This window comes from Jatropha curcas, chromosome 7 (assembly GCF_041381405.1).
Source record: "Jatropha curcas cultivar XTBG-Jc1 chromosome 7, XTBG_Jcur_1.0, whole genome shotgun sequence".
Lineage (NCBI taxonomy): Eukaryota > Viridiplantae > Streptophyta > Magnoliopsida > Malpighiales > Euphorbiaceae > Jatropha > Jatropha curcas.
The window spans coordinates 3,211,937-3,284,025 of NC_143157.1; the positions used below are offsets into that span (position 1 = coordinate 3,211,937).

General features: G+C 37.1%; 1 protein-coding gene, 2 long non-coding RNA genes and 1 pseudogene across 3 annotated transcripts; 3 read left to right on the plus strand and 1 right to left on the minus strand.

Moving 5' to 3' along the window:
* Window positions 1-18,290: 18,290 nt before the first annotated feature.
* On the plus strand, window positions 18,291-20,802 carry LOC149494585 (uncharacterized). Its single transcript, XR_016321845.1, has 3 exons — window positions 18,291-18,777; window positions 18,915-18,994; window positions 20,509-20,802. It is a non-coding gene; the product is annotated as an uncharacterized LOC149494585 (long non-coding RNA).
* Window positions 20,803-26,088: 5,286 nt separating this feature from the next.
* On the plus strand, window positions 26,089-28,495 carry LOC149494586 (uncharacterized). Its single transcript, XR_016321853.1, has 3 exons — window positions 26,089-26,600; window positions 26,738-26,817; window positions 28,332-28,495. It is a non-coding gene; the product is annotated as an uncharacterized LOC149494586 (long non-coding RNA).
* A 21,203-nt stretch (window positions 28,496-49,698) lies between these two features.
* LOC119369553 (secreted RxLR effector protein 161 pseudogene) lies at window positions 49,699-50,269 on the plus strand (annotated as a pseudogene).
* Window positions 50,270-58,536: 8,267 nt separating this feature from the next.
* On the minus strand, window positions 58,537-61,806 carry LOC105650957 (metal tolerance protein 4). The gene is made up of 7 exons (XM_012237926.3): window positions 61,474-61,806; window positions 61,022-61,191; window positions 60,735-60,933; window positions 59,621-59,799; window positions 59,382-59,532; window positions 59,127-59,257; window positions 58,537-58,850 (listed from the first exon to the last, which is right to left on the minus strand). Exons 1-7 carry the CDS (start codon window positions 61,673-61,675, stop codon window positions 58,671-58,673), a joined length of 1,212 nt encoding a protein of 403 aa, XP_012093316.1. The 5' UTR covers window positions 61,676-61,806; the 3' UTR covers window positions 58,537-58,670.
* Between the last annotated feature and the right edge of the window lie 10,283 nt (window positions 61,807-72,089).

The window sequence follows — 72,089 nt, forward strand, 5'->3', positions numbered from 1 at the left end:
TAAATATGATGAATATTATGGTAGTATATACTTTTTTTTACTCAAAAGAGTTTTTCCATCAAGATGCTATATTTTCCTAGCATGCTTATAGCAAAGAACCCTTGACATATACTGATTGCATGGTTTATTTGTAAGAATTTTTAATGTTGGCTACTATTAATTGTGGGCTATTTTAGTTTGTGAAAACGGATTGAATAAATATAGTTTAACAATATTTGTGTGGAGCCCAATTTATATTTATGTGATCACTTGTACAATAGGCTTATGCACCTCTCGTGGGCCATTATGGTTAGACGATAAAAGTGTAGGCCTAATCCTATAAGGACTTGTGTTGGGAAGGTTCATAGGATTATCTATAAATAGGCTAGGTCCCCTCTCCATACTTAACCCTAATTTTTGGCTAATCCAATTGAAAGCTGCCCATGGGAATAAAGAGACAGAAAGGAAAATCTAGTCCTTGTCACATAAATACTAATTTTATTTATGAGTACGTGGTTGCAAAAAATTACAATGAGTCAAATCGAGAACTCTGCTTCAAACCACAAATCAGATATACAAATTATTTTTTACTTTATAATAATATTAGTGTTCTAAATTCATGTACTAGATCCGAAATTATTGTTACATGTGGCATTAGAGCTGAGATTATACATGATTTTTAGAACCTAATTAAAATTATTATAAATAAAGTTTATCGTTTTGTACTGTAGTTCTTCCGTTTTCATTTCGATCAATAAGAATTGATTAACATATATGTATAAATTAAATTGATGTGGCGTGTAAGATGATTTCTTCTTATTTGATATACTGATATGGTTGACTATAACAATATGAATTGTGTTGATTATTTAAGCGTGTGTATATTTATATAAAAATGTACTTATCTTTCTTGTTTTTTATGTTATGATTTGATGATTATATATATCAATAAAGATGTCTGGCTCATGCTGAGCCTGACACAGTAAGAATCAAGGAGAATATTAATTTGTTCAATTATAACAATGCTTTTCCTTAATTATGGCGGCAAATGTGGCACATCTAAAACAACGGCTTTAAAGGAAGGCTAGTTTGGTTTGATGTTGTAAATTTAAAAATTGAACTTTTGGCTTGGTTTATGGTTTTAGAGTCAAATCCACCCAAACCGAAACAAACCTATATATGTGTGAGTGTGTATATATATATATATATATATATATATATATATATATATATATATATTACATAAATGTATATACATATATATATTTTTATATATATATTCAATTTTCTTGAAGGGAAATTTACTTTGTATTGATTAATTTACATTGGATAGTAAAACATGAGGTAAGTTATGTGGATAAGAATTGAACAATAATTCCTGATTAGTAGACAAATTATAGCCGATTTTATGAAATGTTCATATGTTAAAGATTCATGTAAAATTTGATTAACACATGTTTACAAACTATGTGTGTGTAAAACTATATACATTTTATAATTATTGGTAATATATATAATTAAATCATAATTTAAGTTCTATATTTAATAGATTTGCTTTATTATTATCTTAATGAATATGTAATTTTTTTTTTTTTTGCTTTACTAAGAATATATAGCCAGAGAAAATTAACTTATAAACTGTTAATAGTTATTCAAAATCAAGTGAATTTTATGGCATAACCTTTACTATTTCATTTTTCAAATTTTACTTAAATCGGTGAATTAACAATTTTAATTTCTCTTATTTCAACCAGTAAAAACAATCAAACCGAACCGATAAAAATGAAACTGCAATCAAAGGTTAGGCTTGGTTTGGTTTAAAATTTTGTATAATTTGTTTTGGATTTAATTTTATCCGAACTGCCACTTTAAATTTGAATTGATTATTATACTCAACACAATCCAAACCGACATAAGAACAGCCAATAATATTTATCGATAACTCTTCATCTTCCACGATTAAACAAACCCGCTTTGCCTATCATACTTTAATGCATTAGCATGACATAATTCATTGTTCATACCAAACACCTGCAAGGAGGGTTAAAAGGGGTGGTACACGAGGAAGAGACAATGGATTCAGAAAACCGCTTCACGTTAGTAGTGATTGAGAGGACACTTTGATATGGAATGGCGGTGAGTGATTTAACGAATGTTAATTAATTCAGTGTTATGTTGATGTGCTTCGACTTTGTTGCTCGATCTTCTTCCCCCTTTTTTTTTTGTTCATCGCATTTTTTTCTCTAGTACTTCCATAGTTAGTATAAAATTTGTTGTTGCCTATGATAGGTGATCTTGGGCCTTCTCAACCCCAAAAGCTAGCTCAAGATGTGAGGCTTTCCCTCACACTTATAACTTGATCACCAATCCCTTCCACAACCGATGTGGGATAACCCAACAATCTCCCCCTCACACATTAGGCCATGGGTAGGAGCAACAACCCATACTCTCCCGGAAACTGGGCTGAGATTGCTGTAACCTGGGCTTTGCTACCACTGATAGGACTGCGCGTACCCTCATCCAACCCCGGATTAGTATGATATTGTCCGCTTTGGGCCAAGCCCTCATGAATTTGTTTTTGGGCACCTCCTAAAAGGCCTCATACTAATGGGTTGGGTTTGAACTATTATATTTTGGTTCCTCTTCTTACATTTGTTCGATGTAGGACTTGGGAGGATATCCCAACAAACCTCCCCTCAAACCAAGGACCACACAAATCGTGACCTCTACTCTAGGGATAATCTATTAGATCTGCCCACCATCTTGTACCGCCGCTACAATTGCGCGGGACACGCCGCACGACCTCCTCTTGTCGGGAAGACTTTCGACACAAGGCACCACTTGCAAATCTTCTTCCGGTCTTGGTCCTATTGTTACACCGTCACACCGAAATTTTTCTCACGCTGCGTAGTCCGCTGCTCACGCCCACTCTAAACCTGGGCTCTGATACCACATGATGGGACCGCGTACCCTCATCCAACCTCAGATTAGTATGATATTGTCCGCTTTGGGCAAAGCCCTCACGGATTTGTTTTTGGGCACCTCCCAAAAGGCCTCATACTAATGGGTTGGGTTTGAACCATTATATTTTGGTTCCTCTTTTCACATTTGTTCGACGTGGGACTTGGGAGGATATCCCAACAAACCACCCCTCAAACCAAGGACCACACAAATCGTGACCTCCTCTCTAGGGATAATCTATTAGATCTGCCCACCATCTTGTACCGCCGCTACAACCACGCGGGACACACCGCCCGACCTCCTCTTGTCGGGAAGACTTTCGACACAAGGTACCACTTGCAGATCTTCTTCCGGTCTTGGTCCTATTATTACACCGTCACACCGAAATTTTTCTCACACTGCGTAGTCCGCTGCTCACGCCCGCTCCAAACCTGGGCTCTGATACCACATGATGGGACCGCGCGTACCCTCATCCAACCCCGGATTAGTATGATATTGTTCGCTTTGGGCAAAGCCCTCACGGATTTGTTTTTGGGCACCTCCCAAAAGGCCTTATACTAATGGGTTGGGTTTGAACCATTATATTTTGATTCCTCTTCTCACATTTGTTCGATATGGGACTTGGGAGGATATCCCAACAAACCTCCCCTCAAACCAAGGGCCACACAAATCGTGACCTCCCCTATAGGGATAATCTATTAGATCTGCCCACCATCTTGTACCGCCGCTACAACTGCGCGGGACACGCCGCCCGACCTCCTCTTATCGAGAAGACTTTCGACACAAGGCACCACTTGCAGATCTTCTTCCAGTCTTGGTCCTATAGTTACACCATCACACCGAAATTTTTCTCACACTGCGTAGTCCGCTGCTCACGCCCGCTCCAAACCTGGGCTCTGATACCACATGATGGTACCGCGCGTACCCTCATCCAACCCCGGATTAGTATGATATTGTCCGCTTTGGGCCAAGCCCTCACAGATTTATTTTTGGGCACCTCCCAAAAGGCCTCATACTAATGGGTTGGGTTTGAACCATTATATTTTGGTTCCTCTTCTCACATTTGTTCGATGTGCGACTTGGGAGGATATCGCAACAACCTATTGCTCTTTCAAGCAGACCCAAATGGGTTTACAGTAACTTATATGCATGGGCAGTATGTACCGATTCACTGGATTAACTGGTCGAGGTCCGAAAACGGTGAGCTCTTCTGCGTTTGCTTACCCAAAGACAACTACACTTTTGTCAAAATTCATAGAGGACTCACAAACGCAATTGTTAGGGATGGGTTAGAAGATTTGTTGGAGGAAATGGATGTACAGTCAGGATACGTGTTGAAGATGGAATACAAATACAAATATATTATTAAAATGCGGATTGAGACACCAGATGGGCAGGAGATCCAATATCCTAAGGAGAGCGACAATGAGGAACCCGAGAGGATGGTCACAAATATGGGTAATTTGATAGTGCTTCTTGCATTTTAGTTAACTGTTTTCACTTGTGAGTAAATTCCTTAACATAGATGGACAACACTCAATGTCTCGATGAACAACGATTGATACAACGCTTGCAAATGAATCAACACCAAGTCAATGGAGGTTCATATTCTCGCTTAACAAATACGACTGGCATTACAGAGTGGTGAGTAATGGAGGAAGGTCCGCGCATATAAGACAATCGTTATATTGTGATTGGATCGCTATTGATTAAATTAACATCTGGCAGTGTGATTATATTGCTTTCTGATCTGACTGTTTTGTAAATACACTGTAGTACGTGCCAACTGAAGAGGCGATTGCTAAGTTTGGCTTAGGGTGGCAGAGCCTATTCATTAAGAGATGGCGGGAGGTAGGAAGGGCCACTAGGGTCGGCTCCAACTGCAAAGCAGAGTGAATGAGTAGAGGGGGAGTGCCCAAATACATAGCTAGCTTTTGGAATGGCTAGTGTAAATTCGTCAAAATTAATGGATTGCAACCATTTGATGTTTACAAGTTCAGCCAAGAAACAATAGATACACTGAATGTACATGTTTTTAGAGACAATGGTTTACTCTTCTAAGCCTATCATTGAACTCGTTTCATGAGTTTCAGTTTGAAGTTGGCAGCATACTTGCTATTTCCTTGTATTGGCATGCAGGTCAATAATGTCCGCCCATGAACGCACATTGTCATTGTTAGGACGTCGCTAACATTTTTAAACTTTACTGAATTAGACAATTTCCCAAAAGTTTATCTATTAGTCTTTTCACCCCAAACACTAATCTTTCTTACTTCTACAAACCCAACGATGTTGCACACACGAAGGAGACGATGAAATTCAAGACATATCTGAAGCAAAGAAGGAATGGTAATATATATTGAATTATGCATTATATAATTGCTTCTACTTGGCTTTCTGTGTTGGTTAATGGAGTTCCTTACAGATTCTTTCAACCGACTAGAGGAGTTAAACAGGGAGATCCGTTGTCACCATATCTGTTCATTTTAGCTTCTGAAAGCTTTACTCGGGGTCTCAATCATTTAATGGCTGCGGGAACAATTTCACCTTATAAACTGGCGAGACATTGCACTATAGTTTCTCATCTTTCTTTTGCAGATGACTTGTTGATTTTTCTTAAAGGGGATGCCAGAAGCATTTCAAATCTCAAGAAATTTTTGATTTCATATCAGGCAGCTTCTGGGCAATTGATCAATTTCGACAAAAGCTCTTTCTATTATTCTAAGAATGTCTCTCAGGATAAGGTTTCTCGTATTCAAGATGCTTTGAGCATTAAAAGGAGACCCTTCCCTTTTACATATCTTGGTGCACCAATCTATCAAGGTATTAATAGAGCTCAGTATTGCAGTGGCCTTTTGCAGAAAGTCGAATCAAAGCTTACAGGTTGGATAAAAAAGATCCTCTCTCCGGGTGGCCGTTTATTATTACTCAAGCATGTTCTAAATTCCATTCCTTTGCACATAATGGGGGCCATGGCGTTGCCCAAAAAAATATTAAGCTTATTGGATCGTAAAATGGCTACTTTTTTCTGGGGTAGTGATGTGGATCATTCGAAATATCACTGGGTCAATTATCATGATATGTGTTTCCCAACTAAGGAAGGAGGACTGGGGTTAAGATCTCTTCGCTCTTTACAGAAAGCCTATTCGCTCAAAATTTGGTGGATTTATATGCAGAGGAATTCTTTGTGGGCTAACTATATGCTCCAAAAATATCATAGGCAGGGAGATATGCGCTATCAACTTATCGACTCTTGCACTTGGAAATGGATTTGTCAAGTTCACTCTCTTGCTTGCTCACTTGTTGATTTTGCAGATAATAATATGGTGTGGCGAGGAGAAAAGACTGGCCAATTTACTCTTGCTTCAGCCTACAATTGTGTTAGAGAGAGCAAAGCTTCTTGCCTTTCAAGCAATGCTATTTGGGACTCATCTTTCCTGCTTAAGCTTTCCATTTTTACATGGAAACTCCTCAGGGGAGCTTTACCTTTGCCGCGATGTCTCCAATTATTTGGGATTTATGGTCCATCTCGGTGCCCATTTTGTTTCAAGTCGGAGACAACTGCTGACCACCTTTTTTATTTCTGCCCCATCATTGCTAAACTTTGGAATTACTTCAGCTCTTTTTTCCTAGATAATCTTGAGTTACAAAATTCTCTGCGGCAAGCGTTGATTTTTTGGTGCTTTGTGACAGACCCGATTCGGCTATGGGTAAGCTTAGGCGCTTGGTACCACAGGTAATTGTATGGACTTTGGAAAATGTATTGTAAGTGTACTTAGGGTAATGAAGCTTGCTTTCCAGACCTCCTTTTACAAGATATCAGTAGGTTGCTATTAAACTGGAGCATTGCCAATTCTGATAAGAAATTTGCAGCAACTTGGCTGGCAAATATGATTACCACTTCGTTTCGGCTTCTTTTGGCAAACAAAAATTAAAGCCAATGATTATTACTTGGATTCGGCCTGGGCAAGATTGCTATAAACTGAATATTGATGCGTCTTTCAACAAATTTTCAGCATCGAGGGGTGCTATCCTCTGAAACAACCATGGTAATTTTGTTGCTGCCGCTTGTTTCCCGATTGATGCCGGGACAACTTATGATGCTGAGCTTAAAACTTTGATTTGGGGGCTTTCTTGGAGTATTGATAAAGGTTTTTATCCCATCCAGGTGGAAATGGATTGTCTGCAACTAGTTACTCATGTTAATCGGGCACAGTGGATTAGAGCAGGTCCTTCGGTTTTGCAGCGTGTTGCTGACTTGTTGCATTGATGTTTGTCGGTTCCACCAAATTTAAATTACTGAATTTAACTGTAGAAGTGGTGAATTCAAGTCGAACCTTAGAGACTGAAATCTTAATTTTTGTGTTTAAAAAGAAGGGGGGGTTTGTTTGTGAAAAATTCAACTTAATAGTTCAAAAAGAAAATTAATTAATTAAACTAAAGTAGTAATGCAAATTGATGAAAAACCAATTCAAGGTGATTTCTAATCCAATGCACAATTGATCACAGACAACTTATGATTTAATTACTCTTTGAATACTTAACTGAAATTTACCAAAAAGCATGATAAATTCCCAAAACTCCCCTATTTCGTTAACTTGAGTCTAGCACTCTCATTAACTCTAATTATTAAACGATCGGGTATTAAGCAATCCCTTTCTATTTAATAAAAGCATTAAGAATCAGGAAGTAGTTAAACTTGAACAACAATTTATAAAGCATAAACCATTTAATTCAACCCTATTGTCTCTATAGATTATTACTGAAAACCTGAAATATAATCAGTAATACCTAATTGCTACTAACATTCAAACTTTCATAACAATTACGGATTATGAAATCTGAAATAGCACTTAATCCTACCAAACAATTCACTAATAGGCCTTTTTAGTAAAGAATTCAATAGAATCAACTCAATAAGAACAAGAAACAACAGATATTCAAGAAGAAACTACTCATTTAAAACCCGAGTCTCACAAAAGTGCAAGGATGATAAATCCTTTGAATTGGTGTAACGAAATTAGCCACTCATAATCATGGCTTCCAATCACCAAAACAAAGAATAAAGAACAAAAACCTAGATTAATAGATGAACTAAGAGAAGAATAACGTGCCTCCTTGCTGCTGTAGAATCACTCCATATATAACACCTCCAAAAGGAAAAAGAATCCCTAATCAATTGGGAAATTCAAAAGCAGTAAACAAAAAATATTTGCTGTTCTGATTTCTCCCCTATTTTTCAGCATCTTCTGTTCCAAATCTAGCTCTGACTCCTTCAATAAATTTGAAAATCTCTCTCTCCGATTTCTAACGAGCTAAGGCTCGCCCAAAACGGACATCTACAACAAGAATATGACCTAAAAAAATGAAATCAGATTGAAGCAGAAATTCTACTCAAAATGTTAATCTTCTATGACGTTTTTGAAGACCAAAACGACTTCATTTCATTTAATTGTCTTCACAACAACTGTAGGGCTGTTTTCTAAGAATTCAATGGGCCTGGGCTGAGTTAGTTTGGACACTTGGAACTCCAGATATGAAGTCCAGAACAGAACAGGTTGTGCTCAGTTATACAGCACATAGCTTCAAAATTCAGAGCTGAATTTGATCAATATTGAGACTAAATTACCTTCTTATTCCTTTTGACAATTGTAGAACTTTATTTCATCTTTCCATCGCATCAAACAGAATCCAATTTGAAGGTCTACAACTCCAGATATCCCTAAAAAACCGAACAAGGGTCAAGATAAAAAAAATGCTGGAATTTTACCAATTTAATCATATTACTCCAAATGCAACTAAAATAATGTCTAATTGGTAAAAATTGTCTAACAAAGTGAATTAAGCACATAAATAACCCAAAAATGCATACGAATATAAACAATAAAAGCACTTGATAATGCACTTATCAAACTTCCCCACACTTAATCCATGCTTGTCCTCAAGCATGACTTAAAACTCAACAAAACATAGCTCAAGCATAAATGGAAGAACTCTTCTCGACCCTAAACAATCCTTATGAGAACAATCGGAAAAATAAAGTCAATTACTAAGCAAAGTTAAATTGACTAATTTTGAATGAAGTGCAAGCAAGACTAATAAGTTGAATTTAGACTCTCTTAAACATAAAATCCAAGGCTTGAATATATAAAATTAAGCACATGCAACAAAAAGTTGATAACCGTTCCTCAAAGAATTATTTGGTAACTCACCAAAGTACAAAAATTCATCACGACCATACATGCAAAGACTAAATAAAAACAAAAGAAAACTCTTTATTCTTTTTTTTTTTTTTTTTTTTTTTTGTCAAGAAGCTTGAGCATTTATCGTGTGCTTGAGTTGTCATCAATGGTACCCGCTTACAGGTATATGAAGTCACGAGCTCAAGTGGCTACTAGCACTGCTCTTTACCGATTATTGGGCAGCGAAGCGATCCGACTGCTACAAGTCTTACACTTGTTGACTCATTTCGACTTTTCTCTTGACTCAAAAACACATACACATAAAAGGCTCATCTTTGTACCTAGGTATCCTACCAAGAATTCTAGAAGTAACGGTCAAAATTTAGCTCAATAAAAATTAAACTCAAGCCTCAAATTCTAGGTCTAAAAGAGTCACAAATTTAACAAATTATTCAAAAATGCACAAGAGTCAAAAACAGTCAAAGTGACTTACTTAGACTAATTGAAATTGCTTTTCAACCTAGTTCAAAGGACTGTTCAAACCCAAGAATAAAATTCTTTGCAACTTTAGTTTTTCGTAAAAATTAGAGTTTCAAGTCTTACTTAAAGGACACAATAAACCCTTGGAGTAATCCCAAAAATCAGCTCAAATCATTAATCAAACAAAAATTTTACTCAAAATTCATGGGATAAGTGCCTGACATCTAACTCAACCAATCATAATCAAATGGCAGCAGAAACAAATGAGCAAAATAAGTTGTATGGCAATAGCTATTTAACAAAAGAAAGCACAAAATTTCAGCAATATGCCATCATAAATTCAGCAGCATTATTATACCATGAAGCATAAAAATCATCAAAAAAAAAAAAAAACACCCCTAATAATAAAACCCTTCCCCACACTTACTTTACACATTGTCCTCAATGTGGACAAATCACAATTAAATCACAAGAGGAAGGTCTCAAGAGTAATAGAAAATTGCCCTGTTTTGCTGAAATTTACTCATCAAATAAATTGCAACCAAAAGCCAAGCTGTTGTCCGGTAAAGGGTACCTCCTACAGAATAAAATGCAAAACACAAGCCAGACAAACAAGCAAACAAGTGAATGGCTGGTCACTTTTTCGACCAAAATTATTAACAATATCAACCATATGCAACACTTGTTACCTATCCAGCCCTGCACCTGAAAATCAGTTCATTTACAATGTTCAAATCCTAACATCATTCAAAATTTAGGCACAAATTATCAACACAAGCTTAACCGTTTCCGAGTCAATAATTAACTCAAGGAAATAGCAGAGAACTAACAAATCAACTAATTTCTTAGGAACTTTAAATTCTGAGGAATCTGCACAAACCTAAGAAAACTAAAAATGCCTAATATACTAACGAAAATCCAATTTTAGCAATAATATGAGAACAGAATAATGGCAGTGCGGTCTCAGTGTAAGTAATCAAGTCAATGAATAAAAGCAGAATTTCCTATCAGTATTCAGTCATATTTACCATTATTGACTAGCACAAAGCTATATAAGACTGAATCTACTAACTCAACAAAAACTTGATCACAAATACACCATTTAATCATTCACAGAACATTTATCCCAAATTCAGAATTTCCTCAAACCTGTATAATTTGCAACAGAACCAAAACAATCCGAAAGGAATATCAAAAAACATACCTGGGTAGAGTAACTAAAAGAATCCAGATAATAAATATATAGCAAAAGGAGGAAGATGACATTATTTATTTGCAAATAAATAAATAAATAAAATAAAGCAAAAATCTGGGTTGCCTCCCAAAAAGCGCCTTTTTTTATCGTCGTTAGCTCGACATGGTCACAGCATCTTCTTCAATCTAAATAAATTGGATCACTCAATTTGATTTCTTCCAGTGAATGCTCTTGGAAGCTTTTATAAAATGGCTTGAGTCTATGGCCATTGACTTTGAACACCTTCTTTGTAACGTCCCATTTTTCTATTGAATCGAGTCGTTGCTTAGAGTCGAGTCGGGCTGATCCAAAACCCAGTTCGAGCTGTTAGAGTCCAGAGTGGGGTAGAATGGGAGGTAATTGAAATAAGGAAAAGAAGTGGACTTACTTGAAGGAAACAAAAAGATCAAAGTATAAGGATTAGGACTTGCTTGCACTAAAGTATAAAGTTGAGGTATTGAGTTGTACCATTTTGACACTTGAGGTACCATTTGGTAATTTTCACATAAAAATCAATGATATTCTAGAGACTACCCGTAAGTTCCATTTCATTTTCATTTCTTCATCCTTATCTTCATCTTCTTCCTCTACTTTCCTCTTCCACCTTCCTTTCTCCATCACTTTTAATGGTAGTGAAGATTTTAATGGGAGTTAAGCATTAATTCAACTTCTATTCTATCCAAGTAAGTAAACCTTCTTGAATTTCATAATTGAATCATTTGGTGATATTTTTAGATGATTCATAAGAATTCTTATGTATAGGAGAAGTGAGCTCAAAGGTAGAAGGAAGCAAAAAAGAAGAGTTCAAGCTTTTTGGAGTGAAGGTGTGCTATCTCTTTTAGTTTAATTCATTTCCTTGCATGATAATTTGTGTGATGTGTTGAAATGAGGAGATATGTTGTTTAATGTTGAGAAAGATGACTGAAAATGATGGAAAAGCATGAGATGAAATGAATAAAGGAAGTAGATATTGAGTTTATGCTGAAACAGGTTTTGCTGGAAAAAGAACCAGTGACTTCACCTTGATTTTGACCCTATTTAAGGATGGAATTAGGAAGTGTCATAAAAGAGTTATTTGTTCCTCTATGTGTTAGCTTTCCATGGGTATTTGAATCACCCAAATCGGAGTTGTGAATTGAGAGATATGACCAAAATAGTACAGACTGCGCAGGTTGGAAAACACGTCGCACGCTCGCGACTTTCATTGCGCGCTCGCGAATTTGGCCTGTAAACTCACTGACTCTCATGTGTGCTTTGCGCGCTCGCGACTTTCATTTGTGCGCTCGCGACTTGTGTTTTATGCTCTTTTGGACATCATTTTCTATGCAATTGTATTCCTTTGCTCAATTTGTATGCCTCCAATCATTTTAAAACAAAAAGACAACATTAGAACATGCATCAAAACAACATGCAAGCATGCAAATGATGTGAAATGAGGTAAACACAACTTGTAATTGTATTCTATGCAATTGTGAAATGATATGAAATGGTGTATGAAGTTATGAATTCTATGCAATTGTATTCTTTTTCTCAACTTGTATGCCTTCAATCATTTTAAAGCAAAAAGACAACATGAACACATGTATAAACACAAAATGCAAGCATGCAAATGGTGTGAAACTAACATGACACAAGTTGCCCGCTTGGCGAGGCTATCAGCATATAGGTAAGCAGTAAATTTTATGAAAGGATGAAGTAGTTAATTGTATGACACAAGCATGTGAAAATAACATGACACAAGCATGCAAATTATGACACAGTTACTATGCTTTTGTTTTATCTATTGTCATTCCATTAATATGCTCCATTGAGGTTAGGTAGAAACCACATAGATAAGGCTATGTCGCGACATAGAATAGCAGATCTGCGCCCCATACAGTTTGGTACTCCGGCTACAGGCCGTTGAGTGGATATGATTATATAGGCCATAACAGCCAAGCATACAGTTTCATCCAGTTTCATACAGTTTTTCTTATCACTTCGGTTTCACTATAACCTTATGGAGCCATACAGATATCTTGACATAACATTGCATGAATCATACAGTATACTAAACAGCAAGAAAGATCATCAAGGTAAAATGAAAGTATCATGATATGTGTGCTTACATTCCATATGTGAGTAAATGTTTATTTCTACATATGTATGTGCTTATATGTTTCTTTATTCATTGTGATATTCACTGAGTTTAATCAAAGTCGCAGAGTTCATACAGCATAAAGAACATCAGGTAAGATCATGAAAGTATAATGCTATATATGCTTACAAGTTTATTTATTTAATCTTTAAGGAGCCATACAGTCATGAGATGTTATTAATCATAACTTATATGATGTGACTAAAAGTGCATAAGTCATACAGCATAATGAATAGCAAGTAAGACAATGAACATATACTGTTATGTATTCTTACATGTTTATTGATTTCATTCATACAACACAATGAACAGTAGGTAAGATCATGATAGTATCATAATGTGTGATTAAAGGTTCATGTAAAGGAGTTATGAGATAATTAGAACTAAATTATTTATGGTGTGAATTAGAAGTTTATTCTTTGCTATAAAGATGCATTGATGTTGAAATTTACTGAATCTATGATTTTCAATGCTTTTATGCAATTTGTATTTTAAGTTAGTTGCCATCACACTTTGTTAAGTATGTGAATTATGAGCACCACTGAGTTTTATACTCAGCGCGTCGATTTTTATCACACGTAGGTTGAAGATCGCGGTTGCTACTTGAAGACTTGAAGAGTACTATCAAAGCAGAAGTGATTAATTTGGGAGTAGTAGATTGAGAGTTATATAATTAAGAATTATGGCATGTATTAAGATTTATGGCATGTATAATGATTACATTTGTTAAAGCTTATGTAATTGGAAATATAAGTGAAGCATGTAATTATTTTGGTGTAAGTATTTCGAGATAAGAATAATACTGATGAAATGAGTGAATATGAAATATTTTAACATAGTTGGTATGATTAGGTCATGAAGACTTGATATAGATCATAAATGCAATTAATTGCTGGATATTAAATGCTATTGAGGATTTATACAGTTATGAAAAGATATATAAAGTGTTATTGTGTTATGATGATTAGTTGGAGATATTGGAAGTCTGAAGTTTAATTGGGAGTGTTTTATATTCATATTTAGCATACAGGATGGTATCAGCATGACAGGATATAAGTTCAACCAGATTGTAGCGTCTCGGCTCGGTTCATTCGGGTTAACGGGTGGACCGGGAAGGGATGTTTCTCATATAGATGTAGGAAATAGAAAAATCTAGTACAGATTATAATTACAGATGAAATTCGTGCTAGGACGCATGTAGCACACTAAGGTATATATAGACCGGCACTATAATTCGATCACATTTTACGCCGTTAATTTAGTAAAAGAGTAATATTTAGCAAACATTAAAATATTTCATTTCAAATTGTAGTATGATATAATTATCAGTACAGACTCAGCAAATTCTCGATATTGAATTGGATTGATAAATATTAGTAGAAAATTCATTTCTTGATGAGTAATCGAGTACAATTTATTAATAGTTTTTAAAAATCAAACCAAATATATATGTATAGATTTTACTTGTGAAAAAAGGACAAGTAAGCGAATTGAACTATTGAGGGTGACATAAGTGGCTCGAATAATTAAAGTAGTGAGTCTTGTGGGGTCCCTCCGACATGTGGGACCCACACACATTTTGAAAAAAAAAAACAAAAAAAAAAACACATTTTGTTTTGGTAGTCAAAGAAGGTTGTTGGCAGTCAAAGAAGGCTGCGGAAGAAAGAAAAAAAAAAGGAAAAGTGGACACGTGATTAACGCATCCATTCGATGGACGTGTTAATGACGCATCCTCTTCTCCTAAGAAGAGGAGAAGATTTTCCCTCATCAACACACAGCAGAAAAGAAAAAACAAAAAATGTAGAGAGAGTTATCTAGTTTTAGGAAGGGTTTCCTAAAACTATGGAGGGAAAAATAGTAAGAAAATTATTATGGGGTATTTTTGGAAAACACTTTGAGTGCCACTATTTTTGTATTACTCTCTTTGTGTACCTACTATTTTTTTATAGTGGAAGAATGATTTGGAGTTTGGCCAATGGACGTAGCCCTAAACAGTTGAGGGTGAACCACGTAAATTTCTATGTCCCATTTCTATTTTTCTGCTGCGTTAATTTTCTCTTAATTGGTTGAAAGGGCCCAACGAGTGGTATCAGAGCTGAGGCAAGTGGTACCTGATGCCCAACAACTGGTATCGGAGCCGAAGGTTTCAGTAGGTCCAGTCGGTCAGATAGTGGTACCGGATCCGTGGATATATTTTGAAATAAATATACCACGATGAAGAAAAAATTACGACGAGTCCATTGGTGCTGTCTGCTCGGAAAGACATTGCAGAATTGACTTAGTGATGAATAGTAAAATAGTATGGTGAACAGTACTATTGGTGTTACTGTTACGGAGTCCGTTTCAGCCGAGCACTATTCATGCATAGTACTATTCACGTGTATAGTTACTATTTATGCATACAGTTACTATTCGAGTATACTATTACTATTCATGGTCACTATTCACATATACTACTGTTCATGTGTATGGTTTATGTTGGTGATGATTTTCTGCGAAGTCAAAATGGACAAGCAAAATGATCAGTCTAAATGGCGGGAATTACCATATATGGAGAAATGAGAGATCTCCTTATGGTAATCAAAATGCATTTGCTTATGTTTAGTTGAACTAAACGGAAGGGAAGACTGATGAGAAATGAGCTTTCAAGCATGCGTCCAAATCTCGGTTGGCAGATTTGATGATGAAGATTTCTGTAGCACCTTCAGAAATGGTCAATGGAAGCTCACAAAAGGTTCATTTGTGGTAGCTGAAGACCGAAAACTGTACGTGATGCATGCGAAACTCTCCCAAGACACTTTGAGTGTAGCGTAGAATGACAGTATAGTTGAATTGTGGCATAAACGACTACGCCACATGAGTAAGAAAACTCTGGCAAGAAAGAACGTACTACTTGGATTGGATGAAATTCACCTAGACATGTGTCCTGATTGTATGGTGGGAAAGCTAAACAGAGTAGCTTCCAAGATTACCCCTCTTTCCAGAATGAAGAATGTATTAGATATGATTCATTTAGATTTGTGTGGACCATTGACGATGTCATATGGTGGAAATCGATATTTTGTGATATTTATCAATGATCATTCTAGGAAGACCTGGGTATACACATTGAAGTCTTTTAAACCTGTTGAGAGATAAGCAGGCAAGAAGCTGAAGTGTATCAGGACAGATAACGGTGGAGAATACACTGGGCCATTTGATGCTTTCTGCAAAGAGCATGGCATTCGACATCAAACGACACCTCCCAAGATGCCGCAACTGAATAGTTTGGCTGAGAGGATGAACAGAACTTTGATGGAGAGAGTCAGATGTTTACTCTCACATGCAAAGTTGTCTAAAAGATTTGGGGTGAAGCGTTACTCACAGCAGTTCACCATTCACTCTGTTTCCCTCTACAGTATGATACTCCAGAGAGAGTATGGTTAGGAAAGGATTTTTCCTATGATCATTTGTGGGTGTTTGGTTGCAAAGCCTTCGTGCTTATCCCGAAGGATGAACGGTCTAAGCTTGATGTTAAGACTAGACTGTGTGTATTCATTGGCTATGGCCAAGACCAATGTGGCTATAGGTTTTATGACCCAATCCAGAAGACGATTATAAGAAATCGTGATGCTATATTTGTTGAAGATCAGACTATTGAAGTTTTTGAAGCAGAGTGCCAATAGATCTGATGAAGACTCAACAGACATACAGAGAGTCCCTCCAATAGAATGCAGACAAATTGGAGATGAAGAAAATGTTCCACAAGAACAAGTGCCAGAGTTAGAAAATCCAGAAGTTCCTGATCAGAATGAACCAGATGAAGATTATGGTGTTCATGTTCAACCACCAGCACCGGAAGGTTGTCAAACATTAAGAAGATCTAGTAGAGTTTAACAACCATCTACTAGATATCCAGTCAATGAGTATGTACGAATGACTGACAGGGGAGAACCTTAAAGCTTTGAAGAAGCTATGGAAATGAACACAAGAGGAACTGGATTGAAGCCATGCAAGATGAAATGAAGTCCTTGTACGAGGATGAAACATTTGAGCTGGTGAAGTTGCCCAAATGCAAGAAAGCTTCGAAGAACAAGTGGGTGTTCAGGATCAAGCAGGAAGAACACAGCTCCCAACCATGATTCAAAGCTAGACTGATTGTGAAAGGATTCAATCAAAGAAAGGGTATTGATTTTGATCTTTTCACCACTTATGAAAATAACGTCCATTCAAATAATGCTCGAAATAGCCACCAGTTTTGAACTGGAAATCGAGCAAATGGATGGAAAGACTACCTTCCTACATGGAGATTCGGAAGAAGAAATATACATGGAGAAGTCAGAGGGTTTCATAGAAAAAGAGGATTATGTTTACAAACTGAAGAAGAGCTTGTACGGCTTGAAGCAGGCACTAAGACAGTGGTACAAGAAGTTCGAGTCTGTTATGGGGGAGCAAGGTTACAGAAAGACTATTTCAGATCACTATGTTTCTATGAAGAAATTCTCTGATGATGACTACATTATTTTTGCTCTATGTGTTTGATATGGTGACTGTTGGTCAAAATTAATAGCTTGAAGAAACAGCTAAGTAAGTCTTTTGCTATGAAAGACTTGGGACTAGCAAAGCAGATTCTTGGCATGAAGATTAGAAGGAATCAAAGAGCCAAGAAATTATGGTTGTCACAGGAGAAGTACATTGATAAAGTACTTCAAAGGTTTAGAATGGAAAACGCTAAAGCAGTTAGTTGTTCTCTTACTTATCGCTTTAAATTGAGTTCTAAACAATGCCCTTCTACGGATGGAGAGAAGGAAGAAATGGAAAAGATTCCATATGCTTCAGCAGTTGAAAGCTTGATCAATGTCATGGTTTGTACACGGCTAGATATTGCTCACTCAGTCGGAGTAGTGAGTCGGTTTCTTTCAAATCCTGAAAAGGAACATTGGGCTGCAGTAAAATGGATTTTCAAGTATCTTCAAGGTACAACCAAAATATGTTGACTGGGGATGTTATACCGATGCATATATGGCTGGGGATGTTGACTCAAGAAAGTCTACATCAAGACATCTAATCACATTTGCATGGAGAGCCGTGTCGTACCAGTCAAGAATACAGAAGTGTGTTGCTCTATCAACAACTGAGGCAAAAGGAGAAGTCTGAGCTGTGTGTCAAAGCTGTAGGAATGGAGAGTCCTACCATGTAACAGACTGATTTTTTTTAGTGTCGGTAATAGTGATTTACCGGTCTGTGAATAGTACCATCGGTCCGGAACTTGGTATTATTTTAGTCCGGAAAAATTGCTATGCATAGTTAATATTTTATTTACTATTTTTGGAGCATGTTTGCATGATTTAGGTGGGTAGAAAATATTTAATGAATATTTTTGGAGAGTTTATGTATTGAATGCATAATATTTCTAGTGTGGTATATTAAGAAATAAATGAGGAATTATTTTAGTGGAGTTAATTTAATTAATTGGTGGAGTTAAATAAGAAGTAGAAGAGAATTATTTGAGGAATATTTAGAGCCATTGGATGAGATTACTTAGGACTTGATCTTAGCCACACATTTGCATGATTTTAGGAAGTCAAATTTGACTTTGGCACTTAAAGTAAACACCACAACACTTATTTCTTTCTTCTCTTCTCCTTATCCACGCCATCTCCATCTTCTTCCTCTTTCTTTCATTTCTTCATTTTCTTACCTCCAAATTTACCACCAAACTACCTAATTAAATCATAGATTAGTACTTAATTCTTAAGAATTAAGAAGTAGAAGTTGAGTTTGGTGATTAAAACCAAAGAGAAGTGAAGTTACCATTGAAGCAAGTAAGTTGTGGTTTTTGAGTTTTGTGAATTGTTAAGTAGAATTCATGGTTTAGACATGTTATTGATGCATTAAATCATGCTCCAACTATTTCTTTTGTTAAGTTTTGCTTGTAATGTTGATTTTTCATGCTTTGAAGAGGTTGGAGAACCATCCTCAAAGGGGAAAGAGAAAGCCAAGGAGTAAGGCTTTCCAAGCTTTTTCAAGCTTGTTAATAAGGTTAGTGCAATCATAATTTCAATTGTTTAAGTTGTTTTTACATGGTTAGGGTTTTGAATATATTTTGGGAACTTTGTATGTTTTGTTGAAATTGCTGAATTTTAATGTGAGATGTGTTCTGCCGTGGGATTGGAACTCATTTTTGACCCCTTTATACTTCCCATTTGTTTCTGACTTCTTCATGAAAGTTGTAGCGCTATTTCTCAGCTTTCCAAAACATATTCTTATGTCCAATTTCAATACTTGTAGCTCAACTTATGAGTGAAATACCAAAACTGGTTCTGTTATGGTGTCTTCCCTGTATATCCGAAATGATTGTCCATTTTGACCACTCAAATGGCAAAATAACGTTTTATGTTCTTCATAAAAGTTATAGATTTACTTCTTATCTTTCCAACCCATCCTCTTGTGTCCAAATTGGAGATACATAGCTCAATTTATGGCTCAAACACCCAAACTGACTCTATTGTGTCGAGCCACATGCATTACTAAATTGAGTGCCCATTTTGACCACTATAATGATAAGATTAGGTTCTGAGTTCTTCATAAAAGTTGTTTCCCTGTGTCTTGAGAATTCTCTCGTTTTGGATTGGTTTCATTTGAGTGTTTGGTGAAGTAGGAATTCAAGAAACATTGGACTTGGTTCTGCTGAATCAGGTCTGATCTGTTGGTCTGTGTTCTGAGTTTTTGTTTGCTATCTTACTCTGTGATCTGGGCTGTGGTCCCTTCTGAACATTTGTACCATTTTGTCTTAGCTTTCTAATGAATCTGATTTTATGCAATTTGGAGACCCATAACTCAATTTATGTGTTAAAAACCCAGCAGAGGTCAAGTTTATGGAAATGCTGAAAAGTTCTTGATTTATGTACTTTTCTACTATATTAAGTATATATACATTTATAGTGTTTTGAGTAAAACTTTTGAACTGATGAGTACTAAATGAAGAGGTTTTGAGTTATAATTATTGCTTTTGTGAAAGAATGTTTTTGATTTGGGCTCTACTATGCATGATTGAAACGTGGTATGATGGGATGGATTTTCTTATTGTGAAGCTATGATCATATGCTAGGGTTATCAGCCCTTATAAATAGGCGGACGCGCTTATTGTGTGATGGGGTGGTGCTTTCATAGGCCACGGTGGTGCTTTCATAGGCCACGACTGTGTGATGGGGGTGGTGCTTTCATAGGCCACGGTGGTGCTTTCATAGGTCATGAGTATGTAATGGGGGTGGCGCTAATATAGGCCACGATCAAATCTGCTTATGTTCATTCTGCATGAGTATGAGCCTTAACGAAAAATGAAATTTTGTTGTTGCTATAAAAGAATGAAGACATATTTGTATTTATAATCTTCTCATTTCTTTCAAAGTATTTGAATTAAATGAATGCGATTTCGGTATTTATATATAGTTGAGTAATTTAAGTTTTGCCTTGGCTTTTATTGTTAATTTAATTGTTGGTTATTTAGCACCACTGAGTCTTCCACTCAGCGCGTTGATTTTTATCACGCGCAGGTTAAGAGCGGAGGGTGTTCTTAAAGACCAGAGGACAAGCATCAGAGTAGAGATCACATTTTGGGTAGGATATTTTGTAAATGGTGATTTTTGGCATATATGTAAAGATTGTATTATGGAGGTTGTATATAATAAGTTTATAATGTATTAAGAGTTATGATTATTGAAGGAAATAACATCTTATTATATTTTTGGTGTATGATGATTATATATTCCTTGAAAAGAATGTGTTTAGACTATGATGCGTATGTTGATGGATATTTAGAAGTGCTTGTGGTATGTTATGTTGAATTGGAGTTTTGGGGTTTGGAGAAAATTGGAAGTGTGTATATTTTCTTTGTGTGGCAAGTTAATTTTTAGGGGAAACTCTTGCGAAATTTTCGTAGGAATTTCCTTAAATATTATTTTCGTTAACAAAAAAAAAAAAAAAAAAAAAAAAACAAAACAAAACGTTAATTACTTGCCTCCTTATGAAAATTTAACCACTTCTAATTTGTGATCTAGCTTTAATAAGTGACATAAGACGGTGCTCTGGCACTGATTGTGGCATCCGCCGTCTGGTTCTCCGGGATTGGCCGGCGGGTGTTACATTTTGTGGTATCAGAGCATAGGTTTAGACGATTCTAGGATATATTATTTGGTATGAGAGTTTATCCGATTTGGAGTCATGATATAAGTGATTTAAGTTAAGTACATGCCATATTAGTCTGTTTTGGGAATTTCTCTCTGATGCGAACCCACTGGTCTTTGTAGGTATTTAGTGATGTCTCAGCGCCTGTCGGATGAGGAGGTGGACAGTTATGTCCCTCCAGAGGGTGCTATGTTAGAGGGCGGTAGGCCAGCCGGTGGTGATGCTGGTGGGATTTTGGGTTCTGATGCAGAGCGCGCCTCAGCTGTAGGGCAGGCTACTGCGGGTCCTGCGGGGCCTAATCAGGGTGATTTGGTACAGCAGTTGGTAGCTGCATTGAGGCAGGCTGCGGGAGCTATTCCCCAGGCTCCAGTCGCACCAGCCCCTGTTCCAGTTCATACCCCGGTAGAGAGACTGAGGAAGTATCGTGTTGAGGATTTTATGGGTCGGAGAGATGATGATCCTTCTGCAGCAGAATTTTGGCTCCAAGCTACAGAGAGGGTTTTGGACCAGATGCAGTGTACTCCTGCAGATAGATTGATTTGTGCTGTTTCCTTGCTAAAGGAAGAGGCTTACCTATGGTGGGAGTCTATGGTGAAGACAGCGAGAGCTGAGGATATTACTTGGGATTTCTTTCTCTCTGCTTTTCGGGAGAAATATGTAGGGGAGTTATACACAGATCAGAGGATAGCAGAGTTCCTTGAGCTTAGGCAGGGATGGATGACTTTCTCCGAGTATGAGCGGGAGTTTCTGCGGTTGAGTAGGTATGCTTCTAAGTTGGTCCCTACTGAGGCAGATCGGTGTAAGCGGTTTCGGAAGGGGTTACTAGATGAGTATAGGATGCACTTGACATCCCAGCCCCACACTACATTAGCTGGTTTGGTGAAGGCTGCTACAGAGCTTGAGCTTATTCGGAATGAGAGACAGGCCAGAGGTCAGAGGATCCAGCAGAGCAGTCAGTATAAGAGATTTCAAAGTGCTACGTCTGGACAGACTTCAGGGGTCCAGTCTAGTAGCAAGAGATTTAGAGGCGGACCGCAGATGGGGGCCAGACCGGGCCAGACAGTTGGTCGGGGTATAGTTCCGAGATCAGCTCCTCCGGTTTCATCTGTTGCTAGTGGTGGAGGTGCTACATGGCCAGGTCTACCGATTTGCAGTCAGTGTGGTAGGAGGCATGTTGGGGTGTGTTGGGGAACTACTATGAGAGCTTGCTATAGATGTGGATCCACTGAGCATATAATTAGGGATTGTCCTATGACTGTGACTCGTCCAGCTCACCAGGTTGGGAGGCCAGCTTCCTATGTTCAGAGAGGCAGAGGGAGAGGCCGTAGTGAGGGATATGGTACTAGGAGTGAGAGACCTGTGTCTGAGACTGTGGAGAGACCAGAGGCTAGAGCACAGGCGAGAGCTTATGCCATTAGGACCAGGGAGCAGCGGGATGCGGCGGACGTCATTGCAGGTACCTTCTCTATCTTTGACACTTTTGTACTTGCTTTGATTGATCCGGGCTCCACGCATTCATACATATGCATACATGTGGGTAGACTGGGTAGTATGCATGCTGAGACATTAGAGCACAGCGTTGAGGTTACTAGCCCTTTGGGTCAGAGTGTAGTAGTTGATCGGGTGTATAGAGATTGCCTTGTAGTCATTCATGGGTATGTATTTCCGGGTGATTTGATAGAGTTGCCTTTTCGGGAGTACGATGTGATATTGGGTATGGATTGGTTGTCTAGACATGGGGTCATTGTTGATTGTAGATGTAAGAGGATTACAGTCTAGACTTCATCTGGTGAGGAGATTGTAGTTGTGGGTGAGAGGTCGGATTACCTCTCTAACGTTATTTCTGCTTCTACTGCGAGAAGACTTATCCAGCATGGTTGTGAGGCCTACTTAGCCTGTTTACTTGTTCTAGAGTCAGAAGTTCCTAGTGTCCATGATATACCCACAGTATGTGATTTTTCGGATGTGTTTCCAGAGGAGTTGCCTGGTTTACCTCCTGAGAGAGAGGTTGAGTTTGGTATTGAGGTTATGCCTGGTACTGCACCGATATCCATTGCTCCGTATCGGATGGCGCTTGCTGAATTGAAAGAGTTAAAGATTCAGATTCAGGAGTTGCTTGATAAGGGTTTTATTCGTCCTAGTGTATCTCCATGGGGTGCTCCAGTATTGTTTGTAAAGAAGAAGGATGGCTCACTTAGGTTGTGTATTGACTACAGACAACTTAACAAAGTTACTGTGAAGAATCGATATCCATTGCCTCGGATAGATGATTTGTTTGATCAGTTGAGAGGGGCTAGTGTATTCTCGAAGATAGATCTGAGATCAGGTTATCATCAGCTAAGGGTGAAGGGATTAGATGTACCTAAGACTGCTTTCAGGACACGCTATGGTCACTATGAGTTTTTAGTGATGCCATTTGGGTTGACTAATGCTCCAGCAGTGTTTATGGACCTGATGAACCGGATCTTCCATCCTTATTTGGATCAGTTCGTGGTGGTTTTTATTGATGATATTTTGGTGTACTCTCCGACTAGAGAGGATCATGATCATCACCTACGAACAGTTCTGCAGACCTTGAGAGACCGACAGTTGTATGCCAAGCTCAGTAAGTGTGAATTTTGGTTGACTGAGATTGCTTTCTTAGGGCATGTTGTTTCTGCAGAGGGTATTCGGGTGGACCCGAAGAAGATTGAGGCAGTGCTTGATTGGAAGCCACCTACTAATGTCACAGAGATTCGCAGTTTCTTAGGTTTGGCTGGATATTACAGGAGGTTTGTCAAGGGGTTTTCTCTTATTGCAGCCCCTTTGACTAGACTTCTCCGTAAGGATGTCCGTTTTGAGTGGACTGATAGATGCCAGAGTAGCTTTGAGAAGCTTAAGGCGATGCTTACTGAGGCTCCAGTTTTGACACAGCCAGCTCCAGGCAGACCATATGATGTTTATAGTGATGCTTCGCATAATGGTTTGGGTTGTGTGCTTATGCAGGAGGGCAAGGTGATTGCTTATGCTTCCCGGCAGCTGAAGCCACATGAAAAGAACTACCCTACCCATGATTTGGAGTTAGCAGCTATTGTGTTTGCCTTGAAGATTTGGAGACATTACTTATATGGTGAGAAATGCCACTTGTATACGGATCATAAGAGCCTTAAGTATTTGCTTACACAGAGAGAGCTTAACCTGAGGCAGCGCAGATGGTTAGAGCTACTTAAGGACTATGAGTTCACTATTGATTACCACCCGGGTAGAGCTAATGTAGTGGCAGATGCACTCAGTAGAAAGGCATTAGTTGCTCTTCGTGCTATGAATGCACACTTAACTGTGACTAAAGATGGTGCTCTTGTAGCAGAGCTTATGGTGAAACCTAGCCTACTGCAGCAGATTAGAGATGCACAGCAGGGTGATGAGACTATTGCCTTGTGGAAAGGCCTAGTCAGAGAGGGTAAGAAGAAGGGATTTGAGATTAGAGAGGACTGCTTGTACTTTGAGGATCGGATTTGTGTGCCTAAAATTTCAGAGTTGAGAAAGAGTATCTTAAAGGAAGCTCATAGTAGTCCCTATGCTATGCATCCTGGCAGTAATAAGATGTATCATGATTTGAAATCACAGTATTGGTGGCCGGCGATGAAGAGGGATATCACAGATTATGTGTCGAGGTGTTTGACATGCCAGCAAGTGAAAGCAGAGCATCAGTTTCCTTCTGGTTTGTTACACCCTACTTCTATTCCAGAGTGGAAATGGGATAAAGTTACTATGGATTTTGTGACTGGATTGCCTTTAACTCCTAAAAAGAAAGATGCTATATGGGTAATAGTTGACAGGCTAACTAAGTCGGCACACTTTCTTCCTGTTAGGACTGACTTCACCATGGAGCAGTATGCAGAGCTTTATATAGATGAGATAGTGAGATTACATGGGGTTCCTTCTTCCATCATTTCAGATAGAGATCCGAGATTTACTTCTAGATTTTGGAAGAAGCTACATGAGGCTTTGGGTACTAAACTGCATTTCAGCACAGCTTTTCATCCTCAGACTGATGGTCAGTCAGAGCGGGTTATTCAGATTTTGGAGGATATGTTAAGAGCTTGTGCTATTGAGTTTGAAGGCAGTTGGGAGAAGTACATTCGACTTACTGAATTTGCCTACAATAACAGTTATCAGTCGAGCATTCAGATGGCTCCCTTCGAAGCACTATATGGCAGGAGATGTAGGACTCCACTGTGTTGGTCGGAATTGAGTGAGGGTAAGATTATAGGTCCAGATTTGATTCGAGACACAGAGGATAAGGTCAGAATTATCAGAGATAGATTGAAAACAGCTTCAGATCGTCAGAAATCTTATGCGGATTTGAAGAGGAAAGATATAGAGTATGCAGTGGGAGATAAGGTTTTCCTTAAGGTATCTCCGTGGAAAAAGATATTGAGATTTGGAAGAAAGGGTAAGCTTAGTCCTAGGTTCATTGGTCCATATGAGATCATTGAGCGTGTGGGTCCATTAGCCTATAGACTAGCTTTACCACCAGACCTGGATAGGATACATAATGTTTTCCACGTGTCTATGTTGAGGAGGTATCGGTCCGACCCATCACATGTGATACCAGTTGATTCTATTACCATAGAGCCAGATTTGACTTATGAGGAAGAACCAGTGAGGATACTTGCGAGGGAAATCAAGGAACTAAGGAATAAGAGAATTCCTTTAGTAAAGGTCCTTTGGAGAAACCATAAGACTGAGGAAGCTACATGGGAAAGTGAAGATATTATGAGACAACAGCATCCTCAGTTATTTACACCAGGTAAATTCGAGGACGAATTTCTTTTAAGGGGGGGAGAACTGTAACAGACTGATTTTTTTTAGTGTCGGTAATAGTGATTTACCGGTCTGTGAATAGTACCATCGGTCCGGAACTTGGTATTATTTTAGTCCGGAAAAATTACTATGCATAGTTAATATTTTATTTACTATTTTTGGAGCATGTTTGCATGATTTAGGTGGGTAGAAAATATTTAATGAATATTTTTGGAGAGTTTATGTATTGAATGCATAATATTTCTAGTGTGGTATATTAAGAAATAAATGAGGAATTATTTTAGTGGAGTTAATTTAATTAATTGGTGGAGTTAAATAAGAAGTAGAAGAGAATTATTTGAGGAATATTTAGAGCCATTGGATGAGATTACTTAGGACTTGATCTTAGCCACACATTTGCATGATTTTAGGAAGTCAAATTTGACTTTGGCACTTAAAGTAAACACCACAACACTTATTTCTTTCTTCTCTTCTCCTTATCCACGCCATCTCCATCTTCTTCCTCTTTCTTTCATTTCTTCATTTTCTTACCTCCAAATTTACCACCAAACTACCTAATTAAATCATAGATTAGTACTTAATTCTTAAGAATTAAGAAGTAGAAGTTGAGTTTGGTGATTAAAACCAAAGAGAAGTGAAGTTACCATTGAAGCAAGTAAGTTGTGGTTTTTGAGTTTTGTGAATTGTTAAGTAGAATTCATGGTTTAGACATGTTATTGATGCATTAAATCATGCTCCAACTATTTTTTTTGTTAAGTTTTGCTTGTAATGTTGATTTTTCATGCTTTGAAGAGGTTGGAGAACCATCCTCAAAGGGGAAAGAGAAAGCCAAGGAGTAAGGCTTTCCAAGCTTTTTCAAGCTTGTTAATAAGGTTAGTGCAATCATAATTTCACTTGTTTAAGTTGTTTTTACATGGTTAGGGTTTTGAATATATTTTGGGAACTTTGTATGTTTTGTTGAAATTGCTGAATTTTAATGTGAGATGTGTTCTGCCGTGGGATTGGAACTCATTTTTGACCCCTTTATACTTCCCATTTGTTTCTGACTTCTTCATGAAAGTTGTAGCTCTATTTCTCAGCTTTCCAAAACATATTCTTATGTCCAATTTCAATACTTGTAGCTCAACTTATGAGTGAAATACCAAAACTGGTTTTGTTATGGTGTCTTCCCTGTATATCCGAAATGATTGTCCATTTTGACCACTCAAATGGCAAAATAACGTTTTATGTTCTTCATAAAAGTTATAGATTTACTTCTTATCTTTCCAACCCATCCTCTTTTGTCCAAATTGAAGATACATAGCTCAATTTATGGCTCAAACACCCAAACTGACTCTGTTGTGTCGAGCCACATGCATTACTAAATTGAGTGCCCATTTTGACCACTATAATGATAAGATTAGGTTCTGAGTTCTTCATAAAAGTTGTTTCCCTATGTCTTGAGAATTCTCTCGTTTTGGATTGGTTTCATTTGAGTGTTTGGTGAAGTAGGAATTCAAGAAACATTGGACTTGGTTCTGCTGAATCAGGTCTGATCTGTTGGTCTGTGTTCTGAGCTTTTGTTTGCTATCTTACTCTGTGATCTGGGCTGTGGTCCCTTCTGAACATTTGTACCATTTTGTCTTAGCTTTCTAATGAATCTGATTTCATGCAATTTGGAGACCCATAACTCAATTTATGTGTTAAAAACCCAGCAGAGGTCAAGTTTATGGAAATGCTGAAAAGTTCTTGATTTATGTACTTTTCTACTATATTAAGTATATATACATTTATAGTGTTTTGAGTAAAACTTTTGAACTGATGAGTACTAAATGAAGAGGTTTTGAGTTATAATTATTGCTTTTGTGAAAGAATGTTTTTGATTTGGGCTCTACTATGCATGATTGAAACGTGGTATGATGAGATGGATTTTCTTATTGTGAAGCTATGATCATATGCTAGGGTTATCAGCCCTTATAAATAGGCGGACGCGCTTATTGTGTGATGGGGTGGTGCTTTCATAGGCCACGGTGGTGCTTTCATAGGCCACGACTGTGTGATGGGGGTGGTGCTTTCATAGGCCACGGTGGTGCTTTCATAGGTCATGAGTATGTAATGGGGGTGGCGCTAATATAGGCCACGATCAAATCTGCTTATGTTCATTCTGCATGAGTATGAGCCTTAACGAAAAATGAAATTTTGTTGTTGCTATAAAAGAATGAAGACATATTTGTATTTATAATCTTCTCATTTCTTTCAAAGTATTTGAATTAAATGAATGCGATTTCGGTATTTATATATAGTTGAGTAATTTAAGTTTTGCCTTGGCTTTTATTGTTAATTTAATTGTTGGTTATTTAGCACCACTGAGTCTTCCACTCAACGCGTTGATTTTTATCACGCGCAGGTTAAGAGCGGAGGGTGTTCTTAAAGACCAGAGGACAAGCATCAGAGTAGAGATCACATTTTGGGTAGGATATTTTGTAAATGGTGATTTTTGGCATATATGTAAAGATTGTATTATGGAGGTTGTATATAATAAGTTTATAATGTATTAAGAGTTATGATTATTGAAGGAAATAACATCTTATTATATTTTTGGTGTATGATGATTATATATTCCTTGAAAAGAATGTGTTTAGACTATGATGCGTACGTTGATGGATATTTAGAAGTGCTTGTGGTATGTTATGTTGAATTGGAGTTTTGGGGTTTGGAGAAAATTGGAAGTGTGTATATTTTCTTTGTGTGGCAAGTTAATTTTTAGGGGAAACTCTTGCGAAATTTTCGTAGGAATTTCCTTAAATATTATTTTCGTTAACAAAAAAAAAAAAGAAAAAAAAAAAAAAACAAAACAAAACGTTAATTACTTGCCTCCTTATGAAAATTTAACCACTTCTAATTTGTGATCTAGCTTTAATAAGTGACATAAGACGGTGCTCCGGCACTGATTGTGGCATCCGCCGTCTGGTTCTCCGGGATTGGCCGGCGGGTGTTACATACCATGTCGTCGGGAGGGGGAGAATTCTTGTGGGGTCCCTCCGACATGTGGGACCCACACACATTTTGAAAAAAAAAAAAGAAAAAAACAAACACGTTTTGTTTTGGCAGTCAAAGAAGGCTGCAGAAGAAAGAAAAAAAAGGAAAAGTGGACGCGTGATTAACGCATCCATTCGGTGGACGCGTTAATGACGCGTCCCCTTCTCCAATTTATAGGAGAAGGTTTTCCCTCATCAACTCACAGCAGAAAAGAAGAAACAAAAAATGTAGAGAGAGTTATCTAGTTTTAGGAAATTATTATGGGGTGTTTTTGGAAAACACTTTGAGTGCCACTATTTTTGTATTACTCTCTTTGTGTACCTACTATTTTTTAATAGTGGAAGAATGATTCGGAGTTTGTCCCGTGGACGTAGCCCTAAACAGTTGAGAGTGAACCATGTGAATTTCTCTGTGTCTCATTTCTATTTTTCTGTTACGTTAATTTTCTCTTAATTGGTTGAAAAGGCCCAATGAGTGGTATCAGAGCTGAGGCAAGTGATACCTGATGCCCAACAGTGAGCAAATATATCATTACCAAGAAGGGATATTGGTATTAGGAGAATATATATATAAAATAGGTTATTTAATTCTAAAAATAAATAATATTTATTAGTAAATAGTAATATGTTTTTTAATTGAAATAATAAATAACAAATTTCGTAAAGTTTTAAACGAAATTATATATAAAAAATTAAAATTATATATTATTAATTGGATATTCGGTTTGGTTTTAATTGGTTTCGGGTCCGGTGTGATTGCAGTTCGGTTTTAGTTAGGTTCCAAAAAAGGGCATAACTAAATTTTTGTTCCATTTCCGCTTCCAGTTCTTAAAAATGGATGTTTGTCCGTTTTGATTCGGTTCGATTGCACTGTTCGGTGCGGACCATATTGGTTTCAGACGGCCACTTTTGATTTGTTGTGTCGAGTATTACATCCTGACAGATCCCACCAACCCTATATATAGATTACTCAAAAAAGACCAAGTTACATATCGTCACTGGTTAATGTCCAATTAGGTCAAGTAAGGGATATTGTCTCCTATACATCTCGAAGGACGTAGAAGTAGAACAAACCCTATATATTGATTACCCAAACCAACCGTCATTATCAAGGATGGTACCAGGTGGGGGACACAGGGAAAATGATTTGCATCTACCAGAACTCAGATAAAAACTTTGGTAAACGAACCGGTTCCAAACTCCTTTACAAATTATCAGTTACTGACTGAAACCGTCCCAATTCGATTTTAATGACCATTTGTAAACTCAATCAAGTTTATAAACCCGTTTAGAATTCAAATTATTTTTTATTTTTATTTTTATTAAAATAAAAATCAAATCAAAACTGTACAATTATTATGAAATATAAGAAATAGATAGTATATATAGAAATGGAATAGATAAGATAAAATAGAAGGAGATTTATTTCTTATATTAGGATCTTAGCCACATAATCGAAAAGATTAAAGAACTATTATAGGATACAAAGTATAATCCAAAAGACGTAACTTTACACATTAAATGGTATAACCCTTCGTCCTAAAAGATGTAACCCTTTATTTTAAAAGATATAACTTTTGGAGGAGGTAAATAATTTCTTTAATAAATGTAATGGACATCAATTATATTATATAGTTTTATAACGATTATTTATTTTGACTTGATAAAAAATATAATATAAATATTAAATAATTATAGCGTTAATTATAAATTAAAGAGTGCATATGTAATTTTTTTTAAAATAATAATTATTTTGAATATTATTGAATATTTAATAAATGAGGAGTGGGTAGCGAGTACTCGCGTCCCTAGAACCTAAACCGAACCCAAATCAGCCACGGCTTTAAAAAATACGACATAAACCCGTTTATTTATTATTTGAACCCATTAAATCCAGATATGATTGGATCGAAATAACATCGGGTTACAAGGCCATCCATAGTCATTAACTCAATGAACACGTGATGAAGACAAGAGAGGCCCCATCAAATGCAGGCACATAAGATGAAGGGCATACTCGTAGTTGTCACCTCATTTTATGATGCAAAGATAAATGATAAATTTGTTTGTTGTTTAAATTATTATAGGACTAAATCAAATGAAAACGGAGAACGTCAATTCCTGAAAATTGTGCAGTGTCTTCCAAGTAGGAGCAGGATGCAAGAGCTATGGCTTCCGAGAGGCTTCTTGGAAAATATTAATATGGTGACACGCTTGTTAAGAGTAACTGCATATATGACAAGTATCTTTTCATCGGGTTGAATTTTAAATTTAATCCTAAATTTTGTCACTGTATTGTGTTTCGATTGTTTCCTTCTAGGCAGCCTGTTCTTCAACCAGGTGATATTGTTGAGGACAATGCAACGTTGGTGGCTGCAGAGGGAAGCGGTCTAATGCCGGTTGTTAGGCACTTCTAGGATGGCTTCTACTACATGTTGTATATGGCCGGACTTTCTTTTAATAAAGGAAATGATGTAATGCATATGTATAAATTAACAGCGCATTACAGAACGCTTCTCAATGTAGAAATAATACCGTTGACTCAGTTGTTTTTTTATTATAAAAAAACGTTTTTGTCGGGCTTATACTTTGCAAGAATTCTGCAAATAAACTTTTGTTCTAGACTTACTAATCTGTAAATTTTATTCAATTACAGATTACCATTTGAAGACATGCAAGATGATCGCATTGAGGAAGCGGTTGAGACTGAACCAGTATATAAAAGCTTAAGGAACTGGTTGACACTGAACTAGATGACCAATCTGCCGATGTAGTTGACATTGACTTAATAGAGATAAGCAATGAAATTAAAGTTGTGGTACCTCTACTCCAAATACGGCACAAATCCCAATATTCCTATTTGATTATTAATTGCTAATAACTAACCGAGTCTCTCGAAACAAATTAATTGACCCATGCACATTTATAAACATTCTATATAAATAGAGTTAAAATAGTTTCAATTCGCAGGGTGATGATGAAAACATGATCAATAATAGGGTGATTGAGGGAGATGATTATGGTATATCGGACGACATTCTTGCAGGATGTATAAGATAGGGGCGTTTTGAAGTGTGCAACAGGTGCTTTTTATTTTTAAAACAATGGAGTTATTTTGACTTATAAATAGTCGAAAGTCATATCATATATGCAAATGTGTGATCGCATCATCGGATTTTTATGATAACCATTTGAGTCGTTGCAGTGTACGGATGGTTGAATGTGGACTGTACCGCCGACAAGAGCTGAGTTTAAAAAAAAAAAATATTAGGCGAAAGGGAGAGATTTTGAGTACCGTAAGAATGTTATCTTATCCGATGACGACTGTGAAATAGCTTGACCATGTCATATGACTAACATTTAAAAATAAAATAAGAAAAATCTTTCATATCAATGTCATATCTGCTTATACAAATGTCCAAGTTTGTTTACAGGTGATAGATTGTGCTTCTACTATAATATCTCGTGAAGAATGGAGAACAAACGGAACCACCATCCTTGCATATTCAATTGTGATTTCGTGTTGTGGTTTATTCATGTGAAGTGTGTTTTAGTAGACGTAACAAAAATAATGAATTTTGAAATATGTTGTTATAACTCGCAGATTGGAATTATAGGCCTAACTTCGACAGAAATGGATATGCAGAAAAGAGGGTTTCATGCAGTGCGAGGGTGTTTGAAGAGTATTTATTTAGATTGTGCGCAAGGGTTCAAAATGCACAAGTTTAGTATGGTTATTATCCCTGCCATCCACAACCACCACTGGTTTGCATTTGGACTGTTATTGAGAGAGCGCACGATTGTTTTTCTTGATTCCATGAACAGTTTGATGAATCCATTCACAAAGGCATTTTCCAATTGCTGGTAATATTAATGTTTAATATATGTTGTAATTGACATTAAAGTAAAGCTAATCTTCTAAAGTTCATTTGATATGACCTATACGTACGTTACTACAACTTACTTGTGCAAGCACCTTTTGCGTTTGATGCATTATTATATATGGCGACTGTGATATGTTGGATGGGCTGCAATCTTGGCGAATTATTGACAACAATATCAGGAAGCAAGGCGATATGTATGCAATTGCCTATCCATTATACAATTAACGTTTGTTTACCAATTCCTATGGTTATATATATATATATATATATATGCATTTGCACTTCGAGATCTTTACCATTATTGTGAGCAATGGAGATCGTCCTTCTGCATTATATAACTTATTTATGGGCCAATTTTAGAGAGAGATGGCTACTTCGCATGGCATTTTCTTCTTTAGTATGATATATTCCTCGCCAAGTCTATGCATAGAACCATTCAATCCAAATCCATTGCTCAACAATTTAACTCAAACTATGACGTCTCTCTCCAAAAGTGAATTCAAATTAGGTGGTACTGTACCCTGAAGCACTGCCATTTTCTCTTGATTGACAGTCGTGTTGGTCTCACCTGGCATGCATCTCCTACATTATAGTAACCATATCCTTCTAACTGGAACCATGTTCTGATTAGTTATCATAAGTCTTAACTAGTACTAAGTATTAAATATCCATCAATCCATTAAATGTAGATGGAGTTGCGGGATTTTTTTGATTATGGTTATGGATTCGTGGGATGGTGAAGCTGACAAAGAAACACTGAATTTCAAAGTGAGTAAAAAATTGTCTATGAATATCGTGGTTTCCTTTTTTCATGTCTCTTTCTTCCCTTTTTGTTTTTTATTCCCATGATGAATTTTCCTTTTCATAAATGACAAGGACATGTTATTGAACTCCGTAAGTGCCCGTGTGGTCATTTGATTAATTCGGAGCGACTTCAACTGAGTTCGGGATATTATATTGCCAGCGATTACAGGGAAGTGAAATCTTGATCTGGAAAAAAAACCAAGAGCTTAACATTTTAATCCATGTTTTGAACAAAGTATGTTTAGGTTGATTAGGTAAGCATTGAACATTTAAGTGCTAGAAATTTTTTGGCCCACTATTGAATGTTGATGCGCATGCAAAACTGTAAATATATATAACTTATCTGTAGCAAAAAAACTACTGTTTAAATTTTGATCCATGATATTATGATATGATCCAAACATAAGATTATGGGTAATATGTTAATAAGTCATTTTTTAACTACAGTTGTGTTTACGCATATAAGATAGTGGACGATACCTTCACTCTAACTCACTGGAAAATATTTCAACTGCATTAACAATTCCAACCCCTATCTATGCCAATTCGTATGAGTGAAATACCAATTAGTTGTGTGGATACAAGACTTAGACTAGTAAGATGCGTTTAAAAATGTGGGGCCATTCGGCTAGAGCGAACAGTATCTTTGTGATTCTGATGTGGATGTGAGTTGGTTGAATCTTACCGACATGTGAAGATGCATCTTGGGATTTGAACAAATTCGATGCGTTTTGGGCTTTGAACAAATCCGTGTGGGCCTGTGTTGATTCGGCTCAAGGCAGATAATATCTTGCTATGTTTAGGCCTACCACACAGGGTTATATTCAATATTTATATTGAACTCATGCAGTAATACCTCCAGATCGACCACGTATATATTGAAATAGTTATATTCGATCGTACAATAATTCGATCTGCAAATTTATTGAAATATTGATATTAAACAAGTGAGACAAAATATTATATATATGTGTGTTATGCAAAAACCATTTTAATAATTCCACTCAATTGTTAACAGTGTTACTGACTAAAAATAACTATCAAATCCGTCTCTTTGGACGGCGCAGTCGACCAAACTCACAACATCTTCAGACGGCCTAGTAGACCAAATTCACAACGTCAATTACTTCTAAATATTATATACACATGTGGCCATTTTAATAATTCCACTCAATTGTTAACAGTGTTATTGAAAAAAAATAACTATCGAAGCCCTCTCTTTAGACGGCCCAGTGGACCAAACACAAAACATTAATTTATTCTTGTCCAATACCGAAATCATTATCAATCTTTTTCGTGCTGATATGGGCCATCTCAGATCGAAATAATTTAAAGCCCATCATTTAGTTACCAATCCAGTTACAACTTTGGCCATATATTTGCTTTAATGTATTTTCAGTTCTAAGATCAAAACTCAGAATTTAAATGTGGGCCTTCGCGGATGGTGAACTGGTTTAATGCCCATAAACAGAAAGTTCAACATCGCTTACTCATGTGCTTGCCCAAAGATATGCATGGATACAATTTTTTTCTCAGAACCAGTATCACGCTTCCTTTTTCATTCTTTAAAGGTCAAATGTTGCTCCTAATCAAAAGATTCAAATGCAGATTAATTGAACAACTAGATTTCAAGCTAAATTGCAACTCAGACGGTCATTTCAACATGAAACTTTAGCAAGGCATTGACTAGAGGACAATAGCAAATCATCATATTGTACTGGGAAAATTTTAACTCAGTTACAATATAATTGTAGCATTCTTGGCTTCTCCATCTAGATTTAAGCCACAGACGGGCAGATTACATTGACTAAAATTTACAGACGCAAATACATATACCAAAAAACATGCCAACTAAAAAGCCATCTATGAAACTTAAGTACTTTCCCTCCTTGCATTTTTACAATTGTAGATTCAACCCTTGCTTCTGCTTCAGCTTCATCACAATCGGTATTATCAATGGTTGATATTGGATATTCAATCTCTTCCTCAATTCCTCCTTCAGATCTTACCATGCTTGATTCCAAGTTCGCTCCTGCATTCCCAGCTGGAGAAAAAATCGAACTTGATGACCTTTGAACCAATAGAGGTGCACCAATTGAATCGAAGAACACACAATATGCTTTCACAGCATCGTCCCAACTTTCATAAGATCTGTACAAGGCATTGCTAACGCCTTGGGTTGCATCGGCGGCATTGTGCTGGCAGAGACTATCAGGAGCCTTGACAGAGCTGCTTTAGGCTTTGATGACTGGATGGTCTCTCCGATTGTTCTCCAGGTATTTCACCTTTTCCTCTTTCTTTTTTCTTCTTTCTTTTGGTTTGTTCCTTTGTAATAAAAAGGATCCATTACTCAGGTTTGGTTAAAGGACCATCTCCAAGTGGTTGCTGCTCCTACTTTCTCGCCCTACAACCCCTCTTAGTATCGTATGCGGAGGATCCTGATCACTCACCCGTCTAGTGATGCATGGACCTCATGGCTAATTGAGTTGGGTCCAAACGAGGTACTGTGGTACATTTCCTAGTATGACATCACCCGCTTTATCCAGGTTAGCTTCCGCCATACTCGGGTTTACCTTTTAGGCCTTACACACTGTACTTGGTACTGCGCTTCGTGCGTTTTGAGGCAGATGGGGATAGACCAGACTGTTCCGATTATGGATGACATTTCAGCTGATTCAACCATCACTCCGGGTGTTACCCGAGCTGTCCTTAGGGCTTGGGTTAGAGACCATCACATGGTTAGGCCTTTACCTAATCCTGCCGGTGTTCAGACTTCTCCTGAGTATCGGACTTGGTTCATTGCCGTTGTTTGGCCGATTGAGAGGCTAAGGAGGACCGCACTGCTGAGTGCACTTGAGGGTTGGGCTCAGGCTGACGCTGATAATGAGATTGGGACTGATGAGGAGATTGTATTGGCTCCTCGGACAGGCAGGGTTGGAGAGAGTTCAGCAGCTAGGGATGACTCGGAGGATGTTGCCCCACGGAGACGACGACACACCTAGACTCTTATAGGCTTTTGGACTTTTGTTGTTTTTCCCTTATTTTGATTTTTTTGTTTGGGACTTTGACTTTGGATTTTGGATTTTGTTCTTTGGCTTTGGATGTATGTTTTGTTTTTTTTTTTTTTTTTTTTTGGACTTGGACTTAGACTTCATTATTTATTTATTTTTCTTGGACTCTTTTGCTTTCTGCTTGACTTCGGACTGTTTGACTTTATTGCTTTAATTGGGAATGTCATTTGACTTTTAAGCTTTCCAAGCATTTTCCAACTTTATTTATTCAAGCTCTAATTTTTGCCTAAGCCGCCCTTTCGGGTTTTCAACTTAGCGAGCTACCCATTTTTCCCTAAGCTGCCCTTTTCGGGTTTTCAACTTAGCGGGCCCCGACTTTTGCCTAAGCCGCCCTTTCGGTTTTTCGACTTAGCGGGTTTTTCTCTCTTTTTTTTTGCTTTTCGTTTTTTTTTTTATATTATTGTTGGCAAAGAAGAAAGAATTATGAAATGATTTTCTCATTAATGTTTAGACCGCGCCCAAAGAGGGCTGCCTACATATCTCCAATACATAATTTCTTTTTTCCGAGGAGAATCAGGTCTAATGTAGCTCTTTTTTACATTATGCAATGCTTATTATATAAAATATCTTTTTAACTGATCTAAATTACATGGATTCGTGAATTCCAAACCATCCAAATCAGTCAAAATGACGGCTCCGCCAGACAATATCTTCTTCAACACATAGGGTCCAGTCCAATGAGGATGAAACTTCCCACGTGGGTCTATGATTGGCTGTCTAATTTCCTTCAGGACCAAACAACCTTCTTCTAGTTTTCGGTCTTTGACCTTCTTATTAAAATGTCGTGCCATTCTTCTCTGGTAAACTTGAGTTTGGTGGATTGCTTGCAATCGTTTTTCGTCCATACCCAAGAGTTGCAAATGATAATTCTTAGCCCAATATGCTTCGCTGATCTGGCTTTCGCGGATAATCCTCGCCGACTGAACTTCCAGCTCAATAGGCAACACTGCTTCCATACCATACACTAAGGAATACGGGGTTGCCCCAGTAGGCGTTCTGATTGAAGTCCTGTATCCCCATAAGGCATTTGGTAATTGTACGTGCCAAGCTTTATGCTTTTGAACTGTCTTTTGTAGAATGACCTTTATAGCCTTATTTGCAGCCTCCACAGCCCCATTTGTTTGTGGCCGATAGGGTGAAGACTTGTGATGCTGAATCTTCTTTTGCTTCAGCAGGTCAGAAAATTCACTTCGAAAGTGGGACCCGTTATCAGTAATAATCTCGAATGGCATTCCATACCGATAAAGGATGTTAGTATGAACGAATTGTGTTGCCTTCTTGGCATTCAAAACCGAATAAGAGGCTGCCTCAATCCACTTAGTGAAATAATCAACAGCAACCAGGATAAATTGATGACCATTGGAAGCCTTTGGGTGGATCTTTCCGATCACATCTATGCCCCAAGTTGCGAAGGGCCAAGGTGAAGCAATGGGATTCAAATTGACCGGAGGCTGTTTTTGCAGCTTAGCAAAAATTTGACACTCATGGCACTTCTGCGCGTGCCTCACGCAATCTACATTCATGGTTGACCAGTAATAACCCAGGTTCACGATTTTCCGAGCCAAGGCTATCCCGTGCATGTGTGGACCAGACTCCCCATTATGTAAGGAATCCATGATGGTTTGAGCTTCTCTCTCATCAACGCACCTTAGGTGCAGGCCGTTCCAACTTCTTTTATACAGAACTCCCTCAGTAAGGAAATATCCGGATGCTAACTGTCTCAATGTCCGTTGATCAGTCTTAGTGGATCCCTCCGGGTAGGCTTCATTCTGAAGATAATTCTGTATATCCCAATACCAGGGCTTGTCATCCACCAAATTCATGATATGTGCTGGCTGTTTCTATAGCCGAACTATTAGAGGTCGAATGACTTGGTCTCCCCCTACATTAACCATGGAGGCCAAAGTAGCCAGAGTATCGGCAAATTGATTTTTGGCTCGCGGCAAGTAGTGGAAGGATAAATCCTCAAATTGCTAAGCCAATTCGTCCAAGCGTTGTAGGTAAGGAACCAAACGCTCTTCCTTAATTTTCCATTTTCTCAAAGCTTTGGAGACTATTAAATTGGAATCCCCGAAAACCTTGAGGACCTTTATTTCCTTTTCCAGGGCTGCTTCTAACCCCTTTAAGCAAGCTTCATACTCGGCTTCATTGTTGGTGCAGTCGAAATCTAATTTGACTGCGATTGGGACATATTCTCCACAAGGAGTTTTGAATACGACTCCAACCCCATTTCCATGGTAGTTTGAAGCTCCATCGAAGTACATTTCCCAGACTTCACTCTCCAAGCTCAACAAGTCTTCATCAGGAAATTCTACCTCCGGCATTTGGTCTTCGACCGATAATTCTGCTAATTGATCAACCAAGGCTCCGCCTTTCACTGCCTTCCGTTGTATAAATTTTAAATCATAGGCTGCGAGCACCGACACCCACTTAGCCATCTTACTGTCAAGAACCGGCCTCTCCATAAGGAATTTCAAGGGGTTCGATTCAGAAATAACGTATGTGGTGTAGGACGAGAGGTAGTGCTGCAGCTTTGTACAAGCCCAAACTAGTGCCAGACACAACTTCTCTATCTTATTGTATTTTAGCTCGTAGTCTAGCATCCTTTTGCTGAGGTAATGCACATCATTTTCTACCCTTGTATCTTTTGCTTGTTGAGCTAGCATTGCACCCATCGCTTCTTTTGTCACTGATAGGTACAATAGCAAAGGCTTTCCTAGCCTTGGTGGCTGTAAAACCGGCGGGGATAACAGATATTGCTTGACTTGGTCAAAAGCTTTCTGACAATCCTAATTCCATTTGATGGCTACTCCTTTCCTGAGTAATTTGAAGATCGGACCACAAGTATCGACCAATTGATTGATGAACCGGCTGATGTACTGTAGCCTTCCCAGGAAACCCCGAACTTCTTTTTCCGTCTTCGGTGCTGGCATTTCCAAAATGGCTTTGGCTTTTGAAGGGTCAATCTCTATGCCCTTCCGACTGACCATATGCCCCAGAAATACTCCGGATGTAGCTCCAAACAGACATTTTGCCGAGTTGAGCTTTAAATTGTACTTTCGAAGTCTAAGGAAGAACTTCTCAAGTGCTGTTGTATGTTCTTCAGCTGTTTTTGATTTAACAACCATATCGTCCACATACACTTCTACTTCTTTGTGAATCATGTCATGGAAGATGGTCGTTGCCATTCTTTGATAGGTTGCCCCGGCATTCTTGAGCCCAAAATGCATAACCCTGTAGCAGTAGGTTCCCCACTCCGTGATGAATGCCGTTTTCTCTTTGTCTGGCAAATGCATCATTATTTGATTGTATCCGACAGCAAGATCGGTCAAGGAGACCATCTCGTGTCCAGCCATTCGGTTCACCAACAAGTCAATATGTGGCAAGGCGAAGTCGTCCTTCGGACATGCTTTATTCAAATCCCGGTAATCCACACACATTCTGACTTTGCCATCTTTCTTCGGCACCAGCACAATATTTGCTAACCACGTCGGGTAGGCAATGGGTTCTATGAATTTATTCTCCAGTTGCCTGGCTACTTGCTTTTTGATTTTCAAGGACCATTATGTTTTTAGCCTTCTTAGCTTCTGTTTTACCGGTTTAACCTCAGGGTATACTGGAATCTTGTGCACCGCTATTGCCGGGTCAATTCCCATGATGTCACTTGCCTTCCACATGAAGCAATCGACAAACTTCTTCAAGCATTCAATGACCTGTTCCCTGTTCACACAGTTAGATGCAATGTATGTATGTTCATTTTCTTCTTTGCCAATTATTATTTTTTCTTTTTCATTTTTTATTTCGTTTATTTGATTTTCATTATTTTTGCTTGGAAATGCTTGGAAAGATAGACACGCGGGGTAGCCAATAATTTGCAAGCTCTTATTGATTAGGACGGAATCGTCCTCAAAAGTTACATCAAATTTGAAGTCTGGATTTTCTAAATCCGACACAGACGACTCAAAACTGGAACTAGACTCTGACTCGGTTTCAGACTCGGGGTCAGACTCAGACTCAATACAGGACTTGATTATAGACTTTGACTCTAGGTTTGACTCGGGAGGGGGTTTATCAGCAGCGCGCTCCTCCTCGGCGTACCAGTTGGTGAGAGGCCCTTTGTACGGCTTGATCAGGCTCAGCAGGTCTTGGTTCTCATCATTTCCTGTAATGACCGCAACCTCGTCAAAGAGACTGGGCTGCATGAAGTCTTCCACTTCTAGTTCAGTTATTACTTCTGGCTTGTTGTCCCAGGTATCAGCAAATATTTCCAGCCCGGGCAGCATTTTCTTAGCTGTCGGGAAGTAGAATGGTTCTTGGAAGCGACAGTAAGGAACTGTTTCTCCCGGTTTGCAGAAATGACCATTTAAAGTCAAAAGGTAAGGTTGCATCTGTATACTCTCCTTCTTTCCTCTCCTGGTTCTCTCAGCACGATCTTCATCAGTGGGCTCATAACCTAGTCCAAAGGTCCCTTCATTCACCGGACACTCCCAAGCTTGCAGTGTGGGGTATGTCTTTTCGGACCTTGCCATAATCATTCCTGGTAAATAGGACATTTTCAGCATCAAAGGCACTATGAAGTTTATTTGCACCGTCCCGAAATCAAAGAGAATTCGGGAGTTTGCAGTCTTCCCATCTATGAACTGCACAGTGTCATACTGAAATCCCGAGAGGGGTAGGTTGGCATTCTCAGGGTTGACCTCAAAGAGAGGCTGACCCTTTGTCTTCTTTAATAGGCTATTGTCATCCCCCTGAATAGTGATAACTTTGCCCTCGTAGGGGAATTTGACCTTTTGGTGTAGGGAAGAGGGCACTGCCTTAGTATGATGTATCCATGGTCGACCCAGAAGTAGGTTGAAACTGGTAGGCAGATCAATTACTTGGAACGGTACCTCCATTATGGCTGGCCCAATTGCCAATTTTAGTGTAGCAACCCCCAATACTTCCCTCCGGGTGCTGTCATATGCTTTCACTATCTGGCCCGATGGAATGAAATCTATTTCTTCCAACCCTAGACAGCTGGCTACCCTTAGTGGGCAGACGTTCAGTGCTGACCCATTATCAATGAGAACCATGGGCACAGTTTTATCTTTGGTCTGAACAGTGACGTAAAGGGCATTGTTGTGACTGCCTCCCTCCTTGGGTAAGTCATCATCAGAAAACCCGATGCTTTGCATCTTTGATGATTGGGTGAGGGTGGATACCAGCACTTCAGGGCTAACCTCCACCGATGTTTGAAGTTGACTCAAAGCCTTGCAAAGAGCTTGGCGATGAGGAAAGGATGATGCCAGAAGTTCCCAGATTGATACCCTAGCTTGTGTCTTTTTCAACTGCGAGAGTACCGGGTCTTCTTTTGGCTCAGCTACCCTCTGGTAGGGGTTATTTTGGACTTTGTCTAGGACTAATGGTTCATACTGTCTCCCGCTCCTGGTTATTGCATCGACCTCTTCAGTTAGGTCATTCAGGTCCAGGACACAGATGTCATTAATTTCTAGGAATAGGTCGAAAGGATCGATCAATTCCTAGCATTTACCCCGTGATTTGGTAAGGGATTAGTGCTAATGTTTGGCTTACTCCTTGGAATAATTGAACCGTTGTCCACTAGGTCTTGGATGCGGTTCTTAAGTGTCCAGCACGCTTCAGTCTTGTGCCCGTTACCCTGATGGTACTCACAGTATTCGTCAGCTCTGTAGTTCCTTGGTAATGGGTTGGGTGGCGGCCTTGCTTCCAAAGGCTTGATGTAGTTTGCCTTGACAGCCTCTCGGAACACCAAAAGGATTAGCATCCCGAGATCAGTATATGTCCTTCTCGACTGACTGGCATTTCTCATATTTCCCACACGTAAAGGATTCGTGGGGGTGATGCTTGCCACTTCGTGGACTTTGCTAGCTTGGCTAGGCTTCTTGTATTTCGAGGTTCCCGAGTCTTCTTTTAGTTGCCCCATTTGAATTAAATCCTCTACCTTCGTAGCAGTGGCAATGAGCGACTGGAACGTCGGTAGGTACTGAGTTTGCAATTGTTGCTGGTAGACAGGCTGCAGGTTCTTTATAATTATGTCCACCTGCTCTTGCTCAGAAGGCCGGTTGATCATTTGGGCGGCCTTAGCCCTCCACCTCATAAGGAACGAGGAAAAGGGTTCGTTGTTCTTCTATTTGGTGGTTTCCAATTCCCTCCGAGTAACATCAACCTCCATATTATAGTGGTATTGCGTATTAAATGCATTGCAGATGTCTTCCCAGGTCTTCATTTTAGACCGGTCCAGGCTGACAAACCACCTCAAAGCAGCACCGGTGAGTGATTGTTGAAACAACTGAGCAAGGAGCTCGTTGTTCAGTCTGAACGGGTTTAGGGCACCCACATACATTTTCAGGTGCGTTTTGGGACAAGTGGTTCCGTCAAACTTGTCCATGTTGGGCATTTTGAACTTTGTTGGCAATCTTGCTTCGGGGAACAAGGACAAGGAGTCCATGTCCGCCACTTCCTTGTGGGTCTTGAGGGCAATGATCGACCTTTCCAGGAGTTCCAGTTTTTCTCTCATTTTCTGAGCTTCCAGCTCAGAAGTAGTTCTGGAGGGCATGTCATCTAGGTTAAGGGCAGGGTTTGTCGGTTCAGCAGCATGTCCCTGATTGGAGGTAGCAGGTCCACTTCCCCCAGCGGAAGCCCCATTGCCATTACCACTACTTAGTTCGGCTATTAGGGCAGTTCTCTGGGCAGCTAATGCCTTATTCATTCTAGCCTCCATTCTGGCTTCCAATTGCTCTATGAGATTTTGGATGTCAACAAGTGATGCCATAGGTGCAGTTGAAGTTGAAGAAGCTGGTGAGGTTGGTGAAGCTGGTGAAGCTGGTGAGGTTGGTGATAGCACTGTAGGTGTGACTGGGACCTGGATAGGCACTCGAATAGTGGGTACCTGGTAGGATAAAGGTAGCTGGATTAGGGTACAGTGGGTAGTATTCTGTATCAGGGTAGCTGAAGTAGGTCGACTCTTTTGTCCAGTTGTGCATGACTAAAAAGAATATTTTGTGTTCTTTTTAATGTTCTTATGAAGTGATATGCCATGAATGCGCACAACATCCCGTCATAATTCGTTTCAATGATATGATTCACATCATTGGGTGCATGCAGCCCTAAAGGATAGGTTCTATAGGCTATGACACAAATAGAGCATTGGCTTATTAAGGGACCCTTGAACCTTGAGTATGGATATACCTAACCACATGTGAAACAAAGAGTTTCGCGTGGGTCTGATAGTACGCATACTCATGGGCCACCCCCAAAAGGATTAGGGATGGTTTGCGGTAACAGGGAGGACGCTTTGGCTGTCCGTCGACATAATCAAGGAGACCTGCCGATCAGCGCTACTTGCTATCCAGACTCAGAAGTTTGAACAGAGAGAGAAGAAATTCATTTGAAATTCATTTTTTATGCAATGGAGAAAAAGATTCTCAATTCGTGCAAATAAATCAACAAATTTAAATGATTTAAAGTAAATTTCAATTAGGTCCAGATTCTCCTTATTAAGCATTCTTAAAGAAAGAATACTTAATCTTTGTTGGGGTACCCTGCAAAACAAAGCATGGTAAAATAATACCCTAAAGAAGGGCAGGTTAGTTTACACAACAATCGTAGTCCACTTTATGCAAAATAATTACATAAGTCCCCAGCAGAGTCGCAAACTGTGAACCCCTCCCCCGAAAATAGGCATAAAAATGCATATGACTAAGGGCAGAAATGCACGTGAATGTATGAGTCGCCACCTTGTTTAATTATTTTAGGGTAAACTAGAAAAAAACCCTCAGTTGACTCCAATTTTAATTAACCTAATTACTAGATTAATTATCTCAATGTTTAAGGCATAGTTTGCTAACCCGAGGTGGATCCCGAGACTATGTCATGCTGATGAACTAATCGATGAATGAATGCTTTGCAGGGTAAATGATGTAATTGGACCAATGAAATGTTTAAGTGATTTCGACTTGCCGCTCGGGGTTAAATCCCGAACGTGCCTACGTACTTCCGTTTGAATGGAAGATCAAAGTCGACGTAGTTCGATAGGCCTTTTTAAAATTGCTTTGAATGGGTATGCTTAATGCATGAGTGTGTGTATGCTTTGTGCATTTTTGTTTAGGCATTTTGCCAGAAAATTGATTGATTTTATGTTTTAGGCATTCATTGCCAAAAGTGTTGATTTAAGGCTTTTTGCCGAAAAGATTGATTTAGGCAATTTGTTGCCAAAAATTGATGTGATTTAGGCGGTTGTCGCCAAAATTGATTATTTGAAGGCTTTTAGCCAAAAGATTGATTTAGGCAATTTATTTGCCAAAAGGTGTTGATTGGGCGATTGTCGCCAAAATGATTGATTTAAGGCTTTTAGCCAAAAGATTAATTAATTCAAGGCATTTTGCCAAAGCTTTGATTTAAGTGATTTGTCGCTAAAAAATGGTTAATCTCACTTATAGGCAATTTGTTTGCCAAAAGTGATCAATTGAATTGCAATATAGGCAATTTATTGCCAAAAAAAGTGTTTAATTAAGGCCTTTTAGCCACAATTATTGATTAATTGGACTTAAGCCGGACTGTTCGAAATAAGGGCGATTATACCATAGTCATTAATTGACTAGATACTTTAGCCAATATTGTCGGATTTAGGTTTTAATCCCACGATTATTAATTAACCGGGCATTTAAGCTTAATCATATTTAATTAAGGCAGTTTATTTGTCAAACTGATGACGTGAATGCATTTATGCAACAGTTTAATTCAGAATTGGAGTAGAAGAAGAATATGCATGAAATGCTGAAATTAAATAGGCAGAGTTTCATTTATTTACCTGAGTTAATTGGCGGCCGCTTCTTAGCTTCAGCTTGAAAATTCCAAATTAAGCTCCTCGTTTAGGAAATATTAATTAGAATTAATTCAATTTAAGTGACCAAGTATCACAACAGCAGAATAATAAAAGCCTATACTAAATGTAGAAAAGCAGTAAAAGAATCGCAAGGAGCGTAGGGGAGAAGGAGCGTCCGTCAACACAGACTGAGTGAGTAAAACTGAGTGCTCGGGGCTGTATTTATAGGGAAATTCGGACTGGAGGGCGGCAGCTGCCGCCATGTCCGGCGGCCGGAGCCGCCGTGGCCGGCGGTCGACACGGCGGCCGAAGCCGCCGTGTCCGGTAGCAGGCGCCGCCGTGGCCGGCGGGCTTGTGGGTCTCTCGTTCAAAAGCCTTTTTCAGGAGTTCCATACCTCCAAAAAATATTCCAGGACCAGTTCTGCGATCCTCGCAATTTTCCGGACATTTCAAGTACCATATTGGCATACTTCCGGTAAATTTCCAAAATGGCCTCTAGTCCGGCCGGACTGTTTGCAGTTCCGGAAAATAGGCTTTTTGAGCCTCAAAATTTGAGTATTCACATTACCCTATTAAAGTTACAGCTACAGCTCCATTGAAGTAAAATTGATGAAAGTGTTGTTGACAAATTTTGGAGGTATTTTGTTAAAATCATTTAGATTTTGTTGAAGTCAAGAAGTAGGTGGACTACCTTGCTGTTAGGTGGGTTTTGTGAACAAACTTTCTTGACTTATAGAAGTTTTGTGAACAAACTTTCTTGACTTATAGAAGTTTTGTGAACAAACTTCCTTGACTTATGGAAGGTTGGTGAACAAACTTTAGAATAACTCTAGCATAAATATTTACATTATGTTGTAATGGAAATAATGAAATGTGAAGATTTGTTTCTCCACACTTACAAAATATGCAGATTTTTCCTTTTCTGCAGAATTTTCCTTCTCTTTCTTATTTTCTGCTCTTCTAAACCAACAAGTGGTATCAAAGCAACCTTGATCTCAAAGGGATGTGTGTGTGTGTTTGAGTGAAAATCATAGAGAAAGCCACCAAATAAACCATAATTTGTGAAGTTTTTTGTTTATTTGCTTTTTCTCAAATGGCTTCCAGCAGCATGTCTCTTTCACCACCTCATTTTAATGGGGAAAACTACCATGTTTGGGCTGTGAAGATGAGAGCTTATTTCAAGGGGCTTGGATTATGGCAGTATGTGGAGGAAAACAGAGTACCTCCACCTCTTAATCAAAATCCAACCCTTCAGCAGATTAGACAACATGAAAAAGAGATTGCTAAGGCTCTAAAAGCCCTGTCCTATATCCATGCAGCTGTTGTAGATCCTGTCTTCACCAAGATTATGGCATGTGAGACAGCACATGAAGCTTGGGAGAAGTTAAAAATTGAGTATCATGGATCTGACAAAACTAGACAGATGCAGGTATTTAATTTAAGAAAACAATTTTAAATGTTGAAAATGAAGGACAATGAAAAGGTGAAAGATTATGTTGATAGAGTTATGAAAATTGTAAACCAAATTCGATTGTTGGGAGAAGAGTTAGAAGAGAAAAGAATTGTGGAGAAAGTTATTATGACTCTCCCTGAAAATTTTGAAGCCAAGATTTCTTCTCTTGAAGGTACTTGGGACATGTCACAAATATCATTGAATGAGCTTTCAAATGCTCTATTAGTTGTAGAACAAAGAAAAGCCTATAGGGAAGAAGAAACCAATAGAGAGAAGGCTCTTGTAGTAACTCATAAAACAAAAATTCAAGAAGGAGGTTCAAGAGGCCAATGAAGAAGAATTTCAAAAAAAATTGGAGGAAGGACATATTTGCACCTTGTCCACATTGTAAAAAAACAAACCACACTGAGACTGCTGGTTCAGACCTGGATCTCAATGTAAGGTTTGTAATCAATTTGGTCACACCGAGAAAGTTTGTTCTACAAACCAGAATCAACAAACACAAGCCATCATGCACAAGTCACTGAAAATTCTGAAAAGTATGAAGAACAACTATTTGCTGCAAATGAAATCAAAAAATGTGATGTCTCAATTGAAGCTAAAGAAGCATGTCTTGTTGATAGTGGCCACTAACCACATGACACCAAACTTGGTGAATTTCGATAGCTTGGATACAAACTATTCTTCAAAAGTCAGACTCAGAGATGGTAGGCTTGTTGATGTCAAAGGCAAAGGAGATGTGATTGTACAAACTCCTTCAGGTACAAAGCTTGTTTCTGATATTCTCTACGTACCGGAACTAAATCAAAGCTTGTTTTCGGTTGGTCAATTGCTGGATAAGAATTACAGTTTGCTATTTAAAGCTAAGACTTGTGAAATAAGTGATCCTTCTGGCTCAAAGTTATTTGCTGTCAAAATAAAATAGAGAAGCTTTCCTCTAAACTTAAGAAACTTCGAAGAAGAATCTTGCTTGAGTCATAGAGAAGAATCTGATTTGTGGCATAAGAGACTTGGTCACACCAATCTCAATTCATTAAAATTGCTACAATCCAAGAAGTTAGTTGCTAATTTGCCATCTGTAGTTGAAGACAGCAGTATATGTGAAATCTGTCAGTTAAGCAAACTCAGCCAAACACCATTCCCAATTAATCAAGCATGTAGAGCCTCTATGAAACTTGAATTAATACACACTGATGTGTGTGGCCCTATGAGTGTCTCATCTTACAATCGCAGCAAGTATTTTTTATTATTTATTGATGACTACACCAGATTCTGCTAGGTATATTTCCTCCAATACAAATCTGAAGTTTTCAAAATGTTCTTGAAATTTAAATCAATGGTAGAGAATCAAGCTGGCTCCCCAATCAAGATTTTAAGATCTGATAATGGGGCTGAATTTACATCCAATCAATTCATGCAATATTTGCAAGAAGCGAGCATTCACCATCAATTAACAGTAGCTTACACACCTCAACAAAATGGTGTAAGTGAAAGAAAGAATCGATCTGTGATGAATATGGCAAGATGTCTCTTGTTTGAGAAAAATCTACCCAAAGTTCTTTGGGCTGAAGCTGTAAACACTGCTGTATATCTTCAAAATCGGCTTCCAACTAAAGCTATTGATGGAAAAACTCCTTTCGAAAGCTGGTTTGGAGTTAAAACATCAGTAGGTCATCTCAAAATCTTTGGAAGCTTATGTTATTCATTTATTCCAAATGCAAAAAGAGGAAAATTGGATCAACAAGCTGAAAAAGGAATTTTAATAGGCTACAGCAGTGAATCCAAAGCCTACAGAATTTTGAATCCTGTTACTAAACAGGTGTATGTTAGCAGGAGTGTCAAATTCGATGAGAAAGGTGAATGGGATTGGAGTAAAATGGAGCCAGGAAATTCTAAATCAGTTCTTGAACAAGATCATTTTCAGCAAGAGCAAGAACTTCCACTTGACAATGAAGAATCACTTGACAATTAAATTCTGATGGCTCCATCAATAAGCACAAAGCAAGATATGTTGTTAAAGGCTACGCTCAACAGCAATGGGCTGATTTTACAGAAACCTTCGCACCAGTTGCAAGATTTGACACTATCAGATTGATTTTGGCACTAGTAGCAAATGAAGGTTGGCAAGTCTTTCACTTGGATGTGAAATCAGCTTTCTTAAATGGTTCTTTGAAGGAAGAAGTGTATATTGAGCAGCTTGAAGGTTTTAATGATGGAAGCAATAGAGTGTGTTTGTTGAAGAAAGCACTCTATGGTTTAAAATAGGCCCCAAGGGCCTAGTATGCCAAGATTGATCATTACTTGCTGAATTTGGGTTTTAAACGCAACTTGAATGAGGCAACACTTTATGTAACTCAACAAGAAAGTGATGTGCTTATCGTTTCTGTGTACGTTAACGATCTACTTGTCACAGGCAACAATTTATAATTAATTCAAGAATTCAGATTGAAGATGCAGCAGGTTTTTGAGATGAATGATCTTGGCTTAATGTGTTATTTCCTTGGGATTGAAATTGTTCAAGATGAGCAAGGGATTTTTATTTCACAAAAGAAATTTGCTTGGGAGCTGCTTAAAAAATTTGAACTTAGCAAATGCAAATCAGTGAGTACACCTACGGCCTATGGAATAAAATTGCAAAAGGATGATGGTTCTCACTCTATAGATGCTTCAACTTATAGGAGCATGGTTGGTTCTTTGTTGTATTTATCTGTAACAAAACTAGATATCATGTTTGCAACAAATTTACTGTCGAGATTCATGAATTCTCCAACTGAAAACCATCTTACACCAGCCAAACGAGTTCTGAGATATGTGCAAGGGACTGCTGAATTTGGTTTGTTTTATAGAAGATTAAATGGTGTGAAGTTGTTAGGGTTCTCAGACAATGATTGGGCTGGTTCATTGGACGATATGAAGAGCACTACTGGTTTTTGTTTTTCACTTGGTTCTGATGTCATTTGCTGGGGAACAAGAAAGCAAGCTTCAGTTGTTCAATCAACTACAGAAGCAAAGTATGTTGCAGCATCTGCTACTGTAAACCAAGCTATATGGTTGAGAAATGTGTTAATTGATCTGAATTTTCAGCAAGAAAATCCAACTAAAATACTTTGCGACAACAAAATCAGCTATTGCTATGGTTAAGAATCCAATCTTCCATGGAAAAACCAAGCATATAAAAATCAAGTACCATGCAATTCGTGAAGCTGAAAAGGAAAATGAAATTCAGATTGTTCATTGCAGTTCTGAAGACTAAACAGCAGATATTTTCATCAAGGCATTGCAAAAACCAAGATTTGAATTTCTTAGGAATAGACTTGGTGTTTTTCTCAACTCTTGCATCAAGGAGGAGTGTTAAAGTTACAGCTACAGCTCCATTGAAGTAAAATTGATGCAAGTGATGTTGACAGTTTTTGGAGGTATTTTGTTATAGTCATTTAGATTTTGTTGTACTTTGTTGAAGTCAAGAAGTAGGTGGACTACCTTGCTTTTAGGTAGGTTTTGTGAACAAACTTCCTTGACTTATAGAAGTTTGGTGAAGAAACTTCCTTGACTTATGGAAGGTTGACGAACAAACTTTAGAATAACTCTAGTATAAATATTTACATTATGCTGTAATGGAAATAATGAAATGTGAAGATTTGTTTCTCCACACTTACAAAATCTGCAGATTTTTCCTCTCTTTCTTATTTTTCTGCTCTTCTAAACCAACATATCCAAAGGCTTTATTAAGCTTTCACTAAATAAAGGTGATCTCTTGGAAGAACCCAATCAAGACTTATTGGTAAACTCCTTTATGTCACTTTGACTAGACCAGATATCTATTACTCACAATATTTGAGCTAATTTATGGCCTCTCCAAGGAAACCTCACATGGCAGCAGCACTTCAGATTGTTAAATATTTACATGGTTCTCTTTCTCAAGGCCTTTTTTACTCTGCTTCTATTGACTTGAAACTTCAGGCCTTTTATGATGCAAATTGGGCATCTTGTCCTTTTTCAAGAAAATCTTTGACAGGTTATTGTGTCTTTCTTGGCAATGCTTTGATTTCTTAGAAATCCAAGAAACAAACAATTGTCTCAAGGTCTTCCACTGAAACTGAATATCGGGGCATGGCTGCAACTATCTATGAATTCCTTTTGGACCTCTTATATACTCACTGATCTTCAAGTTCCAATTCAACTTCCTATCTCTCTTTACTGTGATAACCAGGCTGCTATGCAGGTTACGGCAAATCTAGTGTTTTATGAAGACACAAAACAAGTGGATATTGATTGTCATCGGGTCCGTAATCATCTCAAGAAAGGCTTCATCAAACCCTTCAATGTGTCTTCTCAATCTCCCTTGGTTGATGTTTCACCAAGCCTTTAAGCAATGCTCACTTTTAAGATCTTATTTGCAAGTTGGGACCGCAAGACTTGCACCCTCCAACTTGAGGGGGGGATGAAGACATATGCTCTTTTATTTATTGCGCCAGCTCATCTAGGTTTCTACATGTGTATTATTAACTACCAACTCAGCTTAGTATAGTATGTGTAAATAACTCAAGCATTAGCTGTTGGGATAAATTACGCAAAATCCCTAATAAGTCAGAAAATAACACACAATTTGATAACGGAGTTCGGCCAATCTTGCCTACGTCTCCGGACTGCCACAGATCTTTTATAGGAGAAAAATAAATAAAGTGTTTACATACACTCACAACTCTCTATTCAAGAATACCCGAAAAATTAAGGTTAATTTTTTTTCTTGAATAATCTCACTTATTTTTCTCTCTCACAATTGCTCTCTCACAATTGCTCTCACTCTCTCTATTTTGGTGTATTGAACGGAGGCAAATCCTCTCTTATTTATAGGAGAGGAAGATGAGAGTCGTATATAACTCATTCACGGCTCTCCATCTTTGTCAAAGTTGCTTGCCAACTTTCACCTAAATTTTTTTTTTCTTTTCATCATGTGTGTGGGTACACCTAACTTTGACAATCTCCCACTTGAAGACTGATTTCAATCTGTCTTCACACATTAATTCTGCAGCAATCTTCTCTGGTCTGTTATTCTAGCAGGCCAATTGAAGTAGAGCACAACTTCAGTTTGTCAATGGTCACCACCTTTGTTAACATGTTAGCTGGATTCTTGTTTCCTTGAATCTTCTCTAACTTTAGCACATCATTCTCAAGCAGAGACCTGATGAAATGATATCGAAGACCAATGTGTTTTGTTCTAGAATGGAATGCTGAATTCTTTGCCAAATGTATTGCACTCTGACTATCACTGTACAAAACATTCTTTTCCTGCATGAATCCCAACTCTGTTGACAAACCTTGAAGCCATATCATCTCTTTGTTGGCTTCTGTCACTGCGACATATTCAGCTTCTGTGGTGGATAGAGCTACAATCTTCTATACCTGTGACATCCAACAAACAGCTGTAGTACCAACAGTGAAAATATAACTTGTGGTGCTTCTTCGGTGATCAATGTCGCCTCCATAGTCTGCATCTACATAACCTTGTACTTTTAGTTCTCCTTTACCAAAGTACAAAAACTTCTCAGTAGTGCCTCGTAGATACCTCAAAATCCACTTTACCGCTTCCCAATGAGCTTTCCCTGGATTTGACATATACCTGCTAACAACTCCCACTGCATGGCCAATATCTGGTCTCGTACAGACCATCGCATACATCAAACTTCCTATGGCTGAAGCATAAGGAATTTTGGCCATGTCTTTTCTCTCTTCTTCCGTCTGAGGGGACTGGTCCTTGGATAAGCGAAAATGGCTAGCCAAGGGTGTGCTGACCGGCTTAGCATCGTTCATGTTGAATCTTTGCAATACACGATTGATGTACTCCGCTTGAGATAACTGCAACACCTGTTTTTGCTTATCTCTCGTGATTTGCATTCCAAGAATCTTTTTCGCTGGGCCCAAGTCCTTTATGTCAAATTCTTTTAACAATTGCTTCTTCAAGTTTTTGATTTCATTTATATCTGGTCCTGCTACTAACATATCATCGACATAAAGTAATAGAATGATATAATTAGTCTTAAACCTTTTGAAGTAACAACAGTGGTCGGCATTGCACCTCTGGAAACCTTCTCTGTGCATGAAGCCGTCAAATTTTCTATACCACTGTCTTGGGGCTTGCTTCAAGCCATATAAGCTCTTCTTGAGTTTACACACAATATTCTCTTTTCCTTTTTATGAGAATCCTTCTGGCTGGTACATGTATATCTCCTTATCCAAGTCTCCGTGAAGAAACGCCGTCTTTACGTCCAACTGCTCAAGGTAGAGCCCTTCACTGGCAATAATACTCAACACAGACCTGATAGTATTGAGTTTTACAACTGGTGCAAATATTTCGGTGTAGTCAACTCCTTCCTTTTGCTGGAAACCTTTGACTACCAGTCAAACTTTGTATCTCTTGGAACCATCATGTTCCTCTTTCACTCGATACACCCGTTTTTTGTGAAGTGCCTTCTTTCCCACGGGTAACTCAGCTAGTTCCCATGTTTGATTGGAGATTAAAGACTTCATTTCGTCTTTCATGGCAAGCTCCCACTTGCTGGCATCTACCGTTTGACATGCTTCCTCAAAGCATTCAGGTTCTCCTCCATCTGTTAATAACAAATAATTTATATATTTTCTGTTAGGCTTTGGAGGACGTTCAGACCTTCTTAAAGCTTTTGGAGGAGAAGTTTGTGGTGTGCCGGTTGATTCCTCTGATTGAGGATCTTTAACTAACTCATTCGGCAGACTTTCTGAGATATCGTCCACCTCTACAAACACTGGCCCACTCTGCTCTGAGCCGCTGGCAACTGTGTTATGTCTGTTCTTGTACATAATTCTTTCATTGAAGACCACATCTCTACTGCGGATCACTTTCTTATTTTCTTCATCCCAGAGGCGGTATCCAAACTCATCTCCGCCATAGCCGATGAAAATGCATTTCTTAGATTTGGGATCAACCTTATTCATGCCATGATCACTTATATGCACATATGCTACACAACCGAAAACTCTTAGGTGTGAGAGTTTTACTTCTTTTCCACTCCATACCTCTTCTGGTATTTTGTGCTCCAATGGTACCGATGGACCTCGATTGATCAAGTAAGCTGCTGTGTTGACTGCTTCTGCCCAGAACTGCTTTGGTAAGCCTGATTGTACACATAAGCTTCTGGCTCTTTCTGTCAACGTTCGATTCATGTGCTCAGCTACACCATTGTGTTGAGGCGTGCCTGGCACGGTTCTCTCCATCTTGATTCCATGCTCATAGCAGAACTTCTTGAACCTGGTGTCTTCATATTCACCACCATTGTCAGTTCTTAGCTTTTTGATCTTCAATCCTGTCTCATTTTCAACCATAGCTTTCCAAATTTTGAAAGCATCAAATACTTCTGACTTATATTTTAGAAAGTAAACCCAAACTTTCTGAGAGTGATCATCAATAAAAGTCACAAAGTAGTGTTTCCCACTAATGGATGAGACAGTAGTTGGTCCCCACACATCGGAGTGAACAAGCTCAAGTTTCTCCTTCTTTGGGGTTCTTCTATTTGTCTGAAAGCTGACTCTTTTCTGCTTTCCAAATATGCAGTCTTCACACATGTCAATTTCAATTGACTGAAGACCTGGTAGTTTTCCCTGTGAGTGTAGAATCTTCATTCCTTTCATACTCATGTGGCCAAGCCTCTAATGCCATATATTGAGAGTTTCACTGTTTGCTGCAACAGCAATGGAATAGCTTGCTCCTCCTGTGCTGTAAAGAGTAACAATCTTACTTCCACGAGCAACCATCATTGCACCTTTTGTAATTTTCCAATTATCGCCATGGAAGGTTATTGTGTAGCCGTCGCTGGCCAACTGGCCTATTGAGATTAAGTTCTTTCTCAGATCAGGAATATGTCTAACATCCTTCAACTCCCATGTAGACCCATTCAACTTAATCTTCACTACTCCTTTACCAACAATATTACATGGGTGGTCATTACCGAGGTATACTTTTCCAAAATTTCCGGGGGCATACCTTTCAAGGAGTTCTTTTTGTGAAGTTGCATGAAATTGACGCACCGGAATCTAAAACCCAAGACTCCTGCTTGCTCTCCAAAGAGCATATAAGTGCATCATCTTCTCCTGAGGTGGAAGCAACATTTGCCTCTAACTTCCCCTCCTGGTGCTTAGGTGCATTCTTGCACTGATTTTTGTAGTGACTAGTTTTTCCACAATTCCAACATTCAATGGTCTTTGTGCTATTGAAATTGCTGGGATTCCTGGATTTGGACCTCCTGTCCTTTGATTTGCCTCGGTAGTTCGATCTACCACTTCCATTCCCTCTGGTTGAATTTCTTCCTCTCGATTCTGTATGCAAGACTGAAGAAGTTGAAGGTTCACCTGACTCTCTCCGTCGGATCTCTTCACTGAGAACTAGGTCACGAACATCGTCAAATTTTAACTTCTTGCTTCCGGACGAGCTACTCACAGCTGTAACAGTAGCATTCCAACTTTCTGGTAGGGAAGACAAAAGTATCAATGCTCGTACCTCTTCATCAAATTCAATTCCAACTGAACTCAATTGGGTTGTCACTGTATTGAGTTCATTGAGATGTTGGGCCACAAATGCGCTTTTCGTCATTCGTAGATTGAATAATCGTCTCATCAAGTGAACTTTGTTTGCGGCCGATGGCTTTTCGTACATATTGGAAAGAGCCGCCATAAGACCCGCCGTGGTCTTTTCTTTTGCTATGTTGAAGGCAACATTGCGGGAGAGGGTTAAACGAATAACCCCGAGTGCTTGTCTGTCTAGAAGATTCCAATCTTCTTCCTTCATAGCCTCTGGCTTTATTCCGGAGAGAGGTTTGAAAAGACCTTTCTGATACAGATAATCCTCTATCTGCATTTTCCAAAAGCCAAAATCTGCATCGTCGAATTTTTCAATTTTCGACTTTCCTTCATCTGCAGCCATTGCTCCCACTCGAGTCTAACTCCGCCTTGATTGTTAGTATACGTGAATAGTAACCGTACACGTGAATACTACTATACGTAAATAGTAATCGTATACGTGAATAGTAATCGTACACGTGAATAGTACTATACGTGAATAGTACTATACGTGAATAGTGCTGGGCTTAAGAGTCACTGGGCTCAGCAACAGTAACGCCAATAGTATTGTTCACCACCAACTTGAGTTACCGTTTTACTATTTACCACTAAGCCGATTCTACAACGACTTTCCGAGCGGACAACACCAATAGACTCGTCGTAATTTTCTCATCGTCATGGTATATTTATTTTCAAAGTATATCTATGGATCTGATACCGCTATCTGACCGGCTGGACCTGCCGAAACTTTCAGCTCTGATACCAGTTGTTGGGATAAATTACGCAAAATCCCTAATAAGTCAGAAAATAACACACAATTTGATAACGGAGTTCGGCCAATCTTGCCTACGTCTCCGGACTGCCACAGATCTTTTATAGGAGAAAAATAAATAAATTGTTTACATACACTCACAACTCTCTATTCAAGAATATCTGAAAAATTAAGCTTAATTTTTCTTCTTGAATAATCTCACTTATTTTTCTCTCTCACAATTGCTCTCTCACAATTGCTCTCACTCTCTCTATTTTGGTGTATTGAACGGAGGCAAATCCTCTCCTATTTATAGAAAAGGAAGATGAGAGAGCCGTGTATAACTCATTCACGGCTCTCTATCTTTGTCAAAGTTGCTTACCAACTTTCACCTAACTTTTTTTTTTCTTTTCATCACGTGTGTGGGTACACCTAACTTTGACATTAGCGATTTACAGTTATAACATTTTCTCGATTATTCAATATACGATTCTTGAGTTTTTCTCTCACCTTTTACGCTATTCCTGGTTTGTTTACATCTACCGGCCATTCTAATACATGTAAGTTATGAAATTATTATATATAACTAGAGTTCATATTTCATAATTGGTTTGGCTTATGATTCGTGGCATATGATGGAACAGAAGCGGACCAACTTGGGTTGCTACCTTGTGGGAGTATTGAATAATCATTCCCCAAATTATGATGTTTGTGATTTAGCTTAAATTTTACCTAAATCATCTCCCAAACATATCTCACAGTAAGGTAGTTGGTCATGGAAAAGTGCATACCTTCCATTCTTACCCATATTGATCTCGATTTCAATCTTTTCCGGGACAAAAAAATAGAAATAAACAAGAAAAAAAATAATTTTTCACTGGAATGAAAACTTTATGAATAATACCAATAGAATGAAATCGTAAATAAACTTTAATTCAATTAAATTATTAATTAACCATAATTGAGTTGAAGGGCTACATCCTTAAATTCAAGAATAAAGAAATTAGCCAAACATAGTTTTTTTTTTTTTTTTTGGAAGGAAGCCAAACATAGTTAAATTAAACATGATAAGCAAATAGGTATCAAAGCAAAACATAGATTTCAAAACAAAAAGATTAAAGGACAAAACTCTTGAAATGATCTCTTTGCAAGTCTTGACAAAAAGAGATTAATTGACCAAAAGAGATTAAATAAAGGGAAACTAAATAACAATGAACCTAAAAATTATAGAAAATTAAATAAGACTAAGCCTAAAAATATGAAATTTTACCGTATAAAATTAGCGATTTAGATGATTAAGTATTTGAAGGCGGCATAAATAGTTAAAAAAATCTCAGATTTTAGCATGTTTTCCAATCCTACCATAATTTCTATTTTTTTTTAACAAAAAAATATTAAATCTAATAACTCTCGTTGAACGTTAGTCTCCAGCTCAATTTTTATAAATTAATTTATTAACATTAAAAATTAATTTAGTAAATTTAACATTATCTTTATTAAAACATAAAGATTATGAAAGGTAGGCAACGTGCTGATTTTGTACTCTTACCGCTTCTGGTGCACGAGGGCTGTCACAGTACTTTTCATGCCCATTACTATTTTCCTACAGAATTGATAAATAATTGAGTTCTTTTAGCAGGAAAGGCATAGTACTCTTCTGTAAGTTTCTTTTTTCTCTTCTTCCTATGTACCTACCGTTTAGAGGTTCCAAAACAAATACAAATATTAGTTATTGGTTAGCTAGGTGGGACCTATTACTTCAATTATTGTCTCCTCTCGACAAATTGAAAGGTTAGTCATGTGGGACCCATTATTTCAAATGGTCTAGGTTAATTTAATTAACCTGTGCTTCTGGTGTTATGCATTTGAAATTTATTTCGAATTTAGTTTGGTTTTCATTAAATCTAAAGAATAAGTCCAAATTCATTTAAAATAGCTAAGAAATGAACTAATTTATTTAATCAAATCAGTTTGATTAATTTGAAATAGTCCTTTTTTTTTTTTTTGGAAGGCAAATTAGTCCATTTAATAATTGCTTTAGGTATCCCAATTTTATACATATGTATAGATTCATTTCACTCATTCATATTTGTATTGTTTAACAAAAGGTGGAAAAAAAAATCAGACAAATAAAATGCAACTACCATCTGAAACATTGGTAGAGCTAAAACATTGAAAGAGGATGAACCAAATTCATAGAAATCTCTCATTGAAACAACCAATAATTTAGACCACCAAAAGCATAATTTCAATAAAGGTGCATTTTACACTAGCGATACACAAATATATAAATGTGTACATTTATATAAGGTATTAATTAAGGTTGACTGTTGGGTAGCCTGCTAAGAACAGAGTGCTCTGGTTTGTGTTCACACTCAAAATCAAGATGAACAAATGCCCTCTCAACTTCTGGCAGTTTCTCAATTTTGTTCTGTAAAGTCTCTCCGATAGTATGTGCTTCTTTCAAAGGCAATTCTTCTGGGAGTTCAATGTCAACCTGTTTCAGGGGACATATAAATGGCTGAAATTTAACTACTTAATTTTCCCTGAAATTGAAAACTTTCCCTGCTTAAAATAAGGTCTGAAATACTTTTTCTTAGCCTTTTCGAACATAAATGAGGAAGGTGACTTGAAAATAACCATTGCTAATGCACTTCAAGCAAAATGGTGCAAAAATACTTCAGATTGTAACATTTGGAAAATGTTGCGTCCTTAGCAATATTTTTCCATCAGTAGCCAAGAAAACTAGAATCACATCAATACTATGACTAACCTCGACAAAGTAAAGAACACCAAAGGTGTAAGCACGGACAGTATCAACGCGCTTAACTTGAGGATGCCTTATGACAAGATATGTTAACTTTTGCAGGACTTCAGGAGGGGCTGTTTGTCCAACAAGTGAAACTGCAAGAAGAAGCTTGTCTTAAATGGTTGAATATATTAAAAAATAATGAGAATTGAGAATGATCAAGAAATACTTTTCTGTTTATCCTAACCCTTTGGAACAAAACATGGGTGAAAAAACTACCTGCATTTTCAAAAACAGTTCCAGACCAATTTGATATTGTGTAAATGGCAAGTAAAATAGCACCAGCAGGGTCTATCCACCAGTAGAACTTATCACCAAGAACAGCTGCAACTAAACCTACTACATTCGTTATTACATCAAAGTAGTGATCCTGAGAATTAGCAATGTCAAGGAGTTATAAAAATGATAATTTACAAGCCGATCACTAGAAAGCTAACTATTCAATAAATAGAAAAAACCTTTGCATAAGCGCGAACAATCTTGTTTCCTGAGCTTCTGCAGTAAAGCCAAAGTGCCAGCTTCACCACAGTGGCAGTAATCATGATTATGTAGAGCCACATTAATTGATTTGAGGACATCTTTTCAGTGGCTTCATCTTTAACTAGTTCTTCAACAGCCTGGATCAATATCTGAAACCCTGTAAAAATTGCAAGTCTTAGCAATTTTATTCTTTATGAATGCATGCCATATTCAGAAAGTAAAATCCTAAAATCCTTTTTCCTAAAGGAAAGGCTCACAAATTTGTTGTTCTTTCATTCCAAGAAATAGTTCTTATGATAGGTCAAAACATTTTTGTGAAAATAATTACATGTAAAGGAAATAAAAAATTCATGTTCATTGTGATAAGCACCTATAGCAATAACTGTATACGCCATCAAGTGGGTAATATACTTAAATAAGAATGTTAAAGATGGACTAAGGATTTATATATTGAATATGTCGTTATCAAAGGACTTCAAGAAAAGAGCAGGGGAATATGACAAGGATTTACATATTTAAATGGACTAAGAATTGATATATTGAATGTTAAAGAGCCACAAATAGAACTTTTATCAGATTTGTGTTATCAAATGTTAAAGAAACAAATTCTATAACATATCTTGACCTGCATGCATTTTGCATTTATGTTGAATATTCTAGCAATTTTTTTTCCCAGTGAGAAGAATTGAATCTTGTCCATCATGTCGTACGATGCAGGCCCAAAAGAGTTCTTGAACACTAATGGTGTAGAGGGATTCACCATTTGATGTAAGAACTGCTACAAGAAAATAAGAAAATGCAAAATTTCGACAACTGCATATTATATTCTCCAAGATTTCACAAGGCATTTCATATATGCAAAACAGAAAAGCTTCCTGATACTATCGGCATGTTTCCAGTTGTCAATTTCAGACAGCAATATATAAAACTATAACTAGTTATGTCCAATTTGTCCTGAAAACTTCTCACAAAATCATAGGAAACAAAAATAACTCACCATCTTTCAACTTCCTTTCCATTTGAGAATTTAAAACAAGATTATATTTATAAAGCAATAAATCTAACTTCAAAAAAGAATATGAAACTGCATACCGAGTGTAGCCATAATCGCAGCAAAGATGATTATACCCACAGGCTGCAACCTTAATTTTCCAATAGGGTAGTCGTATATATTTATGCTTTTCATAGATAGGTGAGTGAACCAAAGTACTCCACCAGCCATGAGATCAAGCAAAGAATCTAATGTTGATGCAGCAATGGCTATTGACCCACTTCTTACTGTAGCATAAATCTGCATATTGTACAAAACTAATATCAATCAACAGATGTATTACACAAAAGATGAGTTAAACAGTATCAATTAACTAATATCAATTGACCTTAATTGCTAAGAGTAGAATATTTGCATAATTGGATATTCGCATGGCCCATTCAGCTTGCCGGTGTTCTTCATCGTCTTCCTCGTCGACAATGCCATCTACCTCCAGAGAATCAACTTCTTCGAATGATTTCAAGGTATCTAATTGTCTCTCGTAATACTCTCTTGCACCTGTTAATTAATTTTGAAAAAATATATAAACTCATACAAAATTCATTTTAGTTACAAATAAATTTCACTAAATACAAATTAATATTTTTAAAAAATAATTTATAATTAAATTTCATTTTAAATATCCAAGTTGTCTTTAAATATTTTGTTTGACATAAAATGGACATTCATATTTAAATCAACTATTAAATTTAGAATTATAAAATTTAATTAAAACGTACTAGTAATTCAAAAAAAAAAAAAAAAAAAGAATGTAGTAGAAAAATACAAAAAGGATGAAACCTTTGGACAGTTCTTTGGTTTTGGACAAATCAATATGAAAAGGAGATTCAACATCAACACCAAGTCCAGAACGAAGCTTATCAGGCAATCTTGATAAAAACTCGTCTCTGAGTGAGCCTCGACTCAGTCTGCCGCTTCCCTTTCTTTGATTTACTAACAAAGGAGCCTTAGAATTCGAATTCGGACTGGATTCTCCTTCCATATTTCGGAAAAGCTTGACCCGTTTTCCAAGTTTTTTTGTAGCTACAAGAGAAAGGAAGTTGGCGAAAGGACAACCACAGAGGGGTAAAAGGACGAGACGATTTTATGATGAAAAATGATAGCCCTATCAAAAGATTAAAAAAAAAAAAAAATGAAATCGACAGTAGACAGTAGGATATTTTGAGCTGTCCAGAGCTAGTCAGATAGATACTGATAACTTATTTCATTTTTTCTTTTTATCTCTTTCTAATATTGGAATTTTGATCTTCTAAATCTAAAGTTAATTTAACAGCTATATATATTTTGTTTAAAAAAGATATTTTTTTTTTATACAATTAGCATCCTAATTTTGTAGTAGAACAGTTTTCTATTGAAAATAATAATTATTTTTAATTAACAAAAATTATTTAAAAAAGCTTAAACATAGGAAAATTTTATTTTAAAATAAAATTATAATTATAAAATTACTGCATTTTGTTGTCTTACAAAATATTTGATTTAAAGATTCTAGAATTACAAAATTATATTGAATATTTGATTTTTTTTAATTTTTCTTATTATTTTTTAATTTTTTAATTATAATATTTGATTGAAAACAAACATTTATTTTGTTATAATTTGGGAGAGAATAAATAAAAAAAAAATATGAGCGACATTCTTATTAATGAGAAGACACTTATATATAGACACACAAGTGGTACCTTAATTGGGAATATAGACTTCTCTGTAAATTTAGAAATGTAGACTTCTCACTAATTAAGTATATAAACTTCTATTATATATAATATATCTACTAATTTCAGAACATTACCCGTTGGATGTTAATCCTTCAAAGAATATGTCAAGTTAAAACTTTAATAAGAAAACCACGTGGAAAAGAAAAAAATCTTAGTGAAAGAAAATAAGTACATCATTCTCTTCTAATAATACGCGTCGAAATACTGGCTTATTAAAAATTCTTTACTAGGAAAAACCAATAGGAAAAAATATTGGTTAAAGGGAAAAAGAGTATTGTATCTGTCTACTCTCCCTCGTCAAAATATCACTTAAGATCTTTGAATTTATATATTTTAATTTTGTGTATTAATTCTTAAAAAATGTGTAGTGTAATGTACTTTGGTGAGCAAACTATCAAGATTGTCACTTGAGTGAATTTATTAAAAATCAATATCATCATTCTTTTGTAGATCACGAGTAAAGAAGAACTTTGATAAAATATCATTAAAAAAATATATGTTTTAGCAACCGCTTTTAGTGATGGAGAATAGCAACCATTTGCACCAGCGAATTACTGTAAAATTGTCTATAGTTTAGCGACCAAATGAGCGGCCACTATTGACGACTTTAGCAACCGACTTGGCAACTGATACAAAAGCGATCGCTATTTGCCCCAAAGAATTGTGCGAAGTTTTGATACAGATCAACTGTTAGTTTATCAAGCATTCGGTTAGTTTGGTTCAAATTAATATAAATTAAATAAATAAAATTTTAAAAAAATTAAATTTAATCAAATTAATTTAACTTATCCAATTTTTTGATTTTGAATTAAATCAATTTAATTATTAGATTCAATTTTTTATATAATAAAAGCTAAACTAAACTTTAAAAAAGAAATCATTTTTCCTATTAAAACTAAAATTGAATCAAGTTTTTAAAAATTAAATTACACTAAACTGAATGATTTGATTTGATTTATTTTATAAAATTATGTTTCACATGCCATCACTTTGACTATATAGCCATAATAATTCTATCGTTTAAAACCACAATAATTATATCCAAAATCATCTTATATATCATTTAGAAGTGGTTCAATTTTAGTTTCATCTTTTTTATAATTGGAATCGATGGTTTTGAACTGAAACCGGTGATTCTGAAACCATGATCATGCTTATCTCAAACTCGTGTTTTTGCTCTTAAATGAAACAGACTTTTTAGTATTATTATTAAAAATTATAAAGATATTTTATCTCGTAGGTCTAACAATATTCATTAAATGGATAAGAGGGCAAGCTAGTGTAAATGACGACACTCTTGCTAGAATATCATACTCTTATGATCGTTTCATGTTTACTATTAAATCCCGGGTTATCTTCCTTTCATAATCAAAATTAATCCATAATGCATTTTCTTTTCAAAAAGAATTCATACTATTATAAGACTAAGCTTACAAGATATGGATTACATCTAAAACAAGATAACATCTACCAAAATTTATACTTTTAATTAAAATTAATATTGCAACACATCAAAAATAACTATCAGATTTTCATAAAATTAGTTGGTTTCCAAGAGAAATCTAGAAACAATGATGGCATTGAAAGTGAAATAAATAGGTTAGGATTTTGCACTATGTGGTATAAATGAAGTTAATTTTTCTGGAATTTGATGTTCAATAATAAATTGTATTAAAAATTGTGAAAAAATAGCATGGATTATACAAGTGAAGCACAAAAGATTATTTACCAAATCTTTTTTGAATGCTCTCTCAAAATGATAGCGCTTTGATGGAAATATGAAAAAATTGTTCCCATAAATTCTTCCTTTTCGAGAATTACGGATTTAATTTTTAAAACTATCAACCACTTTCATCCCTAATAGTCGGAGTAAGCACATTTTTTAAAGCTATGGGCAAATCAAGAAATTGCAGGTTCAAATCAAATGGACATGACATGGTTATAGGAAGTGAATTTTTGAATTTTTTTTATTGTAATTCATGTGCAAGTTCTTAGATGTAAACTGACGTTATTTATAAGTGGGTATTTGGAAAGAATTTGAAAAGACAATTGATGCTATCAGAAATTTTAGCTCGAAAATCAAATTTGCACATACTTCTATTTTACATATAAATGTGGGAATAGGGGAAGGAGAAATAATAGAATTTTCGATAGCGCCTTTGTTGAAATTTAGGATATTCCAAATAACCTTAGTCATAGCTAATGAGAAAATAACATTTTATTAGTTGATTGGATATATTTATAAAAATTATTTTGCAAGCCAACCATGTATGTCTGATTGTCTTATCACTTATGTGAGGAGTGAGAGGTTTCGAATTTGAATCCTTTCGACTACAAGTGTTTTCAATAATTTGGTGAGTCTAGGGGAGGATTATTACTTGTTGCGTAGACCGCAGTATTATTGTTGCGTCTCTTTTGAGTTCCCACAAGTATACGGATCGCAACGTAGTAATAAAAGATCGATCCCACGAGGAACGGGTTGAGTCCACTTGCTACTTTATTCTTAATGATGTATTTATAGAAATAAATACAGAAGTGAGTGATTTCTATTTATGCTAAAGCTAATGTTTAATTAAATTAAAAGACAAGTGTACAGTAAATTACTTAGAATAATTAATCACAAAGACAAGTGTGTAGTAAAATACTTAGAATAATTAATCATGCACAGGATTTTCTCTTTTCTATTCAAAAGCTTGTAATATACAATAAAGAATTCTTTAATTACATACGGTATAATATAATTCAACTTCTCAGTATAGAATTATACTTTCTATTATATGTATTTCTACATATAATAAAATCCCTATCTTGTTGAATATTAAACCTAATTCTTATTCTTTGATTATTTCAATAAGAAAGATGTAACTCCAACAGAAATAAGTGAAATATGCATATGCAAATTCAATTCAATGAATTAAATCTCTTTGATCTTTACTAAACTATTTCCTTCTGATAATATAATCTAGTAACTTTGATTAAACAAAGACCAAAAGATAACTTAAAGAATTTTTATTGAATACTACCAACTAAATATTGTTGCTTTGCATAGAAGAGTTATGAAGAACAACATACAATAAGTCTATAAAACAAGAGAAAGAATGAATCTAACTCAAGCCTCCGGAGGGCGTCACACCTCGAGGAACTTCTTGGTGTTCTTGGCACAATCAATAACAAGTGACTTTCGTCAATCTTGCTCTAAGTACTACTAACACACTTCTCCTAATACAATCTAAGTGTTTTGTGAATCTAATTGTGAATAAGAATCAATTCTGTATCTATCTGTCTCTCTTTCTTGCTTCACTTTGATTGCTATTTATAGAGGAGGAGAGTGATGGTGTTGTTGGTAGTGATTGGTTGGCTAAGAGGTGCTTGAGGTGACTTCTCTTAAGAGGAGTCCCGACCCTTGCATGGAAAGATATGATTCTCTGATGAAAAGGCAGCAATCACGTCTCCTGGAAATCTCGACTCGCGCTCGCGCTGGTGAAGGTCACGCTCGCGACTTATGCTCCAAATGCTTTTGCCTCTCAAGAGTTTTGTTCGCGCTCGCGCATATGGAAGGCGCGCTCGCGTATTCCGCTGGCAAACTTTCTGCTTCTCAAAGGTGCTTTCTCACGCCCGTGCAGATGGAAGGTGCGCTCGCGTCTTCTGGTCCAATTGCTTCTGACACTCAGATCTGCTTGTCGTGCCCGCGTATGCGAATGTCGCGCTCGCGACTAGCTTTTCTGGGTGTAGGTTGCATGCGCGACTTCTGGTAGCGCTCGCGACGTGGGCGTTTTTCTTTGTTGCGACTTGCTTGGCGGCGTGAAGGCTGGATCAAGGAATTCTCTTATCTTTTTAACTTGTTTTGGCCCTATTTTTGTATAGAACAAGTCTTTGCTCCAACTTTGTTCCTGCAATTCACTTTGAAACAAAACAACACGAACAAACGTAAAATGTACAAAAACAATCATGCATTCATGCAATTTATATTGAAATAACACAACAAGATTTGCCCGCTTTGCGAGGCTATCAATTATTTCGGCCCATCAAGTCTCCTAATGAGTCAAAAAATATACTCCCTCCATCCTATTTTGTTTGCTTATTATTCTTTTTTTAGATGTCCCAAAATGTTTGCAAGATTTCTAAATTTGAACAATAATTATTTTTCCCATGATAACTTTGATGATCCTTTATTATTTATTAATATCCTCAATGAGTTAAGGGTAAAAAAATGGCAAAATAATTTTATTTGACTAAATTCTTAATAGGCGTGTTTTGTCAAACTATGCAAACAAAATGGGACGAGGAGTATATTTTTTAAATAAATACATATAGATAATTACACATTTCAAAAATTTTAAGTTTTATCTTTACTAAATTTAGTTTTTAATAAATATATATGACAATGAGACATTTAAAATTTTTTTATATATTTTATTTATTAAATATTTAATTCTATTTTTATTATAAATTAAAATATTTTATTTGGGAGATAGATAAAAAAAGAAAGAAAATATATTCTTTTATTAATATTCTTTTTTCTTTCTATTTTATGATTTGATTGGATATATTTTTTAAAAAATATATTTTATTGAATCTATAATATTTATTTAGAAGAGAGATAAAAGAAGAAGAAAAAAGTATATTATTTTTTAATAATATTTTTCTTCATATTTTTAAGTTGTGATTGGATATATTTTTTAAAAAGTAAATTTTTAAATAGAATTTATATAAGTAAACTTGAGATGACAAATAGTTTGAAAATTTATACCAAAATCATGTGCCATACGCGCACACTTTTTCGGGCCTAATGATTGAATTTCTAACCATAATTGGCCGGAGAGCCTTTTACCCTATATTGCAAGAATCATTATGTAGGTACTTCTCCCGAGCGGAGCATTCTAGAACTTAAGCTGTTTGAAGTAGCGCACCTCCCGAAGTGGAGTTTTCTAGTTTAAGCCGTCCGAAGTGGCACACCCTTGAGCAGAGCATTTCAGAAGCTAAGCCGTCCGAAGTGGCACACCTCCCGAAGTAGAGTTTTTCAAGTTTAAGCCATCTGAAGTGGCGCACCTTCCAAAGAGGAGTTTTCCAGTTTAAGCCGTCCGAAGTGGCACACCATCTGAAGTGGAGTTTTTTTCAATTTAAGTTGTCCAAAGTGGTGCATCTCCCGAAGCAAAGTTTTCCAGTTTAAGCTGTCCGAAGTGGTGCGACTCCTGAACCAGAGTTTTCCAGTTTAACTGTCCATTGAAGTGTCACCTGAAGTGGAGCATTTCAAAAATTGGGTCGACTAAATTGTCGGAATCATTCATCCATTGAAGCCGTCGAAAGTGGCGCACCCTTGAAACCATCTTGTGTGGCGCTCTTATTTCGCCTCTCTTCGTCCGGAAGGACAACCTCCCAAAGTGGAGCATTATCAACTCAAAGCTGTCAAATGGCACAAGATAGCCACAGAAGTCATCTACAATAACCATGGCACAATTCGTCCATCTGTCAAATGTCGTAATGGTACTGGGACGATCGAAGTATCCATAGTTGAAGTCTTCAACTGGCCCAAGATAGCTGCACAAGCCGCCGACAATCACTATGGTGCAATCCGTCCGCCCTTCAAATTTCATAATGGTACTGGGACAATCGAAATATCCCCAATTGAAGCCGTCAACTGGCACAATCCTTTCACTCTTCAAATGCCGTAGTGGTACCGTAACTCCCCCTGGGCAGGTTTTCAAATCCACATCAACAAAGCTGCTAGAATGGTGCATTTCATCCATCGAAGTCGTGCGTGCCACGCAAATCAGGTAAGTATATTCTTACTTACACGTCTACTTTACACTTTGATGACATTTTGCTTAAAAAGCAAAATATTATCAAAGTGGGGGCAAATTGTAGATGCTTAAATTTGGGCCCTAAAAAGGTTAAGTGATGATACACCATTTTTCATATAAAACTTGACCAGGATTTCCGATTGTCTTGGTTTTTGGACCGATGGTCCGTGGCTAAGATTACTGATGTGTTTAACCACTTTTACCTTTTCGGGTTACTAAGCATTTCGTGATGAAATCGAGCCCGGGAAGTGTGTCGGGCTGAGCAAGCACATTTTTTGATGCACTGCCTCGTTTTGTGTGCCACCCAGTTTCATTTTATAAAAATGATTCCAATCCCATTGCGAAGCCAATAGTGGCATTTTTGCCACATTGCCCTAAAATGGGCTACCCACCCTCATTTGCCTATAAATAGGCATTAAGGGGTGTGTAAAAGAGGATTCTTTTTGGAAAATAAAGGGGAATTTCTTGAATTTTGAAAACTCAACCAAAGAAATCTCAAGGTGACTTGTGTTAAACCTTCGATTTGAGTTGAGAAATTATTATTAATCAATCAAAAACCCCCTTTAGAGAATCTAGAATCCTACGAACACAAACTCTAATTTTGAACCTTAGATTTTTGAATCAAGGGCCAAGTATTGGGTTTCCCTTCATCCATATTTGAGCAAATCATCGAAGAAATCACAAAAGGTAGTTCCTAAGAACCTTTAAATGCTTTCTCCATCTTTTCCTTTGATTTTTTGGTGTTTAAAACACTATTTCTAGGTCTGGTTGTGAGGGAAACTTAGGATCAACCAAATAGGGGTTTCTGCATCTTTGTGTCATGAGGCCAATAGTAGTGGCGTGCGCCATTACCCTGTGGCTCATGCTACCCAAAAATGTCTTGTTCTTAACCAATAAACGTCCTGATTCAGTGATCCGTTGGCCAAGCTCCGACCTTAAAGGGTTCTTGAGGCGTATTAGGCCATACATGGATCAAATAAACAATAAAAACAAGATTGAGATCAATGATTGGTGGATTTGTTTATCCTTCTAAGATGAACATCAAGATCATGAACTCAAATCTTGTTAAAATCTTTAAATTTTTGTCATTTAATTATTATCTTTTAATTTACTAGCACTTTATTATTTCTTTTCTTTATTATTTATGTCCTTTAAATTCATATTATTTAGTTTAATATTCATTGTTATTATGCTAACCCTTTATTTATTAATCTTGTTTCATTTATATTCATCATATTCATGCTTGTTGGATGATTAATTGTGTTATGGTCTTATAATTAATATATTCTTCTGTGGATATTTGTTATTCTTTATGTTTGTTGCTTGTGGTTTGGATTTATTTTTTATTTAATTTTTATTACAAAATGTAATGAGTTCATAAGTATTTGTATTAAAGCTTGCTTGTAATCGATAGATTGGATTTGGGAAATTTGGAGGGTTTGAGAGTAGGTTATAATGATTAGGGTGGTTTGTAACTCTTTTCTCCTCGCTCACTTTCTTTGGTTGGTTTATTTCATGTTGTATGGATGAGATTGAATCTATGATTGACATGTTTTCCAAAAATGCATAAAAGGTTTTACATCTCAATTTTTAGTTAATTGCAGTGTTAAATTATTTTGAATTAATGGACAATTAGGAGGCTGGCTTAGCCAAGCGAAATGGGTGCCTAACACCATCCCATTTCGTACCTAACTCCTGATCCTATCCCTGGTTTAAAACCGGATTAGTTGATTCCAAAGAATCAATTAATTCGAGAATTTTTTCTAATAAGGGTGGCGACTCCAAAATAAAACTCTTACTAAAATAAGAGAACCTTTTCCGATGATTAAACGGGTTTAATAAAGAGAAAACCATTTTATAAAATAAAATAAATGAAGCCCGTTTAATTCGATTCTTTCTAATCTTTTGGGAAAAATCCAACGTCCTCAACAAGGATTTCTTTTTTTTTTTTTTTTTTTGTCTTTTTCTATTTCACAACAAAAAAGCAAAATATTTCTTCCCACCTTCATAAAAAAGCACTAACTATAGACGGGAGTGGGCAACTCTCACAGGTGGTTAGGTGGGGCCCTTTAAAAATTCGTCGCTAATTATGTAGCAAAAACCTCCTGCACCAACCTAACTTCAAACCTTCTTAAACTATCCTACCCCATTTCTTCCATCAACATTCGAAAGTTTGCTTGGATCCTCAATTAAATTAAGGAGTTCTTTGCCAATTTTCTCTCGATGGAATGGTATAATCCTCGCTCTCTCTAGTTTGTCGAATGTTTTCTAAGGATTTGGCACATGAACATTGGGCATATCAGGTGATATTGGGTCATTTCTACGTTTGTATGTCACTAGTTTGGCTGAAACTCATTTCCTAGGTGCCATTAATGGGGTGTAAAGCTTCTCTGTTTTTAGCTTGGTAAGGTTCTGAGTGCTAGCAAAGTTTGGTGAGAGAGAGGAGTAAATTTGTTTCTCAAATTTGCTTATACACTATGCAAAAAGGCATTTTGCATGTTCTGTGATGTTTATATGACATGTGTTATTTTCATTTCATTGCATGTCGACAACTCATCTCCCTAAATAGGTTATTTGGCTAGTCTAGTGGCCTAAGCAATCTCCTAAGTGACAAGTGTGTGCTGAGTAAGCGAGTGCTTAAAGCTGCGTACCTAATACGTAGGAATGTGCCTAGCTCTTGTTTTGTCCATGTTAAGTGATCTTCTGCCTTGGCCTTTTGGTTGAGGTAGGCAATCTCCTACCTTTTGGTAGGTGGTTGTTTGCCTTGGCTTCTTGGCTGAGGTAGGTGATCTCCTTTCCCTGCTCAAGTGGTCACTTAGGCTAGCTTCTTCCCTGGCCTAAGCGATCTCATAATTGTAACTCAGCTCACCCTTCGAGGGACTAGGCTCTCACCTAGCTTGCTCCTTGAATTCATTTTTATTATATATATATTGTGTTTTATGATTTATATAATTGGTAAACTTAATACGTGTATATATTTAAATACTTTCCTACTAACTAAAAAAAAAAATCCTACTTATATTTTATAAAAAATTTTGTGTTTTTATTTTTATAAATTATTTGTGCACTGCTATATATATTAGCTAAGGACAGGGTACTAACCTAGATTGATAAGATTCCACCTGCTTATGTCAGGTAGATTTTCTCCGGTTAGATAGAGTTTGAGTCTCTGGCTGTTCACCTTGAATGTTTTGGATTTGTTGCCCCAAATTTCTACTGCGCCATGTGGATGTAACTTGATCACCTTACATGGTCCAGACCAGTAGGATTTTAATTTCCCTAGAAATAGTCTGAGCCGGGAATCAAATAATAATACTTGGTCTCCTTTAATTTCCCTTTTCAGAATATGTCTATCATGCCAGCTTTTGGTCGGTTCTTTATAAATCTTTGCATTTTCATAGGCATCAAGTCGTATTTCTTCCAACTCTTCTATATGCAGTAATCTCCATTGGGATGCCTTCCTCAGGTTGAAATTCAGGGTTCTGATAGGCCAAAATGCTTTCTAGTCCAATTCTACCGGTAAGTGACACGATTTTTTGAAAACAAGTCTAAACGGAGTCATTCCAATCAGTGTATTGAAAGCCATTCAGTAGGCCCATAAAGTATCATCTAATCTTAAAGACCAGTCCTTCTAGAGTTATTCACTATTTTTCCAAATTGATCTTTAATTCACGATTAGAGATTTCAACTTGTCCGTTTGTCTGAGGATGATAAGGAGTAGAAATACGGCGAGTGATTCCATATCTTTTCAGTAGAATTTTCAAAGGTCAGTTGCAAAAGTGCGATCCTCCATCATTGATATGGGCGCTGGGTGTACTGAATCTAACGAGGATTTACTTTTTCAGAAATTTGACAACCACACTGGAATCATTTGTTG

Bases quoted from the DNA above. Each gene is read 5' to 3' on its own strand.
- LOC105650957 (XM_012237926.3), bottom strand. From the start codon at position 61,675: ATGGAAGGAGAATCCAGTCCGAATTCGAATTCTAAGGCTCCTTTGTTA. The intron at 59,800-60,734 runs GTATGCAGTTTC...CAATTTTTACAG, and splicing joins TGCGATTATGGCTACACTCG to GGTTTCAGATATTGATCCAG. The intron at 59,258-59,381 runs GTAGTTTTTTCA...TTCTTCTTGCAG, and splicing joins AACTGTTTTTGAAAATGCAG to TTTCACTTGTTGGACAAACA.